General features: G+C 37.0%; 2 protein-coding genes and 2 long non-coding RNA genes across 5 annotated transcripts in view; 2 read left to right on the plus strand and 2 right to left on the minus strand.

Annotated features, from left to right (window-relative positions):
* The window catches only part of LOC137035806 (uncharacterized), a 9,604-nt gene extending 6,254 nt beyond the window's left edge, over positions 1 to 3,350 (plus strand). Inside the window, exons 2-3 of the long non-coding RNA XR_010897119.1 lie at positions 1,983 to 2,146; positions 3,224 to 3,350. This is a non-coding gene — a long non-coding RNA (uncharacterized lncRNA). The remainder of the gene's footprint in view (positions 1 to 1,982; positions 2,147 to 3,223) is intronic.
* arsh (arylsulfatase H) lies at positions 3,160 to 11,868 on the minus strand. Of its 2 annotated transcripts, none has more exons than XM_067409490.1 (11): positions 11,804 to 11,868; positions 11,486 to 11,533; positions 11,265 to 11,408; positions 10,170 to 10,291; positions 9,640 to 9,762; positions 7,604 to 8,027; positions 6,346 to 6,482; positions 5,485 to 5,607; positions 5,161 to 5,323; positions 3,788 to 3,909; positions 3,160 to 3,639 (listed from the first exon to the last, which is right to left on the minus strand). In XM_067409490.1, exons 2-11 carry the CDS (start codon positions 11,509 to 11,511, stop codon positions 3,272 to 3,274), a joined length of 1,752 nt encoding a protein of 583 aa, XP_067265591.1. In that variant the 5' UTR covers positions 11,512 to 11,533; positions 11,804 to 11,868; the 3' UTR covers positions 3,160 to 3,271. The 2 variants fall into 2 exon arrangements, with proteins under 2 accessions (XP_067265591.1, XP_067265589.1); XM_067409488.1 differs by having other exon boundaries at positions 11,486 to 11,638; positions 11,804 to 11,863.
* Positions 11,869 to 13,430: 1,562 nt separating this feature from the next.
* si:ch211-39i22.1 (translation initiation factor IF-2) lies at positions 13,431 to 44,089 on the minus strand. Its single transcript, XM_067409399.1, has 19 exons — positions 43,743 to 44,089; positions 41,044 to 41,073; positions 40,708 to 40,749; positions 36,729 to 36,791; positions 36,446 to 36,514; positions 34,862 to 34,894; positions 34,712 to 34,747; positions 33,901 to 33,942; positions 33,237 to 33,260; positions 33,091 to 33,132; positions 27,469 to 27,534; positions 25,499 to 25,666; positions 22,783 to 22,833; positions 22,664 to 22,711; positions 22,171 to 22,221; positions 21,443 to 21,475; positions 15,802 to 15,918; positions 15,304 to 15,354; positions 13,431 to 15,012 (listed from the first exon to the last, which is right to left on the minus strand). The coding sequence occupies exons 1-19, from the start codon at positions 43,804 to 43,806 to the stop codon at positions 14,984 to 14,986; spliced, it is 1,059 nt and encodes a 352-aa protein (XP_067265500.1). The 5' UTR covers positions 43,807 to 44,089; the 3' UTR covers positions 13,431 to 14,983.
* A 4,144-nt stretch (positions 44,090 to 48,233) lies between these two features.
* Positions 48,234 to 56,592, plus strand: LOC137035770 (uncharacterized). The gene is made up of 3 exons (XR_010897116.1): positions 48,234 to 48,293; positions 53,868 to 53,975; positions 56,532 to 56,592. It is a non-coding gene; the product is annotated as an uncharacterized lncRNA (long non-coding RNA).
* The last annotated feature ends 15,497 nt before the right edge of the window (positions 56,593 to 72,089 follow it).

Consider the following 72,089-nt stretch of genomic DNA (forward strand, 5'->3'; position numbering starts at 1 on the left):
ATTCACTATTAGGTTTAAGAGAAATAACCAGTTTAGAAGGATCTCAAGCTTTCTAGCTGAAGACATTACTGTAGCTTTACCTATTAATAGACATGGTACACATTGTAAAAAAAAAAAAGTTTAGTCAACTTGAAATGTGAAGTTGTACCAAGTGACAACTTGGATATTTGAGTTGACTAAACTTAAAAATTTTAAGGCAGCATCTCAACTTACTATGATTTGGGACACACTAATTCTATTATCTAATTCACACTAATTCTAATTCTACTATTTAGGACGGATAGTATGCGAATTAAGATGCAGTTTGGACGTCAGTGCCACTGAAACAGTCGATATATTTGAGTATTTTCCTTCTATAGATGTTATTTCCCTAAATCACATCTTGTGTAAGTCCTGTCTGTAGGAACAAAATATCAAAGACATTTTTCAGCTCCCCACATTTTAATAGGCAACCATTTTATAGCAAAAGAAAAGAGAAAACCCTAAGTCAACTTTAAAGGTTTAAAAATAGACTCACAATTCATTACAGAAGAACAGTTTGTATTTGTTCAATGTGTGCGCAGGCGAATACTTGAACTTTTTGCTTCAACAATCAAAGACACTGATAAAAGATAAATTTCAGTCTCTAAACGACTCGACTCAAAGGATCAACTTCATGAACTCATTGGGAATCTAATGACTTATAAAGGCCAGTAAAACTCAAAACTGTTTTAAATTCTTTTATTCTGAAGTTAGTGGCATCAGATTGAGAGATCGGTAACAAGATTTGTATGGTGTTTTCTGAACAGATTGTGGACTGAAACATTGCTCTATTGCTGTTGAATCAACTATAATATGATAAACCTCACATTAATGGCACGTAAAATCCAAACAAACTGCGGTTTGTCACTTTTTGTGTCAGATGTCTTTACGTTTAAGTGGGCAATTCTTGAACAGAATAAGTTGCATTGAAAACTAGAGTTTATGATGTTAATCAAACATTTTTCTAAGAGATTTCTAAGAGGTTTGTCATATAAAGGCGGTTATAAATGGCTGAATGTATGGAGGAAAAGAGCTACAAATCAATAAGCAAATAGATGTTAGAAAAAAAAAAAAAAAAGACTGATTGGAATTAATATGCAAATAATTCTTACTTAAATGAAAAAAATGTAGAGATACACTACCGAAGGTACTATAGCCCTTATTATAATTGTTAGTTTAGTTTTCCCCCAATGGGAATGAACCATGAGAAGGAAAATGATGAAAATTGGCACACTTGTAGTGATTGTAATGAAAAGTAATCTGACCAACTTTGGGGTCTCTAGAACCAACTCCATAGCGCCACCACAAGTTCAAAAATTCACATTTGAAACGGTTATAACTTTTGAACCCGATGATCTAGAAAAATGAAACTTAGTGCACCTAATTCCTCTCTTCATGCTGATCACATTTTATTATTATTATTATTATTTTTGATTATTATCAATGTTGAAAACAGTTGTGCTGCTTCATATTTTTGTGGAAACCGTCATAAACTACAATTCAAAAGTTTGGGGTCAGTAAGACATATAAAGCAGTAAAGACATGTTACAAAAGTTTATATTTCAAATAAATGCTGTTCTTTTGCACTTTCTATTCATCAAAGAATCCTGAAAAATAAAATGTATGACGTTTCCACAAAGATATGAACAGAACAGAAATGTTTCTTGAGCAGCAAATCATCATATCAGAATGATTTCTGAAGGATCATGTGACACTGAAGACTGGAGTAATGATGCTGAAAATTCAGAAATAAATTACACTTTACTATATATTCACATAGAAAATAGCTGATTTACATTCTAATTATATTTCACAATTATTACTGTATTTTTGATCAAATAAATGCAGCCTTGGTGAGCAGAAGAGACTTTCAGAAACATTAAAAATCTTAATTACTCCAGCCTTTCGCCCGCTTGTGTACTAAGACTGGAAGATCTAAGCTCACTTCTGATTCTCCACAGATGAGTTTCCGCCTGAATAACTGCAGAAGCAGACCTCACCTGTCCACCTTCTGTTCTCCTCCACACTTCCCAGAGATGAAAGAGCGACAGATCCATCAGACTCCTCCTGCTGCATCACATCTGGAAACATTTAAAACTTCTATTCGTCTTCAGCAGAGCACAAGGTGAATGTGAATGTAGTGCAAAAGCTCAATGTTCTCCTGAAAAATGAGACACCTGAGATCTGATGTGCACATTTTTACTCGACGTAACAGCAAACTAACATCCAACTCTTACCATTTCTGGCAAATGTGAACATGAGCAACTCAAAAGTGCAGGAATCCTGAGAATAAACACCTAAAGATTGTTAGACATACAGTAATGAGCAAAAGTCCGGTCTAGGAAAGTAGACTTTTAACCACTACTGTATATCTGTCACAAAGAAAACAATGTTCCAAATGTTTATCTGATGATTTAAATATTTATCTTTTTCTAGGACATGCTTCAGGAGAAACATCAAAATAAATAAACATCAACAGGGTGATTATTTTGAAACAGTCTAATAAATATCAATTTATTTTTATTATATAAAATTATATAATATTTATAATACACAATTTATTTTTATATTAAAAATACTATTACAGTAAATTGCAATAATCATGTCCCAGATTATTACCATAATATTAAAAAGATAGCTCATGACAAAATCTCATATTTGTCCATTTAATTTTTCTTAACACTTTTACACGAATGTCTCCCTCTGCTGGATGCATTCATGAAAATCACTAGATTCAAATGTATCAGTGTGATTTTGATCAAACAGGATGGAATGTTTTAAAGAAACACAAACTAAAACCATAAAACTTCACAGAATTCTTCCATTGATTTCAAATGTACTCCATTGTGATGATGAAGTGATATGATTGTCGCTTTACAATAAGGTTCTATTTATTAACGAGAAATCTATTCATATTGGTTAATGCTAGTTAATATAAATGTGTTAACTTTTGATTTGAGTAAATGTTGAAAATAACATTAAGTTTAATAAAGGCTGTAGAAATATCGTTCATTGTTAGCTCATTTAGTTAAACTAAAAAGAAACCATAATGTAAAGTGTCACCAAAATGTTTAATATTTAATGTAAAAAATGTCAGGACAATATTTAAAAAGTTTAAATATTTACTTTCAGACAAACATGATGAAGACATGACAATGTTCTGCACAGCAGGACTGATTCTCTTTATGTTAAATCAACACAGGAGCTTCCCTTCTTCTGAAGCACTGCTATCATCACACTCGTTCATCCTTCACTGTCTGGAGTCTGAAGTGTTTGTTTCGGAGCAGGAGCAGAAGGGGAAGGTCCCGCAGCAGGGCTGCAGCCACGGCTTCCACAGGACGTTTCTCCACGTCAGCTGTTTCTCCACCCGCGTCAGAGTTTTGCGGTGGTCCTTCACGGCCCGTCCCACGCGCTCCAGCACCTCTGCGAACCGCGGCTCCGTCTCCGGTGAGAGCGGACGGCTCTCTGATGGGTCCCTGCTGAGATCGAACACCAGCGGCGGGTTGTGGTACGTCACGAAGTCCCCGTGACACATGCACACCTTGGTGTCGTAACAGCCGATGGCTCCCGCTGGAGAAAAGTTCGGTGTGAAGAAATGGACCTTGAAGATGGAGTCACCTGAGGAGGGCATGTTTCATCTTTAATAGTGTTGATTAATAAAATAAATGATCATTTTGATGTCTTTCACAGTATGTGGGTAATCTAGTGTCTCGTTCAGACAGAGATGAGTGTGTGTGTGTGTGTGTGTGTGAGAGACGTCACTCACTGTCGTGCGGATGCCAGCGCACAGCGTTCAGATACATGCCGCAGTAATGGAACATGAACTCGTGCTCCGAGCGGTTGGTTTTGCCCTCTAACAGCGGCATCAGGTCACGGCCGTCCAGGATCCTCAGGGCACACACACACAAACACACTTACAACAGACCGGACCATTCCTTTACACATATAAACATCTAGACAAAATACGCTGGTTGCTACGGCATTCTGTCTAGGGTGTTTTGGGTGGTGGCTAAAGTGTTGTTAGGGTATTATATAGATAAAGATGACTTGACTTCTAGGTGGTTGCAAAAGTGTTGATGGTGGTTGCTACATGGTTACTAGGGTGTCCTGGTGGTTGCTAGGGTGATGCAAGGGTGTTCTGTGTGGTTGCCAAGTGTTACTAGGGTGTACTATAAATAAAGGTGACTTGACTTCTGGGTGGTTGCTATGGTGTTGGTATATGGTGTTGGCTATGGTAATGCTAGAGTGTTCTAGGTGGTTGCTAAAGTGTTGCTAAGGTGCAATATAAACAAAGGTGACTTAACTTCTGGGTGGTTGCTAAAATGTTTCTAGAGTGTTTAGGGTGGTTGCTAGGGTGTTGCTATAGTAGTGTTAGAGTGTTCTAGGTGGTTGTTAAAGTGTTACTAGGGTGACCTATAAATAAAGGTGATTTTACTTCTGGGTAATTGTTAAAGCATTGCTCCGTGATTGCTAGAGTGTTTAGGGTGGTTGCTATGGTAATGCTAGAGTGTTCTAGGTGGTTTCTAGAGTGATACAAGGGTATTCTGGGTGGTTGCTAAAATGTTGCTAGGGTGTACTATAAGTAAGGATGACTCGACTACTGGGTGGTTGCTAAAGCGTTGTTAGGTGTTTGCTATATGGTTACTAGGGTGTCCTGGTGGTTGCTAGGATGATGCAAGGGTGTTATGTGTGGTTGCTAAGTGTTCCTAGGGTGTTCTATAAATAAAGGTGACTTGACTTCTGGGTGGTTGCTAAGGTTTTCAGGGTGGTTGCTATGGTGTTGCTATGGTGGCTGCTTAAGTGTTGCTAGGGTGTTGCTAGTGTAATGTTAAAGTGATCTAAGTGGTTGTTAAAGTGTTACTAGGGTGTACTGTAAATAAAGGTGATTTGACTTCTGGGTAATTGTTAAATCATTGCTATGTGGTTGCTAGAGTGTTTAGGGTGGTTGCTAGGGTGTTGCTATGGTAATGCTAGAGTGTTCTAGGTGGTTGCTAGGGTGTTGCTATGGTAATGCTAGAGTGTTCTAAGTGGTTGCTAGAGTGATGCTAGGCTATACTGATATAATCTGTATTAGCTGTGTAGGGTATAAAGTGTGTATTGCTGTCTGACCTACAGTAAAATACTGTTATTGTGTTGTACCTGTCCTCCGGCAGCGTTCCCCCAGCGAGCTTCACCACTGTGGGAAAAACATCCATCAGACTTGTTGGTTCTGACACCTGTTGACCTGCAGTGAGACGCCCGGGCCAGTGGAATATTCCCGGCACTCGGATTCCTCCCTCCCAGCCGCCCATGGCTTTACCACCTAAACATAAGAGTGTCAGTATAAACACAAAATCATACACTGTATTTGCCTGTGTTTTATTCTTTTTGGAGCTTAACTCGGCACCAGGTTCAGACAGGTGTGGAGCGACATTAGGTTGAGTAAATGTTGACAGGATGATAATCCCATCTGAGTGTTTGTACCTCGATATATCCCGTTCCAGCCTCCTCTCTGAGCGTCTTCGATGTGGCCGCCATGATCAGATGTGAAGTAAATCAAGGTTTTCTCCAACAGGCCGAACCTTTCGATGGTCTTCCTCATTCTACCTGTGACCAAACATGTGATCTTTACTCGCAGTCACATTTCAGACCTTGATGCGATTGAGCTTTTTATGTTACAATAATTGTTATATTGTTACATTTGATTCATGACAAGAAAAGAAGAGAAATAAGTTCTATTTTGCATGACTTTATTTTAAAGATCGTTTTGCATTGTGGTATTAAATTATAACTAGGTAATTTACGGGTAATTTTTAGGGTGTTCTGAATAGTTGCTAGGGCATCGCTAGGGTGATGCTAGAGTGTTCTGGGTTTTGGTATAATGTTGCTAGGTATTTGTTAGGGTTTTCCGGATGGTTGCTAGGGTGATGCTTCATCTTTCTGGGTTGTTAATACAGTGCTGCTAGGGTGTTCTGGATGGTTTCTAGGGTGATGCTAGAGTTTTTTGGGTTGTTGCTATAGTGTTGCTAGGGTGTTCTGTATGGTTGCTAGGGCATTGCCAGGGTGATGCTAGAGTGTTCTGGGTGGTTGCTAGTCTGATTTAAGATATGATGCTTTCTTTCTTTGTGGATTTATCTATTCAGAATGACATTTTACTGTAGCAGTAAAACTTCTCATGATTTGTAAACAAATCAAAAGCTGTGGTCTGTTGTGCTGCCCACCAATCATGTTAGAGCACCCAGCAATAGAAACACCCACTGTGACCAACAGTAAAGACACTCAAAGATCTCCAGTGATACATTACTGTCAGCATGATGCTGGAAAGAACAGAAATCTATCACTTACCGACCATAGAGTCCACTTCTTCAACGTTGTCCCCATACAGCCCATGTTTGCTCTTTCCTGCGAAGCCCTCGGACACGAAGAGGGGCGTGTGCACGTGTGCCAGTGACAGGAAGAGCAGGAAGGGCCCGTCTCTGTGTCTGACATCATAAATCACAAGATGAACAGAAATCAAAGAAGTTTCCCACTGCAGGCACAAGAAACAGCCCATAATCGTAAGCGTGAGAACGCCAGGAGACATACAGCTGATCTGTCAGGACAGGTCTAATGTTTTCTGCATTACCACATTATGAAGCAAGCATGCATGCAAATGAGCATTAAAGCTTCCTGTTCACAGGTGAATCTCAGCAAACACATGTGCAGACCATATATCAGCAGAAATTCAAAAGAAACAAATGAATTATATTTTGCATTAAAAAATTAAGTTTTTAAAGATGGTTTTGCATTGTTTGGCATTTAAATAGAACAAGTTAATTCACTGGGGTGTTCCGGGTGGTTGATAGGGTGCTCTGAGTGGTTGCTAGGGCATTGCTAGGGTGATATTGGGGTGTTCTGGGTGGTTGCTAGGGTGTTGCTAAAATGATGCTAGGGTGTTCTGGATGGTTGCTAGGATGATACTAGGGTGTTCTGGGTGGTTTTAGTTCTGTGTGGTTACTAGGGCATTGCTAAGATGATATTAGAGTGTTCCAGGTGGTTGCTAAAGTGTTACTATGATGCTCTGGGTGGTTGCCAGGGCATTGCTAGGATGATATTAGGGTATTCTGGGTGGTTGCTAAAGTGTTGCTAGGGTGTTCTGGGTGGTTGCTAAATTGTTGTTAGGGAATTCTCGGTGGTTACTAGGGCATTGCTAGGATGATTTTAGGGTATTCTGGGTGGTTGCTAAAGTGTCACTAGGGAGTTCTGGGTGGTTGCCAGGGCATTGCTAGGATGATATTAGGGTATTCTGGGTGGTTGCTAAAGTGTTGTTAGGGAATTCTCGGTGGTTGCTAGGGCATTGCTAGGATGATTTTAGGGTATTCTGGGTGGTTGCTAAAGTGTCACTAGGGAGTTCTGGGTGGTTGCCAGGGCATTGCTAGGATGATATTATGATGTTCTGGGTGGTTGCCAGGGTGTTGCTAGGATGATACTATGATATTCTGAGCGGTTGCTAGGGCGTTGCTACTGCTAGTGTGATATTAGGGTGTTCTGTGTTGCTAGGCAGTTGCTATGTGGTTGCTGACTGCGGTTAAACTGCTCTCACTGAGCCTGACGCACATCCCACCTCTCCACAAACTGCTCCGCTTCACGCATGAGCCGTGCATTCAGCGTTTCTGGATTCATGGGCTGCTCCACCACCTCGCCGTTCCTCATGATGATGCAGTTCCAGGTCCTCAGGAGTTCAAAGGGCACGAACCACACAGAGAAGCTCAGCAGAGACAGAACAGCCAGAAACACCAAGAGTGCCAGACGGACCTGCAGCAGCCCGAAGCCCCGGACCAGAAGCAGCGTGAGAAACGCGAGCGCCAGCAGCGCAGAAATCTGTCTCAGCATTATCTGCAGGTCCACCAGGACATCTTTACCTTCTCCGGGCTTGCAGTCATTGAAGAAGGTGAAGGGCAGCCCATAAAAGAAATCAAAGCCGTGATTGTTGGGATGGTGGCAGTGATCGTTTCTGCTCTCACAGTTCACACCCAAATGCCACTTACCTGCAGAGTAAACACAGTGTAAAGACACCAGGACATCAAAATGAGTTTATCCTGTTAGCCGTCACCCCTCCTTTTGAGCATAGAACTCTACACTCAGCAGATTACTGCATGAAGTGAAAGCACATGCAAAAAAAGTGTAAAAAAAGATAGAATTTAAGTTTACTGTAAAGCAAATCTACTAGAGCTGCACGATTATTCAGTTCCTAAAAGACAGCGATTCGTCTCCGTCTATTAAAGCTTTGACAAGTACGATCACAGTGAACATTCAGATCCGAGTTCTGATCCAGAGAGAGCCGCTGTCATGTATAGATATGAAACAATCATTCAGATTATCACAGAAGTACTGGAATAAAAGTTCGGGTATAAACACTGATGTCTACAGTAGTGATCGAAATAAAGTAAATCAGCTTTTGAAAGTAACTCGACGCTTCAAATAAAGATTGTTTAAGTTACATCATTATACCAGTAGGTGGCGATAAGTGACTGTCAAAAAAATGTATTTCTCATTGAATCATTATTTCAAGAGATTTGTTCAAAAACGCTGATTCATCCAGTAATGAAACAAGTGAAGTTTTTTTTAAGTGAGTCATTGAATCATTCATTCCACCTGATTTATTTTTTAAATAATTACTTTAAATTAATTATATATATATATATTTATTTATTTTTAAATAGACTGCAGCAATTAACATTTTGTTAGAACCTCTAGTAAATTGCCTGTTATTTTGTTTAGTTGTCTGTTCAGAATCATGATTTCTATTTGAAACAAAAAAAAAATCATGATTCTCAATTTATCCAGAATTGTGCAGCTCTAAAATGTACTGAAATAAACCTTTTATGCTATTTACAAAATAAATATTTTTCTATATAATTTTGGCCTCTAAAATTACTAGACAATGTCTAACCAAATCTTGTTCCAAATTTGAAGCTGATATCACAAAAATATTCTTTATCCCGAACAAACAGGAAAACAGCTCTCATTGCATCTGCTTGTTGGAGAAGGTGTTATAAGAATGAACGGACAGTGATATCTATGGACTTTTAATGTAATCAGCTAGTTCTTTTTATTGTTTTTATTTTATTCTATTTTAATATTCTAATGTTAGTGAGAAGAAGATAAATAAGAACTTTTAGATATCAATCTGCATATGTGATGGTCATCGTTTCTGCTCATCTTTGCTCACTCCTTTGAAGGCATCTTGAGTAAAACAGTTTTATATTTAACAAAGCACATACAGTACAAAGACCTGAACTAGAAGTGATGCGACCTGTTTTACAGAATATGGAAGTTTGATGTGCATAACCTGTATTGAGGCAGCTAAAAGTACCATTTCTATGATAAGACAATGTCCAATTTCAAAAAGTGTTCAAAGGGACAGTTCACTTACGGGATACAGGCTTGGAACAACATAAGAGCGAATATATGAACATTTTATTGAACAACCTCTCCTTTCAATGGTTTTCTTTGTGCATGCTATAATTTTTTTATGCATGCAATAATTTTTACTACTGTATATGCATACACCTTTTCTTTATGCATTAATTTTTTATGCATATTATAATTTAAGGACATCTTTGCGACTGATTCACCAGTATGTATTAAGTGTCTTACCCACAATGCCGGTGGTGTAACCCTGCTTTTGCAGAAGTTTAGCAAAGGTGGTTTCATTAGGTGGAAGTCCTCCCGATCCGGCGAGGAAAAGAATCACCTGCACTCGGCCGGTGCTGCCCAGACCTTCACATCAACACAGACACAAACACGTTACCGTATCACACCAATAAACCCCATCAGATCAATAAACCTCACATTCTGAGATTAACTAATCAGCCGAGTGCTTTGGTTTATAGGCCTAGATGACTGACATCCTAAAGGCCCGTTCACACCAAAGACGATAACTATAACCATAATGATAAAGATATAATTCTAAAAATCACTCTAAAAACATAAAAATCACTACGATAAAAACATTGACAGCCAATCAGAATCCATCCTGCTTTAAACAGCTTGAGCATTTAAAGCGACAGTCGCTGAGATCTTTAAAGCAGGATGGATCTCAAGTCAATATGACATTCACAACTAATTTTTCTTTCAATTATGTGACGCATTTCAGAGTCAACCTGGACGGGTTTTTGGTTCCTCACCGGCGCGTAGAGCGTAGCGGCCCGTCATGAAGGCGGTTCTGCTGGGAGTGCAGAGAGGAGCGGCGGAGATGTGCTGGGTCAGTTTCACTCCGTCTGCGGCCAGACGATCTATGTTTGGAGTGCTTCAAACACATGACAACAACTATCAGAGAAAGACATTTACGGATTAATGCAGTACGTGAAAACAGTTTCTTCCTCAGTGTTTCTGTCTTGTTTTCCAGCACAAATATCTAAACATTCTTAAATCAAGATACATTTACTGGAGAAGCAAAATGACTGAAGATATTAAGAACTGCATGCTGAAAATGAAGTGAGTTTATGCTTAAAATAAGAACAAAATTGCATGATTTTCTTACTATCTTGAGTCATTTTGCTTCTTCAGTAAATGTATCTTAATTTAAGAATGTTTAGATATTTGTGCTGGAAAACAACAAAGAAATGCGGAGGAAGAAGTTAATTTTTGCAGTGCATATGCTGTTATTTTTTTCTGGGAAGCACAAAATATGAAATGAAGAATCTTCATAGTGACCACAACTGTTCAAGCTCTAAAAGGACAGAAAAGTACAAAAATACATTTAATTAATTTGAAGTAATTATTTAAAAAAAAAAAAAAATGGGTTGAATGAATGATTCAATGACTCACTCAATTACTTCAATCGTTTTTGAACAAATCTCTTGAATGAATGATTCATTGACAAATACACGTTTTCATAAGTCACTTGTCGCCACCTACTGGTGTAACGATGTAATTAAAACAATCTTTATTTGAAGCGTCAAGTTACTTTCAAAAGCTGATTTACTCTATTTTAATCTCTACTGTAGACATCAGTGTTTATAACTGAACTATAAACTTTTCTCCAATACTGATAATCTGAATGATTGTAAGACAGAAATAATGATACTGTGTGGTTGAAAAGAGTGTTTGTGAAGCTGTTTCATATCTATACATAACAACAGCTCTCTCTGGATCAGAACTAAAAAATCTCAAGTATTCCAAGGACAAAATAACATTATATGGGTCTTCAACAACATAAACAATGACAGAATCTTAATTTTAAACACAATTATTCTTTTAATAAGTGCAGCTTTATTTACTTGATGGTGTCATTTCCATAGCAGCCGATATCTCCAATGCCCAGATCATCCACCATCATCAGGACGAAGTTGGGTCTGGAATCATGATCTGCATTTGTGACACATAAGCTGGACTGGAAAAGAACCAGAAAACCAGCAAGAAACCTGCAAAAGCACACCAGAGATTAGTTTCTCTGATCTCTGATCAATATGTGTTATGACATCTGCATCATGCACCAAACCTCAAGCTCCTGTTTTCCATCAGCATCTGTAGATGAAGTTCCTCTAAACTGCAGGTGAGATGATTGACATGTTCAGATTGATCCGTCAGCAGAAAATACCCGGAAGAACTTTGACTTGTTAAATACAGGTGTGCAGAATGCATGGAAACTCTGCTGAAGTTTGAACATCAGCTGATTTAATCATTGATTTATTAACAGCTGGATCATAAAAAACAATCACAGGAAAGATCAATGCGCTTCATTTAATGCTGCTGACAGCTGCTTTCTTTACACATATCAGCTCAGATTCTCTCTTTAAGGCTTCTTTTATTCGCTTACCTTCTCTTAAACAGTCAGTTTTCCTGGTTCTTCACAAGATTTGCCGACAGGATATTCCACATTCCCCCTGCACTCGTGAAGCAGCACTCTTACCGTAAACACTCACATATAGACGCATATGTCAATGAGCGAGCCAAACAAACTCAGTTTATTTGAAAATTATCTACTAATTTTAACATAATCAATGCAGTTAGTTCGACACATTCCTAAGTGATTGATATATTTTGTTGTTTTATTTTAAACAGAGTGTGTTAAAAGAGTATGCGCTTATATTTGACACTGTACGGTAGATTCGAACAAAGAGCCTTTTACCAAAGTCCCAAAGTCTTTGCTTGCTTTTTCATCGCTCATTTTGTTTGCCAGGAAAATCTGCTTATGCACAACTCAAACATTTAATGTGTGCAATAATTACAAAATATTACTTTGAAACGTTTAATAATATTATGCATTATACCACAATTTAAATTATTGCTATTATTATCATTGATGATTATTTACAGAGTGTTTATTATTTTGAATATGAGCTAAACATGTAGTGAGTTCACCGTAGCTACAATAATGAGTAATAATTCCTGTAAAGAAGGTTAATTGCTTTTAAAGTGGACATTTCATTTATTTGCTTATTTTTTTCTCAAAAACTATGATTGTAATAATATTATGCATTATACCACAATGTAAATGATTGGCACACAGATGGAGGACAATCTGAACTGTTACCATAGCAAATTTGAGTCTCTACCTCAAACCCTCTAGCGCCACCAACAGTTTCAGAATCACTCGCGTTTATGCTCAAAAGTTTTGACGTGCAAGTCCTAGAAACAAAATTTTTCTCTGAATCCATATGGCTCATGCTGATTCGAATGCACCCTATGACGTCATTTCCGTCATTTGAAAATGTTCCGACATTTTGAATTTTCCGAAAAACCTACTTTTTCAAACTCCTCCTAGAGTGTTTGACCAATTTGCACAAAATTTGGTATGTAGCATCTACTTACACTCCAGGCAAAAAGGTATTAAAAGATTTTTGATCGGCCAATCCGTTCTCGTATAGCGCGTCAACGAATTTGATGGTGAACACACAAAAATGGATTTGATGCTGTATCTTCACAATGATTTGGTGTATTGACACCAAACTTGGTATATGTCATTACAGACTTGGGAGTACATGCACAGTATCGTCACAGCGCCTCCTACTGGTGCCGAGATAGGAAAAATGGCTATTATCTTACTTTTGAAGGCCTTGTCCTAAAATCATGAGGATGGTCTCAGATTCCTTGAGGCATGCCAAGTTAAACAATATCCAATTTTCTTTGTTCTTGATATCGAGGATGCATTGAATGCAGACCGTTAAAAAAATCCCAAAAGACACTGTGGGCAGTCGACGTATGGAAGCCTGCAAGCTTTATAGTTCTCGTTCTCACTTATGAGATTCCCGCTACAAGCTTGCAATTACGTGACGGCTTGTGAAAATAAACATTTGTCTGCTTGTTTTGCTTAATTTTAATAAAGTGATAACCTGAAGAAAGCCATTTTTTTTTTGCATATTTTTATTGATATATAAAAAAATCTTAACATTGACAAAGCATATGGTAACACAAAGGCTACTCATTTTCATAAATACACGCGGTAAAATAAAAAGATATAAAATAATATGAAAACAATGTCTATAATAATATGAAAGAAATCTTTTAATAGGTTATGACATTTGTTTGTGATGTTATGTTGTATTTATTGTGCATTAACCACTTATAATATTCTGAGACGAGACAAGATCACAGCACATCTCAATTCTCAAATGATGCGTTCTCTCTGTCCTCTCCTCGCGTCCTTCCGAGTTCGTTCTTTAAAGGTCGCCTGGCAAGACTCCACGAGAATGCAAGTCCGATCTCTGTGTTCTTGGAATTGAGAAATAGCCAAACTATTATTAGATTTGTTGGCTTATGTTGAGTCATGTGATACCAAATTTGCCATATTCTACCACACTTACTGTCCGCCATATTGAATTTTATTTAAAACCTACTTTTTCGAACAAAAAAATTTTCCATTTTGTACAAAATTTGGTATATAGCATCTACAGACACTCATAACAAAAAGTTTTTTAAAGATTTTTGATAGACCGAACTGTTTATACTGTGACTGCAATCACGCCAAAATGGATATGCAGCTGTATCTTTGCAAAAGTTTTGTGTATTGACACGAAACTTGGTACATGTCATCACAGGCATGACTTGAGGGTGCATGCAGAGTTTCGTCATAGCGCCACCTACTGCTCAGAAGTTATAAACCATGTTATTATGTTATAAGTGCTTTAACTGATGCGATGTAAACAGCTTTATCCTAACCTCATGATCACAAATATTTCCTTTTCTGCCCTTATTCGGTTTGACCCCGTAATTGCTGCTTGCAGCTATATTTGCTATTATTATTATTTATAATAATAATTATATTACAAATAATTTACATTGTTATTATTATTATATAGCTACGATAATAAATTCCTCTAAGGTTAGGTTATTGACATTTAATCTTTGTGCAGTTCTGGTATTATATCATTTCATTATGAAACTGTGTGCAATTAACTGCGTACATAGTCATTTAAATGTAACCAACCCTTTATTCAAACTCAACACTTATTTACAGAATTTAAAAAAAAAAAAAAAAAAAAGAAAGAAAAAATCCTATGACTTCTATTTGGTCAGACAACACAATTTCAAAGTGAATCATTTCATGGTGTGAGATTTTCTTGTTTAAGAATCAGCGGCAACAATTAGACATCAAACAAAACTCTGTGATTAATAACACAGTAACTAAATGACACTTTTTAAAGCAACAAAATGAAACGCCTCTCCCAAAAGGCTGTCAAATTACACATGCATACACGTACACACATCCCGTCCCATTCAAACTATGTGAAATTACATTCAAAACCAATTATTAACAGTCCTGTGTGCTAGTTCAGAACTGTAGTCGAAGCAGTAGGAGGATGATGATGATGATGTTATGAAGAAGGCTGCGTCAGGAACTCTAAGTGCTGACTTTCTGCACTGTGAATGCATTTGTTTGTGAAGTTCACTCTGATTCTCAAGATGTGAGTAGTTACAATGTGCTGTTCCAATGTAAACCAGTTCACAGTAGCTTCATGGGAATTCACCGCCCGCAGACCCGCGTTCACTGCTCGAGTTAGGGCGAATTCAGCAGGGTGCTTAAAACTGCATATGAAAAACAAACCAAAAACACAGTAAGCAGTTGACATCGGTATCGTGTGACTGTAGTTCATGGCATCACATGGCAAACCAACAGTACTCTAATTGTTTATTGTATAAAAAAGTTGATAAGCGTTTATTTTGATGCCCAAATTATGCATGATTATATTTGTTAGTTGTATTGCTGAGATCCTCTATTCGAGAAGCACTTGTGCATGCCGCTATCTAATGCCATTCAAGTAACAATATTCAGTGAAAAACACATTTAAAGGTGAAAATAAGCTGTGAATGGCTCACCCTGTGGTTCGCTCTGCGTGCCGTTCTCTTCTTTGGCACTCTCTGGGTCACCTGAAGAGAAAGCATGTGTTCGCATTCAACAGTTCACATACTGACTAGATGCATCGTTTATGACTCAGATGTTCATTAGAGAGCTGAAACTATCTATGGCTCAGTCATGACTTGTTTCGTTGCCACCAACAGAACTGCAAATTATTGAATTCAGAAATGTATATTGCCTACTGCTTTTTAAAAGTAGCATCTGAAGATGCATGAACATACAGTATGACTGTTTTCAAACAGGTTTCCTTAAGGAAACTAGACCTTACTGGTTCAGCAAATGCTACGTTGAGCCCATTAAGACCAATTAGAGAAACAGGTTGTGATTGTATTTAATGCAGCAGAAATGACTCACTTCAGCTGCTGTGTTTCAGACTGTAAACTTTATATATGTAACTATGATTATATGCCTCTGATTGACATCTGAATGCCTTCTAGAACATGAGCGGAGCCACAGACCTCTCTGGACCTTGAAGCACAGTTTCTTCTTCTGATAGGTGAAGTAGCCGGTTATGGCACCAACAGCTGCTACTGCAATCCCACAGACAACTCCAACAACTGTACCGGATCCACTGTCTGGACAGAAGCACACAAACCACAGATTCACAGAGGTGTCGGTATGCTGCTATATGGCTGTTCAAGTGTTCTGGGTGGTTGCTAGGGCGTTGCTTGGTAGTTGTTAGGGGGGTCTAGGTGGTTGCTAGGGTGTTGCTAGGTCATCATTGTGGTGTTCTGGGTGGTTGCTACGGCGTTGCTTGGTGGTTGTTAGGGGGGTCTAGGTGGTTGCTAGGGTGTTGCTAGGTCATCATTGTGGTGTTCTGGGTGGTTGCTACGGTGTTGCTTGGTGGTTGTTGGGGGGGTCTAGGTGGTTGCTAGGGCATTGCTAGGTCGTCATTATGGCGTTCTGGGTGGTTGCTAGGGCATTGCTTGGTAGTCGGGGGGGTCTAAGTGGTTGCTAGGGCATTGCTAGGTAGTTATTAGTGTATTCTAGGTAGTTGCTAGGTAGTTGTTAGGGGATTCTGGGTGCTTGCTATGGCATTGCTAGGTCATCAGTAGGGTGTTCTGGGTGGTTGCTAGGGTGTTGCTTGGTAATTGTTATGGGGGTCTATGTGTTGCTAGGGCATTGCTAGGTAGTTATTAGGGTGTTCCAGGTGGTTGGTAGTTGTTTGGGGGGTCTAGGTGGTTGCTAGGGCATTCCTAGGTCATCATTTTGGTGTTCTGGGTGGTTGCTAGGTAGTTGCTGGGGGAAGCTGGGTGGTTGCTAGGCCAATGCTAGTAGTCATTAAGGTGTTTTTAATGGTTGCTAGGGCGTTGCTAGATACTCATTAAGGGGTTCTGAGTGGTTACAAGGGCATTGGTATGTAGTCAGTAAGTGGGTTCTGGATGGCTACTAGTGTGCTACTAAGTAGTTGTTGCAGTTTCTGGGTGGTTGCTAGGGCCTTGCTATTAGGGGGTTATGAGTGGTTGCTAAAACATTGTTTGGTAGTTGTTAGGGGGGTCTAGGTGGTTGCTAGGGCATTGCCAGGTCATCATTAGTGTGTTCTGGGGGGTTGCGAGGTAAATGTTTTAGAGGGTTCTAGGTGTTTCCTTGGACATCGCTAGGCAGTTATTAGGGTGTTCTGGGTGGTTGTTAGGTAGTCATTAGAGGATTTTGAGTGGTTGCTAGGGCGTTGCTATGTAGTATAATAGGGTTCTGTGTGGTTCCTAAGATGTTGTTAGGTAGTTGTTAGGGGATTCAGGGTTGTTGTTAGGACATTGCTGGGTAGTTGTTAGGGGGTTCTGGGTGGTTGCTAAGGCGTTGCTAGAAAGATGTTATAGGGTTCTGGGTGGTTGCTAAGGTGTAGCTAGGTAGTCGTTAGGGGGTTCTTAGTGGAAATTCACTGTTTTGCATGAGAAGAGTTCCCCCTCATGTCTCGACTGTAGATATGGCTCAGCTTCCTCAATAAAAATAAGTCTGTGGAATTTTTACTTATGGTGATTGTGACAAACCCCTAGCTTTGAGCACTAGTTGACTTAACAAACACCACTAATCACACGATCATCATCCGCATGAGCTGATCATCTATAATACCTGCCGCTCCACCCAATCAAACAGACACAAAAGATCTGCTCGTTCCTTCCTGCGTCATGTGTTCACTAAAGTCAGAACAGTGTTTCTCAACTCCAGTCCTCGGGACCCACTGCTCTGCACATTTTGTATGTTTCTCTTATCTGAGACACTCAGTTCAGTTCATGCAGTCTCTCCTAACGAGCTGATGATCTAAATCAGGTGTGTTAAATAAGGGATACATACAAAATGTGCAGAGCAGTGGGTTCCGAGGACTGGAGTTGAGAAACACTGTGTTAGAGGAATAGTTCACAGAAGCTGCCTCCTAATCAACGTCTTTGACCCTGTATGCTGCTCTTTACTGAGAGTTTTCACAAAGCTCTTTTCCAACATCAGTTCTGTCAAGCTCAAAAACACAAAATATATTTATACATTTATAATTTCAGTGGATAAGAAGTAACAAGAGATTCACATAATGATCCACTAGATGGCAGCATTAGAATACAGACACTTCAGGTTTATATGGAACTCTATTTAAAGTCATAAAGATAAAAAGTCAAATGACATAAAATTCTAAATAATGACACACAATGTATTTCAATGTATGACTTTTATCTCAGATAAAAGTCATTTTCTCATAATGACTTTTTAATCTTATAATTGTAACTTTTTTTTATCAATTTTTAATCCATAATTTAAATTTTTTTACTCATAATTTCTACTTTTTTCCTCATAATTTTGACTTTTTATTTAAAAATTTTGACTTTTTGTCTTATAATAATTACAATTACAATTATATAACTAAAGAATGTTTTTTTTTTGTGGTGAAAATTGGCTTCCGTTGGTTTAAATAGACTTTTCACGTGAAACCTCTTTATTAACCAGTATTGCATGATTTGTCATATGCATCATATTGATATGCATTTTACATAACAAGCGTGGAAAGAATTGGTGGTTTGAGGGCTCAAAATTGGGAACTGAACATTTTAGCACAGAGGAAAACTAGAAAATGCATTTTCACTTTAAAAGATTTTAGTTTTCATACCTGGCAAAAATATCAAAGTTTCTGATATTTCCATGCTTCAGTGTTCATCACAGGCACTACTGCTGCAGAGAAACATCAGTACACCCGTCACCGACGGTCCCTCCGGACGCCGCAGGATTCGACGGAGCGCAGCAAGAGCCGACACATGCAGTGACTGGAATGTTTGCGAGGGAAAAGTCCTCAAAGAGGCGACAGGCAAGACTGAACCTGATTTACAGATCCTGCAGGAGATGAAAGTGCCGGCCGCAAAACTGGAGTTTATTCACTCAGTGACACACAAGAACCACGAGAGGAAATGCGTGTTCCCAGATTATAAAGGGAAAACTGCCTCATGATCATTATGCCATCACTGACTCACTCTCAAGTCGCTCCAAACTGTTCAAACATTTAACATGAAACATGTTTGATCACATTAGTCAGAATCTTTTTGTTTTGTAATGGCATAAGGATGATTCATAATTTAGACTTTTATTTCATAATTATAATACTTTTTTTTCTAAACTTTTTTCTTATAATTATGACTTTTTTATGACTTTTATGTCATCATTTTGACTTTAAATCTTGTAATTTCACTTTTTTTAATCTCATAATTGGCATTTTGTCATATTTTTTGTTTTATAACGTCAATCCCCAAAAGGATAATTCATAATTTAGACTTTTCATTACATAAGTATGTTTTTTTGGTCAACTTTTTTTCATCATTTTGACTTTTTATGAATTTTATGTCATAATGTTGACATTAATCTTGTGATTTCACTTTATTAACTTTAGAATTGGCATTTTGTGTCATCATTTTTGACTTTTCATCACATAATATTAACATGTCACTCAAATTTACTATTTTCATTCTTCCATGAAACGTTAAATGATATTAGTCAGAATTTTGGTTTTATAACATCAATCCCCAAAAGGATAATTCATAATTTAGACTTTTTATTTCGTAAGTATAATTTTTTTGTCAACTTCAACTGATAATTTCAGCTTTTTTTTTTATCATTTTGACTTAAGAATTTTATGTCATAATTTTGACATTAATCTTGTAATTTCACTTTATTAACCTTATTGGCATTTTATGTCATAATTTTGACTTTTCATCACATAATTTCAACGTCACTCAAATTTACTATTTTATTTCTTCCATGAAACATATTAAATGATATTAGTGAGAATTTTGGTTTCATAACGTCAATTTTCAAGAAGATAATTGATAATTTATACTTTTTATTTCATAATTATGACTTATGTAAATTTCGACTGATAATTTCAACTTTTTTCTCATATTTTTCTCATTTTTATGACTTTTATGTCATAATTTTGACTTTAAATCTTGTAATTTCACTTTTTTTAATCTCATAATTGGCATTTTGTCATATTTTTTTGTTTTATAACGTCAATCCCCAAAAGGATAATTCATAATTTAGACTTTTTATTACATAGGTATGTTTTTTTTGTCAATTGTTTTTAACTTTTTTTCATCATTTTGACTTTTTATGAATTTTATGTCATAATTTTGACATTAATCTTGTAATTTCACTTTATTAACTTTATAATTGGCATTTTATGTCATAATTTTGACTTTTCATCTCATAATTTCAACATGTCACTGAAATGATATTAGTGAGAATTTTGGTTTCATAATGTCAATTTTCCAAAAGATAATTGATAATTTTGACTTTTTATTTCATAATTATGACTTATGTAAATTTCGACTGATAATTTCAACTTTTTTCTCATAATTGTGACTTTTATACCATCAATCCCCAAAAAGATAATTCATAATTTAGACTTTAAATTTCATAAGTATAATTTTTTTTGTCAACTTCAACTGATAATTTCAACTTTCTTTTCATCATTTGCACGTTTTATGAATTTTTAAAAAATTTCACTTTATTAATCACATAACTGGCATTTTACGTCTAAATTTTGACTTTTCATCATTCATAATTTCAACATGTCAATCAAGTTTATTATTTTTATTCTTCCATGAAACATAGTAAATTATATTAGTCAGAATGTTGGTTTTATAACGTCAATCCCCAAAAGGATAATTCATAATTTAGACTTTTTATTTCACAAGTATAATTTATTATTGATGTTTTGTTTTCATAATTATGACTTTTTATGTTACAATATCAATTTTTTAATCACTTAATTCCATTTTTATATAATATTTGACATTTAATGTCATCATTTTCACTTTAATGCAAATTTAACTTTACAATTTTGTCATTTTTGATTTCTTATTTTGACTTCACTCCAAACCCATATTATTTTCTTTCTTTCATGAAACATGTTAGATGACATTAGTCAGATAGTTTGTGTTTTAAACACATTAATCCCCAGAGTGACACGGCTCCAGGTTTTACATCACTAGTTCCTGCATGTGTCATGTGCAAACGTGATGTGATTAACAGTTAATCAGAGTTTGTTCTGACTTTAGTGAACGAGCAGATCTTTTGTGTCTGATTGATTGGGTGGAGCAGCAGGTATTACAGATGATCAGCTCATGCGGATGATGATCATTCATTAGGGGTGTTTAAGTCAAGCATCGCTGTCACTAGTGCTAAGCTTTAAGGATTCATTCAAATCACGAATAAATCAGGGTAGAGCCATATTTAATGTGTGACAGGAATGAAAGTGAAGCTGTGATGGACAGTGTGTACCGTGTGTTCAGTGGATTGTAATGTTGTTTAACAGCATACTGATTGTTCAGCTGACGAAACGTCTTTCCGAAAAAACATTCCATGAAACATTTGCTGTGAAAATAATGTCATCTATGACTTTATACAGTGCTTGCCAGTGTAAAGACTTTCCCTTACAACCTCGTTTTCTTTCAAAATGGCATCTAACCTGACTCAGGTCTATAAGAATTACTAAGTGACCCTAAAATTTTCACCTGCTGGACCATAAAACGGGTGAAAAAATCCCAGATCGGAGACATGAGGAAGAAACCAATCTATAAAACATGTGTATTATATATTATTTATTATAATTTAAAAATATGATACCTTTTGGCTCAGAAGCGGCTCCAGCGCTGCGAGCTGAAATAACAGAGAGCAATTTTTTTAGCAATAACCACTGTTGTGAATATAATGTATTGAATATAATACATTGCCTATATGTTTCTGGGAAAAAGGCCTGAAGAGTTATTTGTCACTTTGACACACAGTGTTTTATTCTGTATCTTTGTCTCTAAACATTCTTAAATCAAGATACATTTACTGGAGAAGAGAAATGACTTTCATGTTTTCTGAAAAATCATTCAAATGAAGTGAATTTATGCTTAAAACAAGAACAAATATCTGCCAGTGCAGGCAGAAAAATCAACTTAATTCAAAGGGAAATTAGTTTATTTTTCTGACTCCATTGGCAGATATTTGTTTTTATTTCAAGCAATATTTGTGCTGGAAAACAAGACAGAAATGCTAAGTAATAAAATATTTTTTTTGCAGTACAGAAACTGTGATTATCATATTTTATACTTGATATTTGCCCTTACATTTGTGATTAACATAAAAAGAATTGTGACCAATTAAAATAAATTTAATTGACTACAAAAACATATATTTTTTAGTGTTTATGACCTTGAGCGAGAACAGAGTCTTCTGACCAAATTATTAAAATATTTTGAAATGCTTATAATTTAGGCCAGAAAATAATGCATGATAAATTTAAGGAAGTAAGATAAAAACACACACTGCAAAACATCATGTAAATATGACATAAAGTGCCGTACCTTTGCCTTGACCTGAACTGTGTTTGTCTGCATCTCCCATTTCTATCTCTTCTGTAAGCAGAAATCTCTCATTAATTACTCTGACTGAAAGAAATTAATTCTATACAGAACAAGGAGAATTCATGCATTGAGAATAGACATTTTTATTAATATATAATGATGTTTTAAAGCAGCTTTGCATGCTTTGGTGAAAATATTACAGTGTGTGAATACCAGTCTGAAATGCTGCAGTTAAAGTGGTGTGACTGGTTAAGGTGACCGTTTTGAATCACTAATCATCACTTTTAATTGACAGTTTTCACTCGCCAAACCAGGAGCAGCACATAAATGAACTGTGTGATCATCACAAGAAGGTAATCACGCACACTTAATTCTGTTTCCAGTTCGGTCACATGACACTGAAGTCACACTCAGGACTAACGAATGCAGTTTCTGATAAATGATAGAGAATGTAATTACACAAATGCACAAAAGCTTTGTGATTATCGCTTACCTGTATCTCCTTTGAGAGTATCAGGAAGATCAAATCCTTCAGCATGAACTGGAGAAACACAAAAGCACATGTAAACAGGTTTTCATGGTGTCAGACTCCATTAGACCTTCATTACAAACCTTTCACTGCTACATCAACATCCACTGGATCCTCTGGTACGACACTGGGCTCTAAGAACAAACACAGACATTATTTGTGTTCTTGGTCAATATGGCATTTAGTCCAGAACAAAAATAACTACAAGTGACACACGACATCAAAATTAATCATTTGAATTATTTTATTTTCATGACTATAATGCTTTTTCAACAAATTTCTCATTACTGTAATATGTACTTGAGTTTTAAACTCCTATTATTATAATTATCAATCATTATTATTATTATTGATGAAAGTCATTAGACTTTAATTACTGTAATACAATTATTATTTTAAATCGAACATTAGCAGCAGTGCAACAAAAACTACAATAATGTTAAAATATATGTATTTTTTTTAATTACAGTTTGAGAATTTGTCTGCTTATTTGTCATTAAAATAATGTCACAATATGAAAAAACATTTTTTAATGCTATATATATATATATATATATATATGTATATATATATATATATATATATATATATATATATATATATTTTTTTTTTTTTTTTTTTTTTTTTAATTATACGGTGATGTGACCCCATTTATATATTGAGACAACTATTTTCATGACAAAATATTTTAAAAAAGCGGCAACACTTGGTTCATTTGTTAACAATGGTTATTGTACCATGAGCAATACATTTATTATAATATTTATTAATGTTTGTTAAAGGTGCCCTAGAATCAAAATTTGAATTTTCCTCATCATAGTTAAATAACAAGATGAAAAGACATACATTGAGTTTCAAACCACATTGTTTCCTCCTCCTTATGTAAATCTCATTTGTTTAAAAGACTTCCGGAAAACAGGCGAATCTCAACATAACACCGACTGTTACGTAACAGTCAGGATCATTAATATGTATGACACCAATATTTGCATATTGCCAGCTCATGTTCAAGGCATTACACAAGGGCAGCCATTATTAACGTCTGGATCTGTGCACAGCTGAATCATCAGACTAGGTAAGCAAGCAAGAACAACAGTGAAAAATGGCAGATGGAGCAATAATAACTGACATGATCCATGATATCATGATATTTTTAGTGATATTTGTAAACTGTCTTTCTAAATGTTTCGTTAGCATGTTGCTAATGTACTGTTAAATGTGGTTAAAGTTACCATTGTTTCTTACTGTATTCACGGAGACAAGAGCCGTCGTTATTTTCATTTTTAAACACTTGAAGTCTGTATAATTCATAAACACAACTTCATTCTTTATAAATCTCTCCAACAGTGTAGCATTAGCCGTTAGCCATGGAGCATATAGCCTCAATTCACACAGAATCAAACATAAACATCAAAATAAATACTTTACTCACATAATTCGAAGCATGCATACAGCATGCATGACGAACATCTTGTAAAGATCCATTTGAGGGTTATATTAGCTGTGTGAACTTTGTAAATGCGCTGTAATATAGTTGAGAGCTGGTGTGGCAGGGAGCAGGCGAATTAAAGGGGCGGCGCGCTGCCAAAATCAGTGTATAGTTAATGATGCCCCAAAATACGCAGTTAAAAAATTAATTAAAAAAAAATCAATGGGGTATTTTGAGCTGAAACTTCACAGACACGTTCAGGAGACACCTTAGACTTATATTACATCTTGTGAAAAAGCATTCTTGGGCACATTTAATGTTAGTTAATAAAAATTCAGCTGTTTATTTTTTTTTCATGTTAGTTCACAGTGCATTAACTAATGTTAACAAATACAAGTCTGGATTTTAATAATGTATTTGTTGTGAAGGGGAGACTCAGGCTGGAGATCCAAGTGCAGCGTTTATTAAAGTAGAGTGGTCGTACAGGCAGGATCAAAACAGGAACAAACAGGAACAGTGAGGAACAGGCAGAATCGTAGTCAAGGGACAGGCAAAGATCAGGACAGGCAGCAATGGGTCAAAAAACAGGGAACAGGCAGTAACGGCAACAAGGAACAGGCAGACAGGGAATACAGGGAAACGCTCGGAATTGCAACAACAGTTAAACAATACTTCGCGGTGAGGTGGTGTGTTTGGAAGTCCTTTAAAGTCCTGTTAATGAGCTGCAGCTGGGTGTGGTAATCAGTGTGGTGTGCTAGGGTGGATGTGGCAACAGGTGATTGGTGTGAAGTGAACATGTGACTGACAGGGAGAATTGTGGGAAGTGTAGTCCGGGGAGTGACAGGAACAGACGGTGATCGTTACAGTATTAGTAAACACTGATGCTGTAGAAGTATTGTTCATTCTTAATTCATAACCTGTAATGTGTACCAAAACCATAGCTTTTTTCATTTTTTAATGCTAAAAATATCATATTTTTTTCTTTTGATTATGGAGTGACATGTGACCCCTATTTTTATATTATAGCATTATTTTCATGACAATTAAGCACGTTTTCCCTCCAAATTCTCATAATTGTAATAAAAAAACTACATTATGGTAGTATTTGTCGTACTGCCGTTAATGTTTGTCGATTTTAAATAATTATTTGTATTAAAGTAATGTTCTTGACAGACTTCATGAGATTTAGCCAGTATCTCTTGTATTATAAAGTAAATAATGTCAAATGTGAACAGTATTTATTTCAGCATTTATTTTCTAAAATAAGCAAAAATAAAGTAACTTAAGTTTCTGTTGTGTTAAATTTACCATGTTTACATTCGTTTCAGTTGCAGAGAAAATGATCACAGAGTCTCCAGAGAGAAACACACCTGCTTCATCTGTTTCACCAACATCTGTTTCACCAACATCTGTTTCTCCAACATCTGTTTCTCCAACATCTGTTTCACCTGTGTCTGTTTCTCCAACATCTATCTCTCCAACATCTGTTTCTCCAACATCTGTTTCACCTGTGTCTGCTTCACCTGTGTCTGCTTCACCTGCAGATGAGACACATGCAAAACAAACTCATTCCACGGACTGGACACTGGAAAACCCTCAGTTAATACGCATCTTCTGAAAGACTACAGAATCTCCGGATCAAAACACAGGTGAAGAATAAGCAGAAACAAGCAATAGAAGCATTGCTGACGCACATAAATGACACGATCATCAAACATCCAAACTGCCTAACGTTACTGAATGAAATGATGAACCCATGAAGAGGAAACAACTGTGAAGTATACATTTCTTTGTTCTGCTGAACACAAAGGAAGATATTTAGAAGAATGTTGGAAACCAAACAGCTATGGGATGTCATTGACTTCCATAGTATATATATATAAAAAACAAAATGGAAGTTGATGTTGGTTACAAACATTCTTCAAAATATCTTCTTTTGTGTTCAGCAGAACAAAGAAACTCATACAAGTTTGAAACAACTTGAGGGTTAGTAAATGTTAACAGAATTATAATTTTTGGGTGAACTATCTCTTTAAATGACTGTAAAAAGTGTCCTATGAAAGTTTGTTTCTGCCACAGAATTTAAAAAAAGGTAATTGTGACTTTTTATCTCACAATTTTTCTTTCAATGGACTATATGCACAGAGTGTTCTTTAGAACTTCCACATTAATATAATCCAGCTGGAAAACTTCCGTTGAGAGTCATGTGCTGGTGTGTTGAGCATCAGTAGTGTAATAATTAGTTTATAATCAGAATATAGTCACTTAAATAGTCAGGCATAGCATTAATTTAGTTATTCAAGCGTAAGAAAGCATAAAAAATAAATAAATAAAGTCGTTCCTCAGTGTTCCTCCTCGACTAAATTCAATTCGACCATCAGTTTTCACACTTTCATGTGAAAAAAAAGCTTCAAAAATTAAATATTTATTGTGCACTTTAGTTAGATTAATTGAATAAATTGTGTGCTGAAATCATTGATCTTGTGCTGCTCTGACTGACAGCTGCTGTGATTATAAAGGTCATTCATTCACAAGAAGTTATTTTTATACCTAGTTATTTTATAATGTTTAATATTTAGTCAAAAACAAAGTGATTAGAGAAAATGGCTGATATATGCACAAATAAATGCTACTTTGCCGCCACCTGCTGGTTAAAGTGGTAATTATTGTCTTTTTTATTTTTAAATAATTGTTTTCTATCAAATGTTAAACTTCCGACATTTTTAAACGTTCGGTTTTACAATCTCAGAAGAATGAACAAGTAATGTTTGCGTCATCACATTAAAAATAACATTTGAAGTGCTGGAAAATAATGCATGTGCATGTCTAATTACAGATACAGTGATTTTAAACAGTCTCAATAGCTTCGTCTTTATTGCAATTTATAAAACTGGTTTATTTGCAAATGAGGTAAATGTGATTAAAATATTAATACAATATTAAGAAGTCAACCAGTGATGGTTTTGTGTCGATGTACAGAATGAACAGATAACAGTTCACCGGAAATGCCCGAGCTGGCTTAACCACAACCAGGAAGTAACTGTGCGTATAGTCCATTGTGAGTTTATATCTCACAAATCTGAGAAAAAGGAACCATACCTAAATAAGCATAAAACTTCATAAGACACAAAACTGTATCCATTTTTATTAGATTGCTTTGAATCTGGCCAAAATGTGATATCTAATTATGATGCCTTAAAATGCTGCCTACATAGCTAGGAGTCCTGAACCTGAGAGGAAAGAGCAGATTGAGCCTCATGCCTATTTTATTATTCCCAGCATTCTCACACAAAAGCATTCAGACAGGAAATGCATGACGTTTATAACATTTCCTTGTTACCTTCGTCCAGTTCCTCTTGCGCTGGTTCCTCTGCTACTTCACCTGTAGCTTCCTCTGGCGTGTTTTCTGACAAAGAGAAACAGATTTTTTTAGATGTAGTCAAAACAGTCAAAACCAGCGAGCAAGTCAAAGGTCTGTACTGATACGGACGGGAAAACATTTGCAATAAATGGTTTTCTTACTTCGTATTTCAGCACAAATATCTAAACATTCTTAAATCAAGACGCATTTACTGGAGAAGAAAATGACTGAAGATGTAAGATCTAGTTCCCTTTCACTCGGTCACGTTCGACGTACGTCAGTAGTGACCGACGAATTGGGATATCGCTTAGAGAGCCCTATCATCTTCGTGTAAACTAAAACAAGCCAATGGAATTGGCGTGCGATATTTGCATAATGCGCACCGCCCCCGACAGGTGTATATAAATAGGAAGCGGATGCAATCGCACTCTGTCTTTCGCTTCGGAGCCATTCACTGGTGTCCTGTTTAGAAGATTCCTTTCTTCGTTTGTTTTATTCTAAAACATTGCCTCAGAAGAGGATTTACAGCGAGCTTTCAGTGCTGGTGAAAGGGCACGTTCAGCGAGGTCGCGAGTGTCCGAGGAACTGAGCTATAAGCTCGAAAACTGCTGTTTTCACAGTAACACAAAGAGTGTGTGCGTGTGTAGCGATTTGGGCCGGTTCCTCGGTGTGTCAGGGAGTGGTGTACCTGACACATCGCGTCGCTCCCTGGGTGCTTCAGCACGAGTGAGTTGACTTCCCCTTCTAAAAGAGCTTTACAGACGAACCCTGACAGTATGTCACTTCGTCTGTGCGTTAATGGGTGCGGTCGTTCCCTGGTCCCTGCTGATGGGCACAATCGTTGCATCTCGTGTTTGGGCATTCTGCACGCTGAAGCAGCTTTTGTGGATGGTTCATGTTCCCATTGCGGGAACATGACTATCGCGATGCTGAGGTCGAGACTCTCCTTCCTGAAGTCTCAGGAAGCGGGGGTCCCCTCTCCTATGCCGCGTACGACCGTTTTTTCCGGCCCCGGGAACCGGAATGACGGTACGGCGCTGTATAGGAAGGGTGACATGAGGATTACGGTCAGGGCTTCCCCGCCGAGCGGAAACGCTCCTCGGGCCCCTGCCGCCTCATCAGCACCGCAACCCATCGTGCCACCGTTGGTTTCCGCTGGGCCCTCTACGGACTGTCCAGCCGTTACCTTTGGTGTGCCAGCGGCGGATCGGATGTCGATCGCTGCATCGGAAGGTGAGCCTGAGTCCTCGGGGGAGGAAGATTCGGACGCGCTGCCGCCCGGGACGGTAGCGTTGCCCGAGTCGGATCCCGAGCTCACGGCTGTGCTCTCCCGGGCCGCCTTGTGCGTCGGGCTTGAGTGGAACCCTCCACCCTGTCCCGGCCCATCTCGGTTGGACGATTGGTACTTGGGGGGGGGGGTCGCGCTGGTCAAATCCAGCGTCCCGCCCCAATGCCTTTCTTCCCGGAAGTACACAATGAGGTGACCAGGTCTTGGCAAGCTCCGCATGGGGCTCGTACAGGGCCTGGTCCCTCGTCCGCCTTCACCTCCCTGGACGGCGGGGTAGCCAGGGGATACGCGAGGATCCCGCCAGTCGAGCGGTCTGTTGCGATGCAGTTGTGTCCAACGGCCGCTGGCTGGCGCGGTGAGCCACGTCTCCCGTCCCAGGCCTGTGAATTCTCAGCCGGTCTGACTGAGAAAGCTTACAGTGCCTGTGGGCAGGCTGCCTCTGCCCTGCACGCGATGGCCCTTTTGCAGGTCTATCAGGCAAAAGCGCTGTCGCAGATGCCCCAGGAAGGTCCTGACCAACAGCTGCTTGGGGAGCTGCGCGCTGCCACTGACCTTGCCCTCCGGGCAACGAAGGTGACAGCGCGTTCTGTTGGCCAGGCGATGTCTACTCTGGTAGTCCAGCAACGCCACCTCTGGCTGACCTTGGCAGACATGAGGGAGACCGACAAACATCGGTTCCTGGATTCCCCCGTGTCTCCGGTCGGCCTTTTCGGCGACGCGGTGGAGAGCTGTGCCCAACAGTTCTCCGCTGCACAGAAGCAGGCTGAGGCTATCAGACATGTCATGCCACGGCGGTCCGCTGCTGCCTCCACCCAGCCGCCCGTGGCTCAGCCTCAGCCCGCTCGTCGCCGGGGGCGCCCGCCTGCGTCTTCCTCCACCCCTGCTAAGTCGGCAAAGCAGCAGCCTACACCAGCCAGACAGCAGGGTGCCGGCCGCTGACAGCTCCCTCCCCATTCGCCAGCAGGCGGCAGTGTGATGGCGCAGACCGCGTCCCGTGCGCTGTCTCCCATGCACACTGCTGCCTCGCAGAGTCCGACCCCACTCCGGGCCGCCCCCAAGCCGTCCGAGTCGGGTCCCTCTCTGCCTTGCTGCCCCACCCCCGGTGCGTCTGTGGTGCCTTTGGTCCCGCTGGCTCAGTGTCTGGAAGCGTGGATAGCGCTCCCCAGCCTGTCCAGTTGGCTCATTCGTACTATCAGACTCGGCTATGCGATTTAGTTCGCCCGGCGTCCTCCGGTCTTCAGGGCCATCCACTTCACTCAGGTGTCGTTGGACAGTGCTCCTGTTCTCCGGGTGGAGATTGCTGTCCTCCTGGCGAAGGATACAATCAAGCCGGTCCCTCCAGCCGATATGAGGTCGGGGTTCTACAGCCCCTACTTCATTGTACCGAAAAAGGGCGGTGGGCTACGGCCAATCCTGGACCGTCCCCAGGATTGGTTTGCAGCAATAGACCTGAAGGACGCGTACTTTCATGTCTCGATTCTGCCTCGACACAGACCCTTCCTAGGTCGGTCTGCGTTCGAGGGTCGGGCATGTCAGTACAAAGTCCTACCCGACATGGTTGTAGCTCCCAGCCGGTTGGGTCTTCAGGTCAACTGGGACAAGAGCAAACACGCCCCCGTGCAGAGGATCTCTTGTCTCGGTCTCGAGCTAGACTCGGTCGCACGGACTGCGCGTCTCACCAAGGCGCGCGTCCAGTCGGTGTTGAACTGCCTGAGCTCGCTCAAGCGCAGGACAGCGGCTCCACTGAAAGATTTTCAGAGGCTCCTGGGGCATATGGCATCTGCAGCCGCGGTAACGCCGCTCGGATTGCTTCATATGAGACCGCTTCAACACTGGCGTGGCAGTACGGCACGCTCCGTGTCCTCGTGACACCGAGCTGCCATCGCACCCTTGTCCGGTGGTTGGACCCTTCGTTCCTGTGGGCCGGAGTACCCCTCGAACAAGTGTCCAGGCACGCTGTGGTCTCCACAGATGCAAGTGGTCGTAGACACCATCACTTCCGCTAGAGCTCCTTCCACTAGGAATCTCTATGTGTTGAAGTGGAACCTGTTCGTCGAATGGTGCGCCTCTCGCCGAGAGGACCCCCGATCATGTTCGGTCGGATCCGTGCTTTCCTTTCTGCAAGATGGGTTGGAGCAAAGGCTGTCTCCCTCCACCCTCAAGGTGTATGTTGCCGCTATTGCCGCACATCACCATGCAGTTGAGGGTAAGTCCCTGGGGAAACACAATCTGATCGTCAGACTCCTGAGGGGGGCCAGGAGACAAAAAAAAAAAAAAAAGCAATCCTCCTCGCCCTTCCTCCGTACCCTCTTGGGATTTGACCCTGGTTCTCACAGCTCTCCGGGGTCATCCCTTTGAACCTTTGCAATCAGTCGACCTGAAACTAATGTCTCTTAAGACGGTTCTTCTGGTTGCATTGGCTTCCCTGAAGAGGGTAGGGGATCTGCATGCATTTTCGGTCGACGAAACGTGCCTAGAATTCGGGCCCGGTGATTCTCACGTCATCCTGAGACCCCGGCCTGGATACGTGCCCAAGGTTCCTACCACTCCCTTCAGAGATCAGGTAGTGAACCTGCAAGCGCTGCCCTCGGAGGAGGCAGACCCAGCCCTAGCTTTGCTCTGTCCCGTCCGCGCTCTGCGCGTTTACGTGGATAGAACGCGAAGCTTCAGGACCTCAGATCAGCTCTTCGTCTGTTACGGAGGCCAGCAGAAGGGAAAGGCTGTCTCCAAGCAGAGGATGGCCCACTGGATAGTGGATGCCATCGCCTTGGCGTACGAATCCCAGGGCGTGCCTTGCCCGCTCGGGTTGAGAGCCCACTCCACCAAAGGGGTGGCCTCCTCCTGGGCGCTGGCTCATGGCGCCTCGCTGACAGATATCTGTAGAGCTGCGGGCTGGGCGAACCCTGTCGAGTTCCTCCGCCTCCCCCTTCGGCTCGGACATTGCGGAGTGTCTGATGCCAGGCCTACATCCGTCGCTGACGCTGTCTGTTGGCTGGGGCCCATATGTCGTGACCCCTCTATGTGAGCGGTCCCATATGTGTATTTTCCACGGTTTAAAACTCCCTACGGGCCGAGTCCGTGTCTTTCCTTTAGCAGAGCCAGCTCTGCTGTCACCTGTCAGATGAGTCTCCCCCTACCAGGTGGAGCCATCCCAGGGACTCCATATGCGTACTGCCCCCCGGGCCAGTCCATGTGTGTATTTCCCACGTAAACTCCTCCCCCATTGGGTAGGTAGTGGTCTCCGCAGCGTCCCTCACGGGTTCGCTTCCCCAGTGTAGTCTAGTTTACTTAGTGGGTATTGATTAGACAGCAGTAGACTCTCTCGGTGTAAGCTCGCCCCCTTCACCGCCAGCCGGTGCTATGGGCGGCTGAGCTTGTGCTGGGCACTGGAAGGGGTTTCGTAACTGTGGCGCTTTAGTTGGGATCCCAATTCGTTGGTCACTACTGACATACGTCGAACGTGACCGACTGAAAGGGAACGTCTCGGTTACGTATGTAACCCTCGTTCCCTGAAGGAGGGAACGGAGACGTACGTCCCGTCGCTACAGTTTCTGTACCCTCGCTGTAGCGCGGACACCAGTTGTCTCCTCAGCGAAAAACAGAGTGCGATTGCATCTGCTTCCTATTTATATACACCTGTCGGGGGCGGTGCGCATTATGCAAATATCGCACGGCAATTCCATTGGCTTGTTTTAGTTTACACGAAGATGATAGGGCTCTCTAAGCGATATCCCAATTCGTCGGTCACTACTGACGTACGTCTCCGTTCCCTCCTTCAGGGAACGAGGGTTACATACGTAACCGAGACGTTTTCTTTATGCTTAAATAAAAAAGAAAAACAATGGAAAAAATTTAAATAATTTTTCTGACTCCATTGGCAGATATTTGTTCTTGTTTTAAATATAATCACTTCATTTTGATGATTTTTTCATTAATCAAGTCGTAATATCTTCAGTCATTTCTCTTCTCCAGTAAATATTTAGATATTTGTGCTGGAAAACAACACAGAAACACTGAGGAAGAACATCATTTTTTTACAGTGTATGTGTAAAAGAACCAAGTGTTTTCATATGTCAAAGCTGTTGTCTTGGTATATTTATTGAAATCAGACGTTTTTAATATTTTAAGAGTGCTGTAACCATATTTATATAACATTACAGTAATGTGATGACTCTGTTAGAGTTTAACTGTGGCCATAAATATGTATTGTTTCTATGTGACAAAAGCAAAGCAAAGTATATATACGACGTCAAATTGTGGCTTTGTAAAGATCAAACTGTGAGATAAAGAAGAACAGAAAGTCTTTGTTTAACCTTGTTCAGTAAGTTCAGTCTCTACAGCAGGTGGATCAGCTTCTGAAAACCAAAGCAGGCAAATTTTCAACATCTGTCTTAAAACAGCATTTTACAAATGTACGGTGTAAAATATAATATAAACTTTCTGAAAGTGGCCTGCCAACCTGTTTTATCTGCATCGCCTTCATCTAGTGTAGAACAACAATGAACAAACACTGATCAGTACAGTATGTTTGTAATAAAACGGCTACGTCACACTCGAAATATATTATGTATTTGAATTGCATATAAAATGTCAATTCAGTCGCATTGGACAGTTTTAACATAAGTGCATGCATTATAAGTGCTATTTTAAATGTTCCTAATTTAGTTTTGGACTCTCCTATAATAGATTTACATGCACACAAGGTCAAGAAACACTTTAATATTCTCATTATAAGATCAACTCTTTTCTAACAGTGTCTGAAACGGTTCGTTCAAGCATTCTGTCTCTCTAAACTCTGATTGGTCAGATCTATAAAACTTAAACATTCAGAAACAGCTCTATGACACACAACATGAAAGGGAATACTCGAAAAAACATAATAGGGACACTTTAAGTTACTTTTAGAAGAAAAAAAAACACACCCCACCATTATAAGCTTGAGGAAAAAACTAAATAAGGATGAGTTTGGGAAGAAAAGGTCCCAAATACCTTTTTGGGAAAGCAATTTGAGAATGCCACAAAGTTTGGACTGCCAAAGGACTAGCCACAAGTGTCAAAATAACACACAAACTTTGAGCAAGAGCTAGTGGAAAGACATTTAGCGTGAAGTGTCGTATTTCTACCTGCTTCAGCAGGAGCTTCTTCCTCAGCAGGTTCCTCTGCAGCTGATGAGGGCAAAATGAGTGAAATGAGTCAGATGCATATGATGGCGGCTGTTTATTTGGAGTATGTCTGGGTGTAGCAATGTTTAGTTTGATAACATCAGTCCTCGAGGATTGTTCTGTGTGAACGAGATGATTGTCCGACTCCAATGATTCACAGCGTTTCACGAGCACCATATTAAACATTGCATCTGCTTTTTTCACTACAGGGACATCATTTCAGCGACTGACTCTGACCGAAACGGCAAAAAATGTAATAGTCTAAACCACATTATTATTACAGGCTTCCCAGCCCCATGAATTTCTATGACTTTTCCAGTGCTTCATGATTACAGGATATTTTAAAATCATTTCATAAAGACTGCACTCAGACAGAGCAGCTTCTAACGATGAAATATTTTAAGGCTGAGCGTAACTAGAACGCATTATCTTTGAGAAATTTACATGATTTTTTCATGTTTCTTCCAGGCAGTGTCCAGAAGTGACGTCGGGCCAAAAAAAATTAACATCTTCGCCCATATTATTAAAACGACTTTGGTTTTTTGGTCTTCTCTTATATTTTAAAATGTTTAGAAATATTTTCCTCATATTTTGATGGTTAAATTGAACTTCTAGGGTCATTAGAAACAAATATCCCCTCTGGACGTCACTTTTGGACACTACTGTGTATCTTATGACTGATTTTAATGTTCATATTGTATTATACTGTACATCTCCTTGTCATGTCTGTTGTTTGTGGTGTATATTTTCCCTTTATTTCAGTGATATTTACCTGCTGGTGGTGTTGGCTGCTCGTCCTCTACAACATCTGAGAAAGCACACACACATGTGAGCTAAAAACCCTTTCATACATCACAGATTTTGTTTTGTACAGGATAAATGTGATGAATTTGAGCGTTGACACTACATTAGAAAGCTGTACCTGACTCGGAGTCTGTCTGTTCAGCGTCAGTCTCTGTCAACAACACAAAAGACAATAAATCACAATATTTCAAGGTGTATTATTATACAGACTCTGTGAATACATCTTTTATATGAACGCATTTGACTAACAGACTTTATTACCTGGCTGAATATTCTGATTATTATTAAATGCAAATATTTCCTGGACATTGACGTCTTTTATCAAACTGCATATTGCATTAAGACAGTTGAAGCCACAGTTGCGTCACAGTGATTTTACCACAGAAAAGAATTAGTGCTTTTTAGTATTATTTATGTACTATTTTTTATTAATATTTTAAATTAACCTATATTTTTTGTTTTTATTTTAATTTTAGTAAAAAAAAAGTCATTTTAATTACATTTTTATCTTTCTATTTAAGTTTACTTTATTTTGATTTAAATTTTAGTTTTAATTTATTTAATTTATTTTATTTATTTTAATTTATTTCAAAAGGCAACATTTCTAATTTTCATTTAGTTTCTTTTTTTTCACCTAATATTTAGATTTATTTCAGCTTTATTTCAATCACTTGATTCAATTTTTTTTCTCTATTTTTTAATAGTTTTAGGTTTATTTCTAGTTAACAATATTAATTCTTAAACTGAATCTTATTTCAGTCTGATTTCCATTTAACCCTCTGGTGCTCTTTGTCATTGTTGACTGAAAACTTTTACGTTTAGTTTTTAATTTTTTTTTTACTTAATCAGAATGGTGCGAAACTTGGTAAAGGTTTTGGCACTTGCTATGTGAACACAAAAATTACATAATGGACATGATTCAAAATGGTTAAATAGTCCTGAATAAAATAGTCACACTCGTGCTCCTTGTGGTCAAAAATGAGTGCATTGAAAATGAACGGAAGCGAATTTCATCTAGTGGAAGCGTTTGGTACTGCGCCCAAACAAACTCTTACTGAAAGCTCATTTTTTGAGATATCAAGCTCAGATTTGGAACACAACTAGTTTAGATTTATAGCTTTGATTTTTAGAGTAAAACGTGTTTTGGAAAATATATATTTCATATAAAATTTGAAAATAGTATTTTTGTGCATTTTGAAAACAAACATAAAATGCTTTAACTTTTTTTAAGTTCACTTTTAAACCTTTTTCACTTCAACAATAATCTTCCAAGCGTCGTCTTTAAAAGAGACCAAACTTCAGTCTGTGCTCCAAACAATAATAATAAGATTTACCAAAGTTTGAATTGGAAATTTCTATGCTCAAATAGTGAATAAATGGATTATAATTACTGCATAAATATTATTTAGTACAATAAAATCCCCTAAAAATACAAAATATTAAATAAAAAACATTATCAAACTAACATATATAGTACATTCATTTCATTGAAATAAAAAGGGTAATTTTTGACAGCTATGCAAAGCTTTCCATCTAATTTTTTTTTTTTTTTTTAAACCTTTTGTTGACCTTTTTCATGCTCAAACAGCAACATTACACACTAAAGAAAGATATAAGCATAATTTCAATAGTTTTCAGTTTAGTTCAGGTACACTTCTCACTCAGGATAAAATCACATGGTAAAGTGCTATATTTGTCTAACCTGCAGGAGCTGTGGCTTCATCCACAACCTCCTCCACTGGTTTTCCAGGTGTAGGTTCAGCGTCTCCAGCTGTAACGTCACAGAAAGCTCACAATCAGAGAGGTGACACTGTCCTCTAGATCTGACCACTACTGTGGCCTCTTCCTGTCAGCAACAGGAACATCAGCAGTTGTCAGTCCTCATACTTCTCTAACACGTGGCTTCTGGTTTGTGCCTCGAGCGTAACACAACCTTTGGCTCAGCTTTCTCCAAATGCACAGGTGACGATAAATCAGATACTCACGCTCTGCGTCGGTGAGAGACTCGTCTTTGGAATCAGGCGGTAAATCTTCTGAGGCTGTGTTGTCTGCGTATATAAAATCTATATGTTACATGTCAGGACAGTTCTGAGTTTCTCCCATAACCTCAGAAACATCCAGTGGGTGAGTTTATCAAGAAGAAACCTGTTAGAGGCCCCCGTATCAGGTGTACAAGAGCTGCTCATTACAGTATTGAATGACACTAGCTTTACATTACAATATAAACAATAAGAGCTTCTAGTGAGGATAAACATGAAGACAAACATCATGACACTGAAACACCACTGGAAGAACTCAAGAAGGTGGACAGAATAACAAATATAAATTTAAATCATATAATTTACTCGCCCTCATGTTGTTTCTTACACTTTCGTCATCAAAAAACACTATATTTATGATGTTTTGTGTCGCTCTTCACTGATAATCTTCTCAAATTTTTATTTCAATTACTGAACATAACTATTAATAGTTTTAGTTTTAGTTCAGTTTTCATTTTTATTTACTTCCAGTTAGTAATTTTAGTGCAACATTTCTCATTTTTATTTAATTTTATTGTTATATTTTATTTTAATTACTGACAATATTTTTAATAGTTTTATTTCAGCTTAGTTTTTATTTATTTTAATTTGGCAACTTTAGTTCTTCAACTTAATCTTATTTGAGTTAGTAGGCAACATTTCTCATTTTTGCTTTTATTGTTATATTTTATTTCAAGTTTATTGTAATTACTTAAAACGATTTTTAGTTTTAGTTCAGTTTTATTTTTTTTATTCATAACTAATAACTTAGTTCTTCAAATTAAACTTCTAAAAATTAATGTTTAATTTAATAGTTATATTTTTTTCAGCTTTGTTTTAATGACTGAAAAAAGATTTTGTTTTAGTTTTAGTTCAGTTTTCATTTTTATTTATTTTCAATTAGTCGTTTTAATGCATTTAATGTAACATTATTGTTATATTTTATTTCAGCTTTAATTACTGAAAACGATTTTTAATAGTTTTAGTTCAATTTTAGTTATTTTTATTCATAGTTAGTAACTTTAATTCATTAGTTAGTTTCCTTAGGCAACATTTCTAATTTTTGTTTAAGTTAATCGTTATATATTATTTCAGCATTATCTTAATTACTGAAGAAAAAAAAAAAAAAAAGTTTTAGTTCAATTTATTTTATTTTTAGTTAATAACTTTGGTTAGTTCTCAAAGACAACATTTCGGATTATGTTTAGTTTAAGTTCTTCATCTAATATTTCATTTGATTTCAGCTTTATTTTTTTAATTAAAATTACTTTTAAAAGTTTTAGTTTAAGGGTATGTTTACCCAACAACAATGTAATAAAAGTGCAAAAGTTTTTCACCAACAGACGACACAGTTGTCAATACGTTCACACTGATGCGAGAAAATGACTAAAATCGCTGTATTCTGCTGCCAGGCCAGTAGATGGCGATGTCACTTTGTAAAGAAACACTACGCGACTGTAGACTAAACTCGTAATACACACGCGCATGATATTGCTGTTTTTACAAATTTGGGTTTTTGTAGTTTACATGCAGATGATAATGGTATCGTTTTCAAAAACAAAATGGCGTTGTCGTGTAAATGCATTTTGTGCATTCGTGTAAAAAGGTGTTGTGTAAACGGCCCCTTTTGATGTAAACTATTCTTTTAAACTTGGAGTAAATATATCTAAATCGCAGGTGTACAAAAGAGAGTTATGTTGATCGGCAGTATGTTTCCGCTCTCAACACTTTCATATGTGTTTTCAGAGGCGCGCGAGTTAAATAACAGGCCCATTAGTCATTACAGCATTAGAAAGAAATGGTGGTGGAAGGCAGACAGACACTTAACTAGTTACTACATCCCAAAAAAAACCCTCTGAATCGGTGCCTTTGAGAGCTAGTTTTGACAAAAAGTTCACTTCATGCTCTGAACAAAGATGAAGTTCAGAACAGGGTGTTCAAAAGCACAGACTCACAAAACCTGGTCAATGCTTTATATTTGGAGAAAGCCAAAAATGGCTGCCAACGGTTAGAAATGGTGGGGAATCCATAATGATATGGGCACACGTCTTAAGAAAGTCATTTGATCGTACGATTCTATTGCTTGAGAACATGAGGCCATTTTACAGGACGCTGTGCTAACTATTCTGCATAATGACTCTATGTGTGTGTGTGTGTGTGTGTGTGTGTGTGTGTGTGTGTGTGTGTGTGTGTGTGCGCGGCTTCAAGAGAGCAAACGTACATCTGTGTTGTACTGCATTCTCTATCTCTTTCATATTACTTTCAACATTTACAATACCAGTCAAAGGTTTGGAAATATATTTCATTTTTTTCATTCATATTTCTTAATTTTTGCTCACCAAAGCTGCATTTATTTGATCGAAAATACAGTAAAAATTGTGAAATATTATTCCAATGTAAATCAGCTGTTTTCTATGTGAATATCTAGTAAAGTTTAATTTATTCCTGTGATCAAAGCTGAATTTTCAGCATCATTACTACAGTCTTCAGTGTCACATGATCCTTCAGAAATCATTCTGATATGAAGATTTGATGCTCAAGAAACATTTATGATTATTATCAATGTTGAAAACAGCCATATTTGTGTGGAAACTGTCATTCATTTTATTTTTCAGGATTCTTTGATGAATAGAAAGTTCAAAAGAACAGCATTTATTTGAAATAGAAATAATTAATAACATTATAAATGTATTTACTGTCACTTTTGATTAATTTATCTCAATATCAATTTACGTGCCCCAAAACTTTGAATAATATATCACGCGGTTTCCACAAAAATATGCAAATCATCATATCAGAATGATTTCTGGAGGATCATGTGACACTGAAGACTGGAGTAATGATGCTGAAAACCACAGGAATAAATTACACTTTACTGTATATTCACATAGAAAATAGATATTTTAAATTCTAATAATATTTCACAATTTTAACTGTATTTCTGATCAGATAAATGCAGGGCTGGTGAACAGAAGAGACACTTTAAAAAACATTAAATATATAAAAATAAGTAACAATAGAATTGTCTTGAAACTGAAAATTGTGCAGTGGATTTTTTCAGTTCTCAGCATGCTTTGCATAGGACTGGATTATTTTTATTATTATTTTTTTAATATATTTTACAATAAAAAAAATTGTGTTTATGCTACAAATTATTAACGGTCATATAACTCAATGTAGTTTGGTTGAACATAATTTCACCCGAAGCTGTTATCATGTAGAAAGATTGATAAAATAATATTTTTGTTGAACCAAAACTTTTGTTTTTAGAGCGTGCAACATTTAAATTAGAAGACTTTTCTTCTAGCAGAATAGTGTAATATCAGAGTACACATGTAAAGATGGACCATCTTACTTGTCTGAGAAATTAAAGTACAAAGTGTTATTTTGTCCACCTCATGAACATCCGTACTTCTACAGAAAAGCTTCTATAGGAAGCATAATCAGGTTGTTGTGGAACAAAATACAACGGTGAAGTTCCTATAAATTCGATCACACCCTCAAATTACTTCCATGATAGAGATCTCTTGCTAATATGATGTAGATCAGTAGTTCTCAACTGGTTTTGCCTCAGGACCCAGATTTTTTTTTGTTGGATATCAAGTAGCGACATCACCAAACCCGTATTTAATGTCACACATGTCGTATTTTCTTTTGTTTTTCCTTCAGCTGCTGGTTTTGAGCATGAGGGCCGTCAGCACTCACATCTATTTCATTTTGACTATACCAATTTGCACTTGTTGGCTTATGCAGTCTTTGACGTCAACAACGAAGAAGGGTATAGGAATGGTTTCTACTCCATTTTAAAAGCTGATTATTCTAATATGCACGATTATCTGATTAGTTGTGTTTTTGTTATTTGCATTTAGCATCTTTCCTCTCTGTTACCAGTTGAGAAGCACTGCTGTAAATATAGTGTATCCAGAGATATAGATCTTATCATCACCTTCATCAGGAACGGTTGATGGAAGGTCATCTCCCGGAGACTCTGGATATGAGATATGAGGTAAATTAGCAACCCACATTTATCATCTTTATTATGGGCACAAATGGTGTGCCAGGTGATATGCCTGACAACGTCAAAGGGATCACTTGAGTAAACAAGCTGTGAGAGACCGCTCTTATGAGGAACTGTAAAATAAACCTGACGTGAGAGCTGTAAAATCTTGCGATCTCTCAGTTTTATTGCTTTGGCACAAAGCAGAGGAAGTTTTCTAAAGAAGGGTGTGGTCACAAAACAGCTATGGCAGTTATTAGAGCATATGACATGATCCAAACGTACCGGCATTCTCAGCACCTTCCACACCGTCTTCTGAAAAACAAAACAGAAACAGACAGTCATATAACATTAGATTGAACCTAGTATTTCCAAAGAACTAATAGACCAGAAATATCTAGTTTATTCACACGACTGGTCATGCATTTGGAGTTAATTTAAGCTTTCATGACTTTACTATTACTATTAAGCATGTCTTAATATTATAATCGTGTGTTTGGGACATGGCTTTTAATGGTAAACTTTGTTTTTGTAATCAGGCTCTCAAAAATTATATAAAAATGTGGATTTAGATGTATTGGTTATCAGCTTAAAATATAAAGAGTTATCGGTATTGGCCAAAATTTTCACATCGGTGCATATATATATATATATATATATTAGGGATGCACGATATATCGGTCACCATATCGGTATCGGCTGATATATGTTCAGGCTCTCAAAAAAATTTTTTTCCGATTTATCGGCCAATATATCGGTTATTGGAATCGGCCAGGTGCATATATATATATATATATATATATATATATATATATATATATATATATATATATATATATTGTGCATGCTTATTTACTTATTTTTACATTTTGAAAATATTAATTTACCCCTAATTTTACATTTACATTATCTATGTCATCTTAAGCTCATTTAAAGTTCATATTTCATAGCACTAATAATTTAAAAATACATCTTCAGCTATCTATATCTATTTTTTTCATACTGTACTTTATAATAAAGAATAACTAAGTATTAATAACTATCATTAACTAGCAATGATCAATACATTACAGTATTCATTAATCTTAGTTAACATTAGTTCATAAAACTATAGTTCATGTTAGCTCAAGTCCATTAAATAACATTAACAGGTGCAACTGTATGTATTAGTAAATGTCGAAATAAACATTAACTATGATTAATACAAGTTTTTTTTATTGTTAGTTCATGTTAACTAATGCAGTTATTAACTAATATTATAACATATGCATATATATATATATATATATATATATATATATATATATATATATATATATATATATATATATATATATATATATATATATATATATAAATAAGCCAGTAGTGTTTATTTGTGCATGCACATTCCTTCTATTTTTACATTTATATTACCATTAATATCATCTGAAGCTCACTTAGTTCATCTTTAATAGTGTTAATAATATCTTTATCAATCTAAATCCCTTCTTTTGCACAGTGCATTTTAATGTTATGATGCACAAATTCACTTGTTGCATTTAATTTACTTTTATTTACTTTTAATTTACATTACCGACAAAACAATAAAGGAGTTTAACATGTGCCCTTTTGGTTATTAGTCATAAGAGAATGTTGATATCAGTGCATATTCTAAAACTGAATAAGGAATAAATGTCTTGACTGCTGGTCAGCATGGTAGAGATCTGGTGTGAAATGAGCTTTGATTAAACCAGATGCACCTTCCGTTTAAATGCAAATGGCGTGGTTTGTGTCATCTGACAGTGGCTTTGTTTTATTAGTGGACTCGCACATGAAGTCTTTATGCTTTTTGGGTTATAATATGACGCAGATCCATTACATAACACCTTCTTTCAAGTTTGTCACGTTTCAGTGGCTTTCAGGCCGTTGATTCAAGTGAAATTGTATTTGCATACTGCTAATGACACCAAGTGATTTCGTCCCTCAAGCTTTTAATTTCCAGAGCCGCTCTTTTATTTGATGTCGTTGGCACAGTTGGCAGTCGTCATATTAAGAGACACAAAAGAAGTTTACTCTTTGAGTAGAGAGGAGGATGGCGACACACCTGTCCACACAAACAGGAGTCCGTGAACAAAGAGTCTCTCTGCACAATCCCTCCCAAAATAAAAATCCACGGCTGTAGTAATGAATGCAGGAGACATTGCTGTGTGACGGGGTGAGAGAGGCACGCAAGCTCCCTCGGGTGCATCAAAAGCATCCCTTTCGTAATTCCAACGTGTTCTCCATATAGGGTGTGGTCTACATCTGGGACTAGATTGAATTTCTGGGACTACACCTCAGTCTTTCTCAATTTACAACACTGAACTAAATGCGTGTCTCCCGTCTACATCTGGATGAAATTTGCAATAAACAGGCCTGTAAATCATTGAGGAGGGACATGCTTCCTCAATATTCAGATTTCTAATGGCAGATAAACCTTATTACATGTGTTCCACCCAATCCTAAACATTTGGTTCCATCCTGTGAATATTTCAGAACTGTTGTACATGGATGAAGTCATTGAGAGACTGAGCAGCCAAAGCTGTTAGTCAAGAACACAATGTACAAAGGGGTGGGTAAGACTTTACTGCTTCAACATGTCTAACAAGTCATTCTCCAAGGGTCTTATATTAGTGACCAATAACACAGCACTCATTATGCTTGAATTTGCACTCATTTGTACATTAATAGTCATTTTGTGCCAAACATATAGAGCTGACATATAGAATGACTCTACTTAAAAAAGACATGCATGCTTCCCATTTCATCTTTCTTGTAATATATATATATATATATATATATATATATATATATATATATATATATATATATATATATAATTTGAAATATTAATACATGTATATAATTCATAATTAGGCAGAAAACAAACTAAAAAAACAAAAAACTTTGCATTGTTAGTAGTCTACTTTAAAGTTTTTTTCCCCCCTGACAAAACTACTTACCTTGCATCTTTACTCCAGTCACGATTAAACTTCCAAGGACGAAAATCCACAAGTATGACATCATTGTGGCTTGAATGGAACTGAGCTTGAATAAAGTCTTAAACGCAATTTACTTAAAACTCTTTTAAGATTTTCGTAGTACAAATCGTGTTCGCACGCATGTGGTTGGTGTGCAACTTTCCCACAACCTTTTGTTGTATAAACTTTCCTTGGGTGTGCAGCTCTGAATCCACCGCCCACCCACATGTGGGATTGACTTGTGCAGGATCCAATGGCAGGTTTGCCTCTCTGTTTCTCACTAATGTCTCATGCACACGGAGGATGCACGAGGAACCCCTCCCCCGCCCCTGTATCCGTAACATATCATGCCATTAGGTTCAACAAAAGCGAGCATATCTAGGCTTATTGATCCATCTGCCTCGTTTCCCTTTAGAAACCTCATTTAGATTCACAGCGGGGTTTCTCGTCATCCATGAACGATTCAAGCATGTTACATGCTCAGAAAGCCCTTTGCCCTCTGCCGTGCAACACCCACCCAACCCCCGACACAACAGGATAAACGTTTCCTTACCGTTGCGAGGGAACTTCCCTAAAATATCTAAACGAATGAATGGAGCTGTTTTAAAACCTAGTGAGCTGGCTACCTAGGCTTTCTGCTTGCCCCTAGGTTTTGAGACACAGCTCCATTCATCCGTTTCTTTGCTCTGGGGAAGTTTCCTCGCAACGTTTAGGAAACATTACTATTGAACTTGAGCCACACAGCGGTGAACAGTATGGCAAGCCGCTTTAGCATAAAATGTTTCCAGGTTTACTCGATTGCGTTTTCAGTAATAAAAATTTAATTATAGAGCTCTACGATTCAATTCTTATTAGTAATAATTACAATGAGAGAACTCTGTAATTAAAAATGAATAGAAGTCAATGGAGACGACTAGTAAACATTCATATAGATATCTAATTGGAATTGTTACTATTGAGAATTTAATTGTAGAGCTTTGAAATTAAAAATGAATGGAAGTAAATTGAGACATATGACTAGTAAAAAATTATCTGTAGAGCTCTCTAATCATAATTGTTACTAGTATTGAATTGTAGAGCTCTGCAATTGGATTCTTAAAGTCCCCCTGTGGTGAAAATATTTATATGAAGAGTTTGGTTCCAAAATGCGATAAACGCCATTTTCAAAAAAATTGAGTTTCCGCCAAAATCAGTATTGTATCTGGTCCGTATTGAAAACTAATTTATTAATTTTGCGCAATAATAAAAAATGCCGTTGTGTTATTCTGTCATGTTTCCTCGCTTTCTTTCCAAAACACGACAAACGCCAGTCTCCCTTCTCTACAGAATGCGATATATCCGCTCAACCAATCACAGCGCACCATTCCACATTCTGTAAACAGTAATGGCGGTGCTGTGAAAACACCCAACATCCTAATTTTACTTATCTGCTTTGTACTTTGTGATCAACAAAAACAGAAAAATGAATCATTTTGACAGCATTGATGAACCTGTGGTGTTTCTGCGACTTGGGTAAAGTTGGTTTTATATTTGCACATTCGGACTTCTGATAAATTCAGACTTTCCAATAAATGTGCAATAAATTAATGTTTGTGAATTTTAAGCAGTGACATGATATTGACAACCAACGACTGTCAACTTACAACATTTTTCACAGTCGATCAAAATAGGCAAGTATTGTTTGAATGGCATATTTACTTGTTAATGTCCACTGAATGTCCAATGCAGTGTGATTAACAAGGCTATTGAATACGGATGTCCGAATGTGCGAATATAAAACCAACTTTACCCAAGTGTTTCTGCGGTGGGGAAGAAATGCAAGTCATCAAATATAATCATTTACGTGAGGAGATTAAGAAGATGAGGCACTTGGTAAAGCTGTTGATTGTTCCACGACAGCATCAAACTTCTGTCACACTCCCCAAAACTGAATCATGGACAGTTTTTAAAAACTGTTTTTAATACCTCGGCAAATGTGTTTATTTTAATCGTGCGTGGTAATGACAAACAGAGACATAACTAATTTATAACATTAAGATGACTCATTGAATTAATTTTGGGAGCGATGACTGCATTTTTAGTCAAATGCCTGAATATAAGATTAGTATTGACAAAGTTCAGAGGCTGTTATATATGTGGATCAACTTACTTTGTTGCGTATTTTTTAATATGAAAAATAACTTTTATATTGATGGATTAATTGCATTTTGGGGAAAAAAATAATCAGTTTTTATAATAAACCTTTGAAAATCAAAATGTAGATTTGAATTTGTAATGTTTTTATAACCAAAAGATGCTATGTGAAAGTTTGAAACAGAAGATAGTGGTTTTCATCTTGCTGCTTTCTTGGTAAAGAAAACACGTTTATACTCAAATGAATCAAAATGGAGTTATTGCGTTTTGGAACAAAACTCTTCATATGCCTATCTGGTGTTTTTAACATGTTTTAAGACAAACCATGTGCAAATTCATAAGTCAACAACATTTCTGAGTATTTTCTGTTTAAAACTGCAATAAACCAAAGACCGTCTCAAACCCGCGGTTTGAAATCGCTGGTGTTTCTGACGTCACAAACTACCTGGTAACCAATCACATCAACATGTGGGCGGGCTTTAGCATATCATTAACTGACTGCACAAGGGAGTGTCACAAGAAGGTTATCCTGGTATATTTTTCTGTTGATATGAAAGCAATATGGCGGGTGTATGATGCATATTACGATGTTATGATGAACTATATGCCTTTCTTCCCTTATGTTCTGAGTTGTTCAATGTTCAAAGAGTTTTTAAGGATACTGATATTTAGAAGGCAGCTGTCTGACCTGTGAATGTGAACATGTTTTGTGTAACATTAGCTACACATTATTAGCTGTTTGATAACATAGTCAAGCAAAACGCTAATCATATTAATTACCATTATGTTTTGACATTTTAAAAAGCGATACCATTGTGTAGCGCTTACCTCAGAAAGTTGACCGAGCGGATCTCGTCTGAGCTTGTGAGAGAGAGTGGAGGCGGAGCTAATTATCATATTCATAGATCCATGTATATTAAATGAGCCAAGGATATAGAGTTACATTCAAGCTATTTTAAGGCATTAAGAATTTTTTTTCACAGAAAAGAAAAGCATTTAAATATATATTTTGGTGATCAAAGATGAGGTTTAGGGAGAAAATTATTGACTACAGGTGGACTTTAATAGAAAAATGCATTAATGTCAAGTGACGCTGGGAACATTTTAAGATAAAACAGCTTGCCATAAAACAGCAACGCGTCGAGACAAATTGCTCAGGTTCTGGAGTTAAATATCACATATCTCTTCAGGCACGTTTGGTAATGTCTTGATGTAAATGCAAATTCTTTGTTTACATAGTTAAGTTATCACAAGGATGTGACTTTATGTTAAAAGTCGTTAGTTTAAACAACAGTTTTGTTTTTTGTGGTTTGTAAGTAGGCTAACCACAAGAAAGTGTAGCCTACAGTGAGGGAAAATGGTGTAGGGTTTACTTAGAAACCGTTTCACTCAGAAATTGCTCAATTTTACAATAATAACAACGAAATCGCAAGTAACATTGAATTAAACGTGAAATTTCGCGACTGAAATATAGTATTTCCTTGTAAAACGTATTCCGACAATCGATGTTTTATTTACAACTTTGAGAAACATTTTTTTTTATTTTTTTTTTATTATTGTAAGTTAGTTTACAAGTTGTGCGCGAATTTCATGACGCTCGCGAACATGCTGCGATCGCTTGAGGAACCATGTGATCACCAGCCATCGGGTGGAACATTGACACAGTGTCGTCATTTGGCATTTTATAGATTTACTCTTCATGAAAACCTCAAAAAGGCAGTATTTTGTTGAAAAATATATTTTACATTTGGCTAAATATCCAAAAAATCGAAGCGAACCAAAAGATTGCGCCCCAAAAATCTTTTAACCCCTGGAAATATGTAGATGTATTACATAATCTTCTCAATGGTATTATTATTTTTTAAAAGAAAAAAACTTTTAAGTGAAACAAAAGTGAGCAATTGCACTTGTTTCCATCAATGAGAGTTAATCTCTGTGGTCTCCCCTTTACACGGAGCTCCATTGGACAATTCCATCTGATGAAGTTGAAAAGGCGAATCAACCTGTTCCACACCAGAGCCGCTGCGCCTGCTCTCCTCCCGAACATGATCAATCTGCCTTTCTCTAGATGATCGCTCGTGATGTCTTTAGCTCGTATGTTTGTAAATCATTCGCGGGAAATGTCAGTGCATGAGATTCCATCAAAACCCAAAGGTTCGCTCGGATGGTAGAGCATCCATGCGCCTCAGTGGACTGTTGCGAATTGTGCTGCTTTTGCGCTGGCTGCTGAAATGCAGTCTCTCATATCACCAGTGACTAAGGCTATCCTCGTAGCTCTGTTTATTTTTGCCATTTTGCTCATCCTGTATGTAATACTGTGGTATATATGCAGAGACGTGGACTGTGATCACGGCATTTGATTTTGGAGACCGAAGCTGCGGAGAAGTCAGGGTGACCCCGGTAAGTCCGTCGGCATGCCCTTCCTTCATTAACACGTTATCTTTCTTGCATCGCGAAATAACAGTGGATAGAAATCATTAAGTTATGCATCATTCGTTTTCCATTACATCTCAATATTGAACGCTTGAATGATAGAAATGTCACTCTGCAATGACTCCAAGCATCATCATCTTGTTAATTACGAATGAAACGACACGCAAGCGATCGTTTATCTACGAAAAAGAATGCATTAGTTATCCATTGAGCTCACGAACCAATTTGGTTCCACGCACGTTCTGGGAACGGTATAGTTATAAAAATAAATCAAAAAGAATATTCTTAGAATTTGATGAATCGGTTCCAGAAATAATCCATGCACTAACGTTAAGGTATAGGGCTGTACCGATAAAATCGCCAGAGCAAAAGGTGAAGGAAGTCCAATTTTATTTTCCAAGCATTTCCAAGATTCCACTGTCGAAAACAAGTTAAACAAAAGTCCAGCGCAAGCAAACAGCATCTTCACAAATGAACCAATTCTTATCCAATTTTGCATCTACTATAATGTTGCAATCGATTGTTTTTTTTTTTAACTCTAGGCTAATAATATTTGGCCACTGTTTTGGTTTTCAATACTGAATTGTAAACGTTCCTCTTTTCCTGGCACTGACCGCAGCTTTGCAGCAGTTTATTGCAGTCTTTGAACTTGGAAAAAGCGTGTCATTCATTCAGCACTCTGGGACTTGAGATAGACTGCGTGTCGAGGGTAATGGTTTTTCTGCTTCCCATAGAGATCGTGAACAACACTCTTCTTTAGTGTCCGATATTGCTGTCTTAATTTAATAATCCTTAAACGCGTGCTATTAATCTCTCGGTTAATGAACATTATAGTTGAGGCGCTCTAAACTCTAAGTGAACCATGCATATTTTTTATGCTCTACATGCTCACATTATTGGTTAAAATGGCTATTATGGGTTGTGAAGGAGAACCCAAGGGCAGATGCAAATTGCCACCACTGCAGTGTATTTGAGGAGCGCACTGTTGAACTCATCTCAGGGTTCACAAACACTGGCGTTTCAAACGCTTTAATTATCACAGACAGTTATGCATTTACATCAGTCGCTTTGCCAAATAGATCTGTCAAAGTTGGGCAAATTTATTCATGCATATGTCAAATCAAGTCTTTTTGAGTGAGAAAACGGAGTAAAAGGCATGAATAGATCTCTGCTGTAATGGTTAATTTTATTGTCATTCCAAGAGTGGGCTGGAATGGGAACAGACAGAAGTGTCACAATGAAAGTGCATCCCCAGACAAATCAGATCAAATGCTCCTGCTGGTCCACTGCTCCACAACTGTCTGTCTGTCACTCAACAGGTTTTGATGGTCATGTGGGGAATTCACTTGATCTGAATTCCTTTATTCAGTCCTTTGAAGGAAACACACTAGTATGGCAATGCACTGTAATACTATATATGTGAAGCTCCACATAAATCGTTATTTATTTGTGTTTCAAAGCAGTCTTATGAGGCAAACCTCGCTGTAGCTGTTCTTCACTGAGATGTCATTCTGCTTTTATTCTCATCTCAATTCAGAGCATGCATTGGTAATCGGATGATCTGGTATTATATTGGAATTCTGGGTACGATTTTTATGTTGCGGGTCAAATTGACCCTAATTGGATTCAATACAATTCACGAAAAATCCCTCTTTGAAAAAAAAAAAAATAAATAAATAAATAAATCAGGTAAAAATAGTTAACCTTTAATATTAATATTTCTTTCACATTATTAAAAATAAATAAACATGAGAAAAAAATATTTGAGAACTATTTTAACCTTTTTTAAAAAATTAATACTATAAATAATATTGTACACTCTAAAAATGCTGGGTTGTTTAAACCCATGTTTGGGTCAAATATGGACAAACCCAAGCATTGGTTTAAATTAAAAAGTTCAAACCTAGGTTAATTTAAACCCATGTTTGAGTCAAATATGGACAAACCAAAGCATTGGTTTAAATTAAAAAGTTTAAACCTAGGTTAATTTAAACCCATGTTTGAGTCAAATATGGACAAACCCAAGTGTTGGTTTAAATGAAAAAGTTTAAACCTAGGTTAATTAAAACCAATGGTTGGGTTTTTCCATATTTGACCCAACCATTGGTTTTAAATTAACCTAGTTTAATTTAAAAAAATGTCTGGGTTTGTCCATTTTTGACCCAAACATGGGTTTAAATTAACCTAGATTTATACTTTATACCAACGGCTGGGTTTATCCATATCTGACCCAACCATTTCGTTTTAAATTAACCTAGTTTAATTAAAACCAATGGCTGGGTTTGTCCATATTTGCCCCAAACATGGGTTTAAATTAACCTAGGTTTAATCTTTATACCAACGCCTGGTTTATCCATATCTGACCCAGCGAAACTAATATTCCTGAAATGATAAAGCCTTCAATGCCGAGCTTTTCCAGCTTAGGACGATTGCCAAAATGAAATCTTTCCTTCTAGTCAAGGCCTTATAAAATGATATTTCATTGAGATTGGACTATTGCAATTCATTGTATTTAGGAGTCTTTCAGTCTTGTCTTTCTCATCTCCACTTGGTCCAAAATGCTGCGTCCAGGTTTTTAACGGCTTCTAGAAAGAGGGAAAGTATTACACCTAATTAGTTTGCATTGGCTTCACGTTGAAAATCGAATCCAGTTTGAGACTTTATTGTTTGTTTCTAAGTCTTTGAATGGTTTGGCACCACATCTGATCTTCTTTCTTACCATCAGAACAGTCGATCTTTAAGGTCATCTAACAGTCCCTGTTGTTGTCTGTACCTATGAGACACGTTTAAAACTTAAGGAGGATTATGCTTTTTCAGTTGAAGCACCTCAGTTATGGAATAGCTTGCCCTCTTATTTATAATCTTTCTATACAGGTTTTTAAATCTTCCCTTAAGTTGTATCAATTTAAATTGGCTTGTGAGTTATGAGGCTTATGAAACAAATTCAGTTATCAGCTCTACAGAAGACAATAGTGTCATTATTCAGCTCAATTCAGTTTCTCATCTGATAGTGTCAGTGCAGTCAAATCGATAATATTACTGAATATTAAGTGTGCAACTAAGAAAGCCAGTCACCATCTGACCGGCCGACCGGAAGCGAGGTGGTGTCTGTTTAAATTCGTGCCCTTGACAAGGCAGGGAGGTTGTGTTTGGCCAGATGGAGGAGGAGGCATCGGAGATAAGGAACTCCTGGAAACGTAATCGAGTGGCAATCATAGAAAGTGGGCCAGGAAGGGTTCTCTCGGGACGAATCTGAAGCAGTCCATGTTTCTCCGCCTGCGAAACCACCAAACGCTCACTTTCAGCTGTCAGTCGGATTCCTTCCACCCAAGCTGCTGTGTGACACAGGAGATATAATAAAGTCAGACATGGATGCGCCAAAGAAAAGGGTTTATAAATAGACGATATGAGTCAACTGTTATGTAAAGTGACATTTTGTGGAAACGGATGTAATCCAGATTTGAATTGGATTAGAAATGTTCTATTTACATGGCCGGCAAATTCCATGCGGTTACATTGCACGCATTTTTTTTATTATTTAACTACTGTTCAGAGAGGAAAAGTGGGTAACACTTTGTTTTATATAGAATTGTTCTATATTCTATATACTGTTGTACTTAATGCAACTACATCAGAATTAACTGTAATTAAATTACAGAAAAACCAAGAGTAATCCCTTACTTTTTCCAAGTGAAAAGTAATTAAATTACAATAAGTAATTACTCAGGGCTTAGAGTACATTTACACTACAACGATGTACTAAAAACACAAAAGTTGCATACAGACAACAATGTTGTCAAAAACGATCCCCGTTCACACGGATTTGTGAAAACGACTAAAAACGCTGTATTCTGCTGCCAGGCCAGTAGATGGCGATGTCACTATGTAAAGAAACACTACACGCCTATGGACAAAACACGTAACACACATGCACATGACGTCACCATTTTCACAATTTCGAGTTTTTGTAGTTTACATGGAAACGATAATGGTATTGTTTTAAAAAACTTGCACTTTGAAACCTGTTTTCAAAAGTTTGCATTTTCAGGCTCCCAAAAAGCTGTTGTCGTGTAAATGAACGGCCAAAATGCATAAAAAGTTTTCCGTTTTTAGTTGAAAAAGGTGTTGCATAAACAGCCCCTTAAATACACAGGACTTAATGACAAGCTTAACCAGAACCAGGTGTGCAACATAATTAGTAACCATGACAACAAATGAAGATCGGGAACGTGGGAAACAAAGGAAACAGGAACAGAGCACAGGAAAACAATGTGATGCAAACTAAAAGTCCATGAGAACATTTTGCGATAATATAAACAATCAAGCAGTTGATATTTGCTATCTCTTTACCTGAGTGTGTATGTGTCCAGGTAAGGTTGGATATTCAGTATATTAGTTGTATAATTTGTTATTAATTATTAGTTAATTTGTGTTATTAATTCATCATGGGACGATTTTAAGACCTGTTGTGCCAAAAAACAAACAAACAAACAAAAACATGATGTAAATTCACATCTTTACCCTTCATTTAAGTACAATTAAAGATTTTGTAGTCATATTGCATATGTGTGCTTGGAGTCAGTTGTTTTGTTTGTGATAATAACGCAGTGAAACATGACAAATTGTGCAATATCATTCTTTCCAGATAAAGAAATAATGAACACGAGCAAAAACGAAAGAGAACCAACCAAATAGTAATAATTATGTTGTAGTCAATGCTTTTTCTTGTCATCTTTTATTTTGTTTTTCTTTGCAGAGTAAAACAAAACCAAATCATTTTGCCAGACACCAAGTTTAGTTTTTTGTTCTTCCCTCAAATTTAAAATATTTTCCTCATGTTTTGATGGTTTTAAAATCAAACTTGTAGCATCATTAAAAACAAATATCCTCTCACTTTGGGCCAATGCTGTCTTAGTGAATCAGTATTCTCAAGCTCATTGCAAAATATAAGTCTTCAGTTTCCTCGCAGAAGCACATGCACTGAAAACGTGCAATCATAAAAGTATTATTTGGAGCAAATGTATGGCAAATCATTTAGCTTATGGAAAAGTCATCGTAAAATGGATAGTTCAGAAGAGACACTAGAAAAATAAAGTGTCACACCTGTGTAAGGCTCGGCTTCTTGTTGCTTTAACAATGGCTGGTAATGAACAGCATGGCATGGAAATGTTTTCTCTCTCTCTCCTAACTTGTCAGCGCACTTCTTGTGCATTCTGGCACTGAGGATAAACACAGTCATCCTGCATTTTCTGAGATGGCAGGCCTTTTGTCGTGGAACAGCTGGCACTGTAGATTCAGTAGCTGCGCAGGAAACTGTCAAGAGTGTTTTAGTACATGAGTTTGCATAGATTCAACGAAAGTGAGCATCGTGAAAGCCATTCGATTTCAATGTTTTTGGAAAAAATGGAACCAAATTGTACGATTAATCAGCCTGATCAGCCTGTTTCGACTGTCTGGTCTAGATGTTATTCAATGCATGCAAGTTCAACCTATAATACCAGTTTAGGACTACAACATTTGTTTTGTTTTTATCTTTCACAGGTTTGCCTTAACACAATGGCAAAGTTGCAATAGTGACGTGTGGCTCCAAAGGACTTGGGTATGAGACGGTCAGACAGTTGACGAATCTGGGAATTTATGTCATATTAGGTAAAGTCCAGCCTTTCCATTATTTTTTGTAATACAATCACCTGGCATTGAGCTCTGAGCCTCTGTTCTGCAGAAATGATGAAAGTCAGTTTTAAGCCTCAGAAAATGTTATTAGGACATTAAAATGAGATCATGGATGTACAAGTGAGGCATCTGAGTCTGGCTTTGATTTATAACATTTAGGAACAATTCAGAAAACACTAAACTGACCATTTATCATTGAATTTGCAGAAAAATAACTACATTTGTGACATGTACGGTTACTGTGATATATATTATTTTGCTCTCCTAGTTAAAGGGTGGGTGGAAACAGTGCAGTGAAGTTGCCTTTTGATGTTTCTCTGTTAATCTGTGGTTATGAATATTCTGTCGAAACACAGCTGTAATCTATGACAGATGTCGTGCCTGCTGATTGTTATCTGTTATAATGTGTTTGGGAGGAAGAGGTTTGTGCTGTCTGCATGTGTCCGGCTGGAGCAAAGACTTTTCTCAGCTGTGCTTCAAGAGCTTTTTAATAAGCAGATTCTAGACAGGGCTGCAGTCGCTTCAGAACTGAAGAATCGACTCCCTAGAACTGAACTGAACTGGCAACATCACACAAGATGTTGAATTAAATGACAGGGACAGGAGTTTACCAAATTCAAAGACCTAGATATTTTGTAGCACTTTTATGAAAGTCATAATTTTGACTTTTTTAATCTTATAATTTCAATTTTTTTAAATATCCTAATTATGACTTAAGCCGGGGACACACCTAACGATTAGCTGAAACATTCTAAGACTGAACTGAACACACATACAGCGACTGTTTCCTTCAAGAGCCTGTAATCGCAGACTGAACGCAACTGGACGCGTTTGAGCGCGATCAGTCATAAGTATCAATTTACATTCATAATCGGCCTTACAATCGTTAAGTGTGTGCGCGGCTTTAGTATGCCATAATTTTTATTTATCTTTTTATCTCATAATTGACTTTGTATTTCATAACAATGACTTAATTTCATCATTTTTGTCATGTCATAATTTTGACTTATGTCATAACTTTTTTGTTGTTGAAGATGTAGACATTTTTAAGCATGTTTATGAAAGTCATAATTTTGACTTTTTAATATCATAAATCTGACTTATGTCAGATTTGGTCATAATTATGACTTAGTATGTCATAATGTTAACTTTCATCATAATTTCAAAATTTGTCAATTTTTATTTTTTTTATTATTTTTTAAAATATCATATTTATGACTTAGTATGTCATAATTTCTACTTTCTATCTCATTTTGACTTTTTCACTTGCCATAACTTTTTTGGTTGTTGAAGATGAAGTCATAATTTCCAATTTTTTTTTTTTTTTTAATCTCATTTTGACTTTTTATCTCATAATTATGACTTAGTATGTTGTCTTTTTATGTCATAATTTCAAATTGTCATAACTTTTTTTGTTGAAGATCTAGATATTTCTAGACATTATGTCATAATTTCGATTTTTTTTAAATCTCACAATTTAGATTTTTTTTAATCTCATTTTTATGATTTAAAAGACAGATTTAGTCATAATTATGACTTAATCTCATAATTTTGACTTTTTAATATCATAATTATTACTTAGTATGTCATATTTATGACTTTTCTCAGAATTTTAAGCAGTTTTATGAGTCATAATTTAGACTTTTTCAATCTCATTTTTAATCTCACAATTATGTCTAAGAAACACAGATTTGGTCATAATTATGACTTAGTATGTCATCTCCTGATTTAAAATGTCATAATTTTGTCATAGCTTTTTAATGTCATAAGTATGATTTGGTATGTCACAATTTTATCTCATTTTGACTTTTACGACTTTTTATGTCATAGTTTTTTTGTCATAGTTTGTCATAATTTCTTATTTTCTGTCATAGTAACTTATGTCATAACTTTTTTTTGAATATGTAGACATTTTGAAGCACTTTTATGACCTCTTAAGACAATCAAAGTACAGTTGGGTTTGTTCTGCTCCCTCCGCTTCAGCACAGTTAATAGGAGCAGATAATTAGGTTATACATTTAACTCCCAGAAGCCAGAAATATTACCTGGCAAATTACTGCCTTTGGGCAGCGTTCTTAATTACCAACTACTCTTATTAAGAATATGATAATGAAGTTCTGTGCTGCAGTCACGATATCGATATGTTGAAAACAAAAGTCTAATTGGTTGAGTTGCGTTTGACGCCGCTGCAAAATGCAGATGATTTATCTGATTTATTTACAGCATTTTTACATTGTATTCAATCCATGCAAAAGCTTTCAGTTTGTGGTCAACCAAACAGTATTTCATTGGCCACTGCAGATGCCAATACCTATAATAATAGAGCAAGTGAGATGCATAGATGCCAATTATTTTGCACATATTCACTATGATAATTGTAAAAAAAAAAATCAATCCGTCTAATCAGTCAAGTGGGCTCAAAATGGACAAATATCGAATGAATAATGAGCCTTGTGCACCACATTACAAAGACCACATGCAATTATTCTGTCATGAAACAATAGCTAATTGAGGCTTTTTGTTAACTTTCAGTCTCATAATGAAAAGGAGGGTTTGGCTGCTGTGAAGAAGCTTTGTGAGGAGATCAGTGACGCTCAGGGTAAGTGAAGCTCTTCTGTCTTTCACACATAAAGTGCAAAGATGTTGCTGACCATCAACGAGCTTCTATTCAGCTGTTTTGTGATGGACTATCTCATATTGTTGCCTTCTGTAATGAAAGTAATGCTTGTGTAGGACATCACAGGAGACGCTTGTGCCAGTTTTCAGGTTGTGCAGCTGAAGGAGACGCAGAATGAATGCTAATGCAAGTCAGAATTGATTATGTTGAACTAACTAACAAAATGTCAAGCTAAAGAGAAGGTGAAGAAAAACACGTGTGGAGTGCATAGGATGTAGTGCTTTCATGTTGTTTGCAAACAATTATTATGTCCGAGCAGCTTGCCGTCTCTTCACCTAAACACGGCGCAAGAGGAAAACACAAGTCTGTTCTTTTGCATATTGGCACTGTTTTTTTGTGCATTTTGAACAAATCAAGCAGTAGAACACGTTAATTCTTTCCAACTTGTGACAGTGATGTGCGTCCTGCTGTGTTCAACAGAGCAAGTTTGTTTTAAATCGTAGTTGCTTTAAGATGTATTCGTGGTGTTTTCAGGTTGCCCGGCAATGCTTCTGTATGGACAAGCCTTAAAAGATTCATTCTAGGCTTTAGTCAGTTATAAATCAGTCAGGAACATGCAGGTGGCCTCCGGGCCCCTGCAGGCGTTTGCTAGAAAATGATGAGCTGCTGGACACAAAATAAAATCAATATGTTGCAATCAATGGCCATTACTCAATCATATAAAGCCTGCTGTATCGTATTTGTAGCTCATTTCTGAGGCCTCGAAATTACCAACATGAACAAAAATGATGAAAACATGCTTTCTGTTGCCTGATTGATACACTAAAAATGCTGGGTTAAAAACAACCCAAGTTGGGTTGAAAATGGACAAACCCAGCGATTGGGTTAAATACTGGGTAGTTTTATTCAACCCATCTATTGTTTAAAAATGACTATATGTCTGGCTTAAAATGAACCCAGAATATGTTGAAAATTAAAAATCAGACACATAATTACTAGAGGCAACAATAATAATCAAAATGTGAACATTTATTAATAAGCAATTTGATAAATGTTTATTGTTTAATTATTATTCATTAAACTTATTGATAAATGTTAATTTATTAAACATATGAATGTTAATTTATTAAACATATTAATGTTAATTTTTAACATATTTTGGGTTCATCTTAAGCAAAAATACAGTAATTTTTAAACAATAGTTGAGTTAAATAAAACTACCCAGCAGGTTGGGCAAACATTTAACCCAACCGCTGGGCTAAAACAACCCAAGGTTAAAATAACCCAATCAATGGATTAAAACAACCCAACCGCTGGGTTAAAACAACCCAAGGTTAAAACAACCCATTCATTAGTTAAAAAAAAAAAAAAAAACAATCCCTGGGCTAAAACAACCCATTTGCTGGGTTAAAACAAAACAATTGCTGAGTTAAAACAACCCAATCAATGGATTAAAACAACCCAATCAATGGATTAAAACAACCCAATCGCTGGGTTAAAACAACCCAACCACTGGGTTAAAACAACCCAACCACTGGGTTAAAAATAACCCAATCAATGGATTAAAACAACCCAACCAGTGGGTTAAAACAACCCAATGTTAAAACAACCCAACCATTGGGTTAAAAATAACCCAATTTATGGATTAAAACAACCCAACCACTGGGTTAAAACAACCCAACCACTGGGTTAAAATAACCCAAGGTTAAAACAACCCAATCGCTGGGTTAACACAACCCAACCACTGGGTTAAAAGTAACCCAATCAATGGATTAAAACAACCCAATCCCTGGGCTAAAACAACCCATTTGCTGGGTTAAAACAAAACAATTGCTGAGTTAAAACAACCCAATCAATGGATTAAAACAACCCAACCAGGGGGTTAAAACAACCCAAGGTTAAAACAACCCAATCAATGGATTAAAACAACCCAATCGCTGGGTTAAAACAACCCAACCACTGGGTTAAAAATAACCCAATCAATGGATTAAAACAACCCAACCAGTGGGTTAAAACAACCCAATGTTAAAACAACCCAACCATTGGGTTAAAAATAACCCAATTTATGGATTAAAACAACCCAACCACTGGGTTAAAACAACCCAACCACTGGGTTAAAATAACCCAAGGTTAAAACAACCCAATTGCTGGGTTAACACAACCCAACCACTGGGTTAAAAGTAACCCAATCAATGGATTAAAACAACCCAATCCCTGGGCTAAAACAACCCATTTGCTGGGTTAAAACAAAACAATTGCCGGGTTAAAACAACCCAATCAATGGATTAAAATAACTCAGTCGCTGGGTTAAAACAACCCAACCATTGGGTTAAAAATAACCCAATCAATGGATTAAAACAACCCAACCACTGGGTTAAAAATAACCCAATTTATGGATTAAAACAAACCAACCACTGGGTTAAAACAACCCAAGGTTAAAACAACCCAACCCCTGGGTTTAAATTAACCCAATCAATGGATTAAAACAACCCAACCACTGGATTAAAACAACCCAATCCCTGAGCTAAAACAACCCATTTGCTGGGTTAAAACAACCCAACCACTGGGTTAAAACAACCCAATTACTGGGTTAAAAATAACCCAATCAATGGATTAAAACAACCCAACCACTGGGTTAAAACAACCCAATCCCTGGGCTAAAACAACCCATTTGCTGGGTTAAAACAAAACAATTGCTGGGTTAAAACAACCCAAGATTAAAACAACCCAACCACTGGGTTAAAACAAACCAATTGCTGGGTTAAAACAACCCAATTAATGGATTAAAACAACCCAACCACTGGGTTAAAACAACCCAACCGGGTTTGTCCATTTTCAACTCATTTTCAATTTAGCAAGTAAAAGTATTTTAGTATAATAATGAAAGTGTCCACCTTCAGCTTGTGCTTATAACAACCCAATCGCTGGGTTTGAACCCAACTTGGGTTGTTATTTTAAGTAGGAGGAGGTAACTGGCAAACGATCAACGTAAACTTTAATCCCAAAATGAGCAAACAAGAAAGTGAAAGTAAAAGGATGACAAAACAAAAACAAAACAGCAACTTAAAATGTCCCAGGCCTGTTTCTCTCTCATCTTCCACTCTTCCTTTTATCCTGCTGAACTCAAGACCGGTGTTTTGCGGAGGTGTTGCTCATTAACATTCGCCTCACTGGCTCCCGCGGCTCTCAGCCCGGCCCAACACATATACATTTTATATAAAGTACATACTTCACACTGCAGAAGCAAGTAGTAAGATTATTATGTATTATCAATATAGTATGCAAATGTATATACATATAAATTTGTATGAATACATCTATATGCAGATGCATTTAAATTTACATGCATATACATTTACATACTATACAAAAATATACACTGCAGTAATAGTAAGCATAGTATGTTAGCATGCTATTCTGAACATGAACTTTCATTCTGTGTGAAAATGCAGCTTTGTTAGTCATTACTGCTGCTGATAAACCTGTTCAGACAGGAACTTATTCTAAGAGCTTTGAACCTCCCAGCGATCTTCACACAACGACTGAACTATTCTGTGAGCATTTCTGTGGCACAGCGAGGGCTGATGCTCTTGAACATCAAGACTCTGACGCTAAAAGGCACAACTTTTCTCGAGTCACTTGTCACGTAAGTGGGAGGTCATGAGAGGCAGTAGGACACTAGGAAGGGCTCATCCATCTGGATGGGATTCCACAAAGTTTCAGCACTAAATTAGGAGCATGAGTCACTCTAGATGAATGATTCATCTCAGCGGTTTCACAGCCCGCAGTGCCGTAAATCGCTCTAAACCTGCGCGAGGGGATTGTCTCTCCCTGCCCAGATGCATGAGCGGCAGACGCTCCGATCTACAGCTGCGAGCTCTTATCTGCTGCCGGTGACGGCAGAGATGAAGCTTTGGCGAGAAAGACTTTAATAATAATCTCAACACAAAGCATGCAGCCAAGAAGAGATTTTCTATATAGGTGAAGAGCGACTGATTTCCCACAGTTAAAATACTTCTATCTCGGTTTAATGTGCAGAGTCAAGTGTGAGAGAGGCAGGTTAAGTTGGTAGTTTGATGTCTTGATGAGAGAAACACTGGGAAAAACTTTGATTTCTTTGACAAAGTTCGCATATTCCTGGAAAATATACACTGCAGAAATAGAAAAAGCATGTAATTTTGTATTTTCTATATAGTATATAAATTCATATGCTGTATCCATATGCGTATTATATGCATTTAAATGTACACACTATACTTTAAAGTTTCTATAATGTATGTAAATGTATATGCATATAAATTTGTTTGCATTTATCTATATGCGTATGCATATTATATGCATTTATATTGCATACATGTATATTATATGATATGATATAGAGAATACATAGTATGTTATTATACATTTTCTATATAGTATGTCAATTTACCTGCATATAACTGTACCCATATGCATATTATATGCATTTAAATTTACATGCACTATAGAAAATACATAACATACCATGAATTTTCTATTTCATATGTAAACTTATATATAAATGTAAATGCATATAATATGCATATAGACAAAAATGCATACCAATTTATATGCATATACATGATATAGAGAATGCATATTATGTTATTATGCATTTTCAGTATGTAAATTTATATGCGTAGAAGTTTGTATGCAAATATCTTTAGGAATATGCATAATATATGCATTTAAATTTATATTCATATAAATTTAGATACTATAGAAAATACATAACATACTGATTTTCTATATCATATGTAAATTTATATGCATATAAATGCAAATATAATATGTACAGTATATACATATAGATAAATGCATACACATTTATACATTTAAAACATAAATGTACATACTTTATAGAAAATACATACTACAGACTGCAGAAATAGCATAGCATGTTATGTATTTTCTATATAATATGAAAATGTATATGCGTTTGTATGCATACTATATGCATTTAAATTGTATATGCATCTCAATCTCAATTTCTATTCAGCTGATATGGATAATTCTGAATTATTATGTAGTGTAGTATATGTGGCTGAGAGATGAAACCGTCTTTGACGCTCTTTGATTCATTCCTCTCTGGTGCAGCTGCTCATAAATCAGCTTTTAATCGTGTTGTCCGTCATCAGTCTGGTGTCTGAAACAGCCGTCATGACAGCAGGAGTTCTCCAGACCTTCAAACAGAGTCAAGAAAAATAAGGATTTAGAGGTGACCTTGTTCGGACGCATGCAAATGAGATGCAAAACAGATGCTTCCTGTTATTCTAATTGGCTAGAGCTAGTTGGTTTCCTTATGCTGCCAAGTCACTGACTTTAATATTACATGTATCAAAAGGTCAAAGAAATAAAATTGCAAATGATTACTTCATTACTACAAATGATTTATGATTAATTCAAATAGTTAGGTTTGCTGGTGAACGGTGGGATTTGTATGGTGGAAATGTGGTTGTAAAAAATAAGGGATTGATTATGACAAGCTAAAAGGAAGGTTATAACGGTTTGGTAAAAGATTACGTGTTTGTTTCAGTGGAATGACGGACAGTATGGCCTGAGCAATAGATTTTCCTCCAAGATATTTACAGTTGCCTTGCAAAGCTTTACACCGGTACAAAAATCTCTGAAATGTCCGAAATGCTCCCGACAGGAGCAGCTTTCTGAAGAAAATGCATCAACAAAGCCCAGAGGCAAAGCACATTTGATTCCTTTAAACTGAGATATTTCAAAGTTAAATGGAAACAGTTTTGAGCGTGTAGGAGAGGATATTTTCACCGCATGCCCGCTGCGTTCCAGGAGAAAACATTTCCTCAATTTTGTAGGCATAACCGTGTAGTGGGAATTGTGTTTTTGAAGGCAGGTACTTTACAGACTTCTGTCGCTTTCCTGTAGCTCAGTGGTTAGAGCATGGCACTAGCAATGCCAAGGTCATGGGTTCGATCCCAGGGATTGCACATACTCAGATACAAATGTATAGTATAATGCAATGTAAGTCGCTTTGGATAAAAGCGTCTGCCAAATGCATAAATGTAAATGTAAATGTCATTGTCCTCTGCGAAGGACACTTAAACAAACAACCAAGTGCCCTTCAGGTTCAGCCAAACATCTTAGTCACGGTCAGAATAATAATGGAAGTCATTGTGAAATAAATATGGAACACAACGTCTCCGTAATGGGTCTAATGATTCGATTATTTGCTTTTACCCAGAGGTCAAGTCCATCCTAAACTTTCTGACAGCATCAATAATTCAGAATAGCGACTACCATGCTACTTTCTTTCTGCATTATATGTAGAATTTTCTGGATGCATAAAATACTCAGATGACCAGAGGCGGCGCCAGAGAAGGTGCTGAGGACAGGGGGAACTGGGCAATTACTTGTAAATATGTGCAAAAACATTTTATTTTTTATATAATAATAAAATAAATATGAGGAAAACCCACCCACTCGATTTGTAACATTTTATTACTACATGATTATTTGACTCAGCACAATTTAAATACTTTTTTATAAATGAAATTAAAGGGTTAGTTCACCCAAAAATGAAAAATTCTGTCATTAATTACTCACCCTCATGTCGTTCTACACCTGTAAGACCTTCATTTATCTTCGGAACACAAGTTGAGATATTTTTGATGAAATCCGATGGCTCCGTGAGGCCTGAGCAATGACATTTCCTCTCTCAAGATCCATTAATGTACTAAAAACATATTTAAATCAGTTCATGTGAGTACAGTGGTTCAATATTAATATTATAAAGCCACGAGAATATTTTGTTGGTGCGCCAAAAAAAAACTAAAGTAACGACTTATTTAGTGATGGCCGATTTCAAAACACTGCTTCAGGAAGCTTTGGAGCGTTATGAATCTTTTGTGTCGAATCAGCAGTTCGGAGCGCCAAAGTCACGTGATTTAAGCCGTTGGCAATTTGACACGCGATCCAAATCATGATTCGACACGCTGATTCATTTGTGCTCCGAAGCTTCCTGAAGCAGTGTTTTGAAATCGGCCGTCACTAAATAAGTCGTTATTTTGTTTTTTTGGCGCTCCAAAAATATTCTCACAGGCTTTATAATATTAATATTGAACCACTGTACTCACATGAACTGATTTAAATATGTTTTTATTAATTTATTGTATTAATTTATATTATTATCTAGTTATGGTACTCATAATGAATGTAAATATAATTTTTGTTTGTTTTATACTTGTTTTATACTTTTATACTATTCTTGTTTCTTGTTTTGTAGATGCAGTTAAATTTAAAGGATTTGTAGTGGAGAGTGGCGTGTTTATTGTTTTTAGTGTTTATAAACATTTGTTTTATTGATGGTATTTTAAATTATTATAATAATTAAATGTGACATGCAACTTTTCCCTCCATGATGCAATTCTGAAACTGCGCGACTTACAGTTGGAAAATGCAGTGCAATGCAACAATCGATTTTCCACAACATGAGGTCATGTGACACCAATGTAGCCTGTTTGCAGTGCTGTTGCATGATGTTTTGTGCTGTTTTTAAAGCATAATAAGCATGCAATTAACTCATGCACACGGGCTCCAGCAGCAGAAGTCGTCCGTGACCGTGTTGCACATCTCTAAAGTGCACGCCGACTGACTCACGCGTGTTGCATCTATCGTCTCGTTCCCGCTGGAGTCCGCTGAGATGCAGCGTGAGTGGTTTTGCCCTCAGCCTTGTCTGTGGTCATCACATCAGCTGCAGTTGATCTAGCAGACAGAACATGTAATGGTGTTTGTGGACGCAGCGTTTGCTCTGCGCCCTACGGGCTCTTTGTAAAGACGAATGAATCCACTCTCTGTGGATCGGTTGCAGGACTCGAGGACAAAATGAGACTTAATCCAGGTCAGAGTTGATAAATGGATACAGCTAATGTAGACTTTCTCATCCTCCATCTGTCTTGGTCTAAATGCATTCATTTAATTGAATGAAATAGACAGGAACTCGAATAGAACTCTTTAACCAGCTTTTGTGTTTCAGTAGGTATCTGTGCATTCGAGCCGTGAACATCTCAGTCTTTTACACAGGTAATGCTGGGATGTTCCTTCTTACAAGTTTGGAAATCTGTATTCTTCACCGTCTGCCGCAGAGAGTGATGGGAAATGTAGTTCACACAATTGATTGATATGTTGAATATTCACTATACACTGCTGTTCAAAAGTTTGCTGCGAGTTTTGTTTTTGAAAAGTCATATATACGATGTCGCAAAACTGCACCATGCGATTGTTTATATCATTGCAAAATGTAAACTGTATTATCACACAGTTTTATATATAAACTAAAGTTTAGAGATGCTAAATTTCTGATAACCGATTATTCAGATTATATCTGCCAATACCGATAATGATACTGATAGTTTAGGGATGCTGCCTTTTATACCTTCTTTTAAATGAATGATAATTTCATTATAATTAATAATTATAATGAAATTATAATCTCCATTTCATCAGCTTGTTTCAGAGTATCAGTTATAATCATTAACACATTACTCAAATTAATACTAACACACACATTAACTACATTCTGAAGATTAAATTAATATTTCTTAACTTTCTGAATGTAATTAATTCCTATAATTACTATTAATATTGAACATAAAACTGGTTTCTTAGCATTTTCTTTACACAAAACCCAATTTCAGTGCATGCCCTCTTTTGATTAACAGGATATGTCGGTCCTGACCATCAGCTGTTATTAAACTATAGAGATGCACCGATATATCTGCCAATAATCGGTATCGGCTGATAAAAGCAAATTTACCAATAAGCATAATACCGATTATTGGCCAATATATTGGTGCATCTCCTATATATACACATGTAAAACAATATATACTGTATAGAAAATCTCAAGTGCGTGATTAACTACATTATCGCTCAGCTCTAATCTGCAAAATGCAACTATAAGGCATGATATTATAAACAGTAACATTGTGATTTTGTGTATGCTGCTTTTAAACAATGTACATTGTGAAAGTGCATAAATAAAATTTGACTTGACTTGCTCATCAAGGATGCATTTATATGGTCAAAAATCTTGTAAAAATTGTGAAATATTATTGCAGTGTAAATCAGCTGTTTTCTATTTGAATATATAGTAAAGTGTAATTTATTCCTGTGATCAAAGCTGAATTTATTTGATCAAAAATACAGTAAAAATTGTGAAATATTTTTACAATGTAAATCAGCTGTTTTCTATGTGAGTATATAGTAAAGTGTAATTTATTCCTGTGATCAAAGCTGAATTTTCAGCATCATTACTCCAGTCTTCAGTCTTTCATTAATGGTTTTAATGTGTTTTTAATGCATTGTGATTCTGCATTAAGATGATGAAGAAAACAATGCTGAAAGCGTGTAGGTTAAAGCAGTTTTCAAGGATCATCCTGGCATTCTGTATGCTCTGTATCTATTTATTTCATGTCTCCCCTGAAGGCTCTCCTGCATTGACTGAGTAAAAGTGTGAATGAGGTTAACTTACTCCCGCAGGCCTGAAACACCAGCCGTTTTACTGCCGCTCACTGGTAACACACACACGGCCGTTTTATCATCTCAGGCCGTGTCTGCTCCTGTTGTCTCTCCCGATACGGTCTAACCGGACCGGCCGGCCATCCTCTGGGACTGTTTGCCATTTGGACGGGAGTTTTCTTGAGGTTAATGAATGCCGTGTCCGCATTGCAGAGCTTTATGTGCTGCATTTCCAGACTGAAATCATTTTCCACAGCCATTGTATGTAATTGAACTCTTTGAGAGTGGACACGCTTCTGTGATTCTGTACAGGGTCATACCGTGAGCAGATTGGAGCCGTATTGAGTCTCGGCATATAGTAGGATCCAGTTTATTCTGGACAACAATTGTCCACTTGCACAGGAATACGTGTCAACTTTGAAATTAGAATTTATGTGCATTCAAAAATGAATATGTAGGGATTATTTCACAGAGATAATTGTACTTTGTAAAGCTGCTTTACAGTTAAAAAGGCCCTTTTTTAAAGTCTTGATTTTGTTTTTGGGCTCTACTACAATGGATTCATGCTTGAATGTTAAAAAAAAAACATTATTTTTTCCCATATTTTTCCCAATGTCTTGACTAGGGAGTTGTCTGAAGCAGAGGATTGTGGGTTTTCTGAAAGGGAAAGTTGGCGGCAGTCAGGTTATGTTTCCGCTGTCATGTCTGCTGCAAGCAAATACTTTCTCTGTGACGTTAAAAAAAGGAGCTGCCAATGTCAGGTGACAGAAACATTGTTCAATTGTTGTGTGAAATTGCTGGGGGCTCTGAAGCTCCTGTCTGAACAGGTTTAATGATGAACACAGCTTCATTTCCAAGATAAACTCCAGTTCAGAATAGCATACTAACATGTATGTACTGCAGAGCTGCATGATTAATCGTTAAAAGATTGATAATTATTCCTTAATGACAGCGATTCGTCTCTGACTTTTAAACCATTGACAAGTACGATCACAGTGAACATTCAGATCTGCGTTCTGATCCAGAGAGAGCCGTTGTCATGTATATATATGAAACAGCTTCACAAACAAGACAGTATCACTATTTCAATCGTACAATAATTCAGATTATCAGTACTTGATAAAAGTTTATAGATCGGATATCAACACTGATGTCTACAGTAGCAATCAAAATAGAGTAAATCACCTTTTGAAAGTAACTTGACACTTCAAATAATGATTGTATCATTACATTGTTATACCAGTAGGTGGAGAAAAATGACTGATAAAAATGTTTCTCATTGAATCATTCATTCAAGAGATTTGTTCAAGAATGCTGATTCATCAAGTCATGAAACAAGTGAAGTCTTTATGAGTGAGTCATTGAATCATTCATTCAAGAGATTTGTTCAAAAATGCTGATTCATCAAGTCATGAAACAAGTGAAGTCTTTATGAGTGAGTCATTGAATCATTCATTCAAGAGATTTGTTCAAAAATGCTGATTCATCAAGTCATGAAACAAGTGAAGTCTTTATGAGTGAGTCATTGAATAATTTATTCAAGAGATTCATTCAAAAATGCTGATTCATCGAGTTATGAAACAAGTGAAGTCTTTGAGTGAGTCATTGAATCATTCATTCAAGAGATTCGTTCAAAAATGCTGATTCATCCAGTAATGAAACAAGTCTTTATGAGTGAGTCATTGAATCATTCATTCAAGAGATTCGTTCAAAAATGCTGATTCATCGAGTCATGAAACAAGTGAAGTCTTTATGAGTGAGTCATGGAATCATTCATTCAAGAGATTCGTTCAAAAATGCTGATTCATCAAGTCATGAAACAAGTGAAGTCTTTATGAGTGTGTCATTGAATCATTCATTCAAGAGATTCGTTCAAAAATGCTGATTCATCCAGTAATTAAACAAGTGAAGTCTTTATCAGTGAGTCATTGAATCATTCATTCAAGAGATTCATTCAAACATGCTGATTCATTGAGTCATGAAACAAATGAAGTCTTTATGAGTGAGTCATTGAATCATTCATTCAAGAGATTCGTTCAAAATGCTGATTCATCAAGTCATGAAACAAGTGAAGTCTTTATGAGTGAGTCATTGAATCATTCATTCTTTTGAAAGTAACTTGATGCTTCAAATAAATGATTGTATCATTACATTGTTATACCAGTAGGTGGAGAAAAGTGAATATTAAAAATGTTTCTCATTGAATCATTCATTTAAGAGATTTGTTCAAAAATGATTAATCCAATAATGAAACAAGTGAAGTATTTATGAGTGAGTCACTGAATCATTCATTCAAGAGATTCATTGAAAAATGCTGATTCATCGAGTCATGAAATGAGTGAAATCATTTCAGATGGAACGGTGTATGACATCAAAGTACTGTGAGAGCGTTTGTAGAGCAAATGACTCCTTAAGCTTTTGAATCGCTCTTTCGGTACTTTGATGTCATAATCCAATCGGCCTGTGCAGTGCTGACGCATCTCAAACAAGCCTTTTATGGGTCAGTCACTGAATCATGCATTCAAGAGATTAGTTCAGAAACTCTGATTCATCCAGTTATCAAACAAGTGAAGTCTTTGAATGAGTCATTGAATCATATGTTAATTAACATTAACTAAGATAAATATTTTAGAAGTAGTTCACGTTAACTACTCTAGTTAACAACTGAAACTCTATTGTGAAGTGTTACTGTATTTCTTCAGAGTTTGTAAAGGTGTGTATGACAGTATTTCAGCTCTCGGTCAGATGAAGCTGTATTAGTTGTGCAGGAGCCGAGCTGAAGAGATTTGCAATTTGCATTCAGCAGCATGTGTCCTGAAATGACTCTTGAATTAATCCTGAATCAAAGGAGGGATGATGGGACCGTTTTTCATTCTCTGATTTTATGTAGCTGCTGGCAGCAAGTAACTGTAACTGTATATGGACATTTACAGTGCTCAGCGTAAATGAGTACACCCCCTTTGAAAAGTAATATTTTAAACAATATCTCAATGAACACAAAAACAATTTCCAAAATGCTGACAAGACTAAGTTTAATATAACATCTGTTTAACTTATAACATGAAAGTAACGTTAATCATATAAGTTATAGAAGAAAATTTTCAGTTTTACTCAAATTAGGGTGATGTAAAAATGAGTACACAATTTTAGACTATTTAACATTTTAGACAACAGATGTCTAATTTAACAAGAATTCAACCACAGGTGAGTCTAATAATTCATTACACAGGTGTCCAGCAGCAGACTATAAAAGGGTGTTAAAACCCCATTTCTTACTGTCAGCAATGGCTCTACATGGAAGAGAAATGTCACCAGACCTGAGAAAGAAAATCATTTTTTTTACAAAGCTTTACTTCTCAGTCAGAATACTGTAGCAAAAGTGGTACAAAAATTAAAAAAAGATGGAACTGCAACCATCTCAGAGATGGCCAGGTCATCCACGGAAGTTAACACCTCCACAGGAGCGTCTTCTGATGAGAATGCAAGTTCACTGCAGTTATCTAAAGAAGTAGAAAGCTAAACTTGGGTGACTATTTCCCGTGACACAATACGGCGTACACTGCAGAGGAATGGCATCATGGGTGCCGTCCACGAAAGAAGCCTCTCCTAAAGCCCAGGCACAAAAAAGCCTGTCTAGAGTTTGCCAGGGCCCATGCTGACAAAGATGAAGACTACTGGGACTCTATACTCTGGAGTGATGAGACCAAGATAAATGTTTTTGGAACTGATGGCTTCAAAACTGTGTGGTGTCGCAAAGGTGAAGAATACAAAGAAAAATGCATGGAGCCTACAGTGAAACGTGGAGGTGTCAGTGTCCTTATGTGGGGCTGCATGAGTGCTGCTGGTGTCGCTGCAGTTCATTGATGCATCATGAATTCACAGATGTTCTGCTCTATACTGAAAGAGAAGATGCTACCATCACTCCGTGCCCTTGGGTGTCCTGCACTTTTCCAACATGACAATGATCCTAAACACACATCTAAGACCACTGTTGGATTTCTGAAGAAGAACAGGGTGAAAGTGATTCAGTGGCTCCTGATCTGAACCCAGTCCAACACCTGTGGGGAATTCTGAAGAGACGAGTTGAGCATCTCTCTCCGTCCAGCATCCAGTCTCTAAAAGAGCTCATTCTTGAAGAATGGAAAAAGATAGATGTTGCAAAATGTCACCAACTTGTTCATTCCATGCCTAGAAGACTTAGTGCTGTCATTAAAAATCATGGAGGCTGTACAAAATGTGTAATCTAAGTTACATTATTAACCTTACTTTCATGTTATAAGTTAAACAGACGTTATATTAAACTTAGTCTTGTCAGCATTTTGGAAATTGTTTTTGTGTTCATTGAGATATTGTTTAAAATATTACTTTTCAAAGGGGGTGTACTCATTTACACTGAGCACTGTACCTTCAATGCTGTCAATGAGAAATATGGCCTTGGTATTAAGATGTGTCGATCGGATCACAAGTGGACAACACTAAATACAGGTGTAAATGGGTCTAAAAGGTTTTGAGCTTTTAGCACTTCCAGAGGTGGTTGAAAACGCATTCGATCGGATTGTTTTCGTAGTGTAGATGCTCATGTGATCGAATGTGTTCAAACAGCCACAAAAGACGCCTACTCTCCGTCTACTTACCTAATGCATAAACATTTTGGGAAGTGCACTAGCCAAATGGGATTTAACCTTTGTTGACTGAAGACCCAAGTTTGGTTTGAAGATGAAAAATGTACCAATCACAATGTTCTCTCACCATTCCTGATTTCTAGCACTGTCGTGGCTGTCAGAGGAATAACGAAAGCTGCTGCTCTCCGAATGTTTTGCTGTTGTCTTTGGTGGATTCATGGTAATTGCATGAGCTTATTGTGTCCATTAAATCAAAAGATCTGAAAAACCCATACATTTACCCACCCACAGACCCTCTACTTGAAGAAATCAGGACAGAGGCGGTTGAAAGTGTACGAAAGAGACACTAGGTGTTAAAACACCAGGTGTAAGCGGGAATGTGTCCCCTCGACTACTTGTGATCTGATCGACCAGGTTTAAACAGGGTCTATGAATCATGCATGATGGGTGTTTCATTTTCTGTCTGTCCAACTTCTGACCTTGAACATTTTCTGCTATGCTTTCATTTTTTCCTCATTGTAATGCACACATGATATTAGTAACATGTGCGTGTGGTTTTGTGTTTTCACAGTGGACTTTGAGATTTTGGATGTGGTGTCTTGTCCAGAGATTTAAGGATCGACGTCTTCCACTGCACACGCTCATCAACAATGGTATGTTGTATATAAAATATAGATTTCTCGATTTTAATCGATTCTCATTTTGATGAACCAATATAATCCTTAAATCTGAAGAATCTTTCATGTTTTCAGTTGATGAACGAACAAAACGTTGTAGCGCACATCATCCCATCCAATAAATCACAATAAGCTTTGTTACTTTTGATATGAAACAAAGTCTCAGATTTCAAATTCTGTAAATTTTATTACAAAATTCAAACAATAAATATTATTTTGTTGCTCTTTAATGTGGTGTGACTCAATTGAATCGATCATCTCTTCCGCTTTACTACTAGTTACAGCACCAAATAAACATGAATGAACATCAGAAGGAAAGTTGAAAGAAAAAGTACTACTTACTACCATGAATCATGTCTCATATAATCGATCAATCATCAATTTGAATTGTGGAAAGGCGTCAATAAAACAGCTTGAGAACGATGTCACGTAATGTTACTTCAGAAAAGCCATTCAGTCCAGTGTTTTGTTAAATATATACACTATATTGCATATTCATTGTATTTTTACTTTACCTGCACTGTAAAAAATGACCGTGATTTTAACAGTAAAAGACTGTAAAAATGCTGCGGTGAAAAACTGTTAATTGGTTTACAGAAAGTTTCCGTACTATATACGGTGAATAACTGTAATAGATCTAACGGTACATTTAATGTAATTTTACAGTAAA

The sequence above is a fragment of the Chanodichthys erythropterus genome, chromosome 14 (assembly GCF_024489055.1).
Source record: "Chanodichthys erythropterus isolate Z2021 chromosome 14, ASM2448905v1, whole genome shotgun sequence".
Lineage (NCBI taxonomy): Eukaryota > Metazoa > Chordata > Actinopteri > Cypriniformes > Xenocyprididae > Chanodichthys > Chanodichthys erythropterus.

Coding starts and splice junctions, on each gene's coding strand:
- si:ch211-39i22.1 (XM_067409399.1), bottom strand. CDS start 43,806: ATGATGTCATACTTGTGGATTTTCGTCCTTGGAAGTTTAATCGTGACT. Junction 36,792..40,707: donor ATCAACCGTTCCTGATGAAG/GTGATGATAAGA, acceptor TTATATACGCAG/ACAACACAGCCTCAGAAGAT. Junction 22,222..22,663: donor TACTCTCAAAGGAGATACAG/GTAAGCGATAAT, acceptor TTCTGCTTACAG/AAGAGATAGAAATGGGAGAT.
- arsh (XM_067409488.1), bottom strand. CDS start 11,628: ATGCATTCTGCACACCTGTATTTAACAAGTCAAAGTTCTTCCGGGTAT. Junction 9,763..10,169: donor CCGCTACGCTCTACGCGCCG/GTGAGGAACCAA, acceptor GTTGATGTGAAG/GTCTGGGCAGCACCGGCCGA. Junction 8,028..9,639: donor TTACACCACCGGCATTGTGG/GTAAGACACTTA, acceptor TTTACTCTGCAG/GTAAGTGGCATTTGGGTGTG.